This window comes from Arvicola amphibius, chromosome 4 (genome assembly GCF_903992535.2).
Source record: "Arvicola amphibius chromosome 4, mArvAmp1.2, whole genome shotgun sequence".
NCBI classification, from domain to species: domain Eukaryota; kingdom Metazoa; phylum Chordata; class Mammalia; order Rodentia; family Cricetidae; genus Arvicola; species Arvicola amphibius.
In genome coordinates this window covers 129,674,802-129,746,890 of record NC_052050.1, presented here as the reverse complement: position 1 = coordinate 129,746,890, position 72,089 = coordinate 129,674,802, and the positions used below count along the sequence as shown (strand labels likewise).

General features: G+C 41.3%; 1 long non-coding RNA gene across 1 annotated transcript; it reads right to left on the bottom strand.

The window, feature by feature from the left end:
* Positions 1-27,650: 27,650 nt before the first annotated feature.
* On the bottom strand, positions 27,651-40,606 carry LOC119812903. The gene is made up of 3 exons (XR_005285127.1): positions 40,527-40,606; positions 33,366-33,432; positions 27,651-28,049 (listed from the first exon to the last, which is right to left on the bottom strand). It is a non-coding gene; the product is annotated as an uncharacterized LOC119812903 (long non-coding RNA).
* Positions 40,607-72,089: the final 31,483 nt, after the last annotated feature.

Below are 72,089 nucleotides of genomic sequence, written 5' to 3'. Positions count from 1 at the left end.
GGCTAGGTTTGCAGTACCAGGCATGTGTTTCCTTCAACTGACTGGGCTTTGAGTCTACCAGACAGTGAGCTGTTGGTTACACCTAATATATTAGTGCCATTGTGGCCCTGGGCACACCTTGCCAGGGCATTCATTACTGTATTCCACAGAATTTACAGGTGGGTAGGACTAATAGCTTTTCTCCCTGGCAGCTTGCACTGCACCTCAGACACAGTGAGAGCGAGGCTTCATTTCAGGAAGGGGGCGTCCAGATCGGTAACAGCTTGATTTCTCCAAGCCCCGCCTGAAATACCTGGTGCTGCAATAATAGAGTCCTATCTCTGAGTTCTGGAAGACAACCAACAGCAATAATATTTTTAGATGTCTAAGGAGAAACTACTACAGATTTATGTGAAAATGCAATCATTTAAGAAAAGCAAAACCAAACTTGTAAGAATGAATCAAAGAGTCATTGATTAAAGACAAAATTGGACGCAAAGATTGCACACTATGTAAATAAATATTGCTTATACACAACTGTTCCAAATTTGTAAGCTTTTAAAATTAGGTAAAATTTTAATAAAATGGTACAAAATTTGTCATGGGGTGATCTGAATTAAATTTTTCGGTAATTCTAATAATGTCTCACAAAGGGATTAATTTATTATGCATAATAAATGAATTAATTTTGATTAAATGATAATCACTAGGCTAACAGAAATAAAGAACCTAATTATCAAACAAAACTCAATTGATTTTGGTTAAGTAAGCAGAATTATAAAAGATGAAGGAGATTTTGAAAGCCTACAGGAGACTAGAAACGAGTCCAAAAATACCAGGAATGGAAACAAATGCAAATACATTTAATGTGGCAGTTATATCAACTGGAAAACAAATCAGGAATCTAATAACATGCAAATCTACATAGACTAGAATAAAAATATATATCATTAAAATACTAAAGTAAAGAAAGTTTAAGTCTAGGACAGAAAAATAAACATAAAATACTTTATTGTGATTGCTTCTTGGCCTTTTAGCTAAGGTCAAACGTAAAAGACTTTCTTGAGAAAGAAAAGGTCATTATACTATAATGTATATTTCTATTTATATATTATTTCTGCAGCATGTATCCTACAACAATGAGAATATATGTATATAATGCAATATATGTGTTAGATAAATATAATACATGCACTAATATATTTAATATAATCTAATATATTTAATACATATTTATATGTGTATATGATACATATAATAATATATAATATACAAATATATTACAAAGACTAAAACTGCTAGAATTTTGGGTTGTTCTTTCTGAACACTGGCAGTACCCTCAAGACCTGGCAACTAAAACATTTCAATACGGTCTCAAAAATTAGGCAGTACTTGCTGTTTGGGAATCAGGCTGTTTCAACCTAAAACTATGTATTTTTCATCATAAAGTAAGAAGTACAAGCTAGCCATATTTGTGGGCTAAGCTTCCAGTTTATGGCCCAAAAAAGTCTTGTGGGTTATTTGCGTGTGTTGGGGTGGAAGGTTGTTTGTTTTTCATGAAAGAGGAGCTGCACAGCTTACAAACCTGATTGGGAGGAAATGGGAGTGAGCAAATTTGCTTTCATGCCTGGAGCCTAGGAGGGCAGCTAGAGATCCCCGCCTAGAAGAAAAGCTAAGCTAGGAATTTGGAGGACGTTGAATCTCCTGTTATATGAGTCCCCTGATAGTAAATAAGAAAGTTTCCAAAACTGTTAAGTTCTCAAAGACCCGTGTTTTCTGCGGCACTGTCAAGAGGAAGAATATGGAGAGGAGAAAACCGCGTCTGTTTCATGGTCAATCAGTGCAGAAGTCAACAGGGAAAGGTGTCAGCTTGCATTGGTGAAGTGATGCTGAACGTCTGACGTCTGAGGAGAGATGAAGAGGGCACATAACTCTAGAGCAGCTAAGTATCTCCCCAAACAACAGACACAGGGACAGCCCTCAACGTGTCTGGACTTTATCCTAGTTACCAAAATTTAACAGATTCACTTGTGCAATTGTGATTGATTATACAATAAGTAACACTGTCTGTGAAAATTAAATTTTTATTGTCTATACTCATAAGATGATTATGTATCGACTTACTATTATCAGAGGAGGCACAAGTAATCACTAAAGAGTGTGTCACTATAAAAACTGGATGTACTTCTAAGTTCGGGTCTCTGGTCTCCATCTTTGGAGGCCCTGTTCTTATATCCACCCAACCTTGACCCCTCCCCAGACGAGGGACAAGATTGCCCACCAAAACCTTGACCACTCCCCCAGTCTATTTAAACTGCTCCCCGGAAAATCTCCGTGTGCCCTTTACTCCCACTCCCCCACTCCTCCTCCCATTTTGCGGTTCCCGGTTCCAATCCCATTAAACTTGGACCTTCTTTAATTCAGCTCGTTGTCATTTGACTTGATTGGGATTTTTGTGTCGGCAGAGAGCTCGCGTTAGGAAAATGCCTAACAGTAATGAAGTACTGAAATACTGGCAGAAGTTTTTGCTCATAGAAAAAAAAAGACCTAATAGGAAACATAAAAACTTACAGATGAAAAGGATATGTGTAAGCTAGAGGCACCCGTATCCAGTCAGGCTGCTTTCCAGGCACCCACTCATTACCCATGGCATTGAAGAGACGAGGAGGCTCATTGGTCTTCTACCTTACAGAGCTGAATTCTCCACAGATGCATTCATCTGCATTAAGCCTTTTCTTTTGTTCATTTATTCTGTTGCATTTTCAAGGCACTGGGGAAGCGGCAAAGAGCCTCTGCCCTCACAAGGATTACAGTACATTAGAGAAGACAGAGAAGCAGAGGCCAAAGAGTAGAGCTTGAGTTTCATGTGTTATTCTATCACTAAATAATGTGTGTAATTGGAGGATAAGCAGCTGCTATACATACGGAAGTGCAAAATACCTTCCTAAGCTAACACTAACTGTTGTTTTAAAAAAAAAAAAAAAGCACATAAATTAGCACGGGAAAGACATTCTAACAAAATGTAATCACATGTACAGAAAAGAAAACACATAAACATAGAAAGATGTGAGAAGGTGTACCAGTGTCCTCTGTCATATTCCAGAAATATTCCATCCTGCAGGGATGCTTTTTAAGATAGAAGGTAAACAACTCAAAGTAGCTTCAGGAAGTCCCTGAAACTGGCCAGATTGACTAGGACCCTCTCTCTCAGGAGTAAACAATAAACACTCCTGGGAGTCACTCTCAGAGAGGACAAGCTGCAGCTAGCTGAGCTGCTTTGAAGTGACTCAGATTAACTGAGCTACCTGGAAAAAACATTTTCCAGCCTGGGGAGCTGCTCGCAGGCTGTGCAGTGTGCTCCAGGTTTCAAGCTTTGGTAAGCTGTCACAAGTGCCGGGGTGGGCTTTGGTGATGTCCCTGTGTTTATTTCTCCTCCTGTAAGAAACTCGTCACCCATAGTCCTGTTAGTAACAATAAAACTCATTGGTTCACCAAGATGGACTTTGCTGGTATCAGTACTTTGGTCTGTCATGAGCTCCCTAGTTGAGGTGAATCAATATGTATGTTACATCTCATCAAAAAAAACTCTTGTCACCTAGTAGCAAGATAGAGCTGTGACAATAGCTTCATGAGGAAGGGGGTGAGAATTAGAGAGTTAGATTTTGGCCACAAGAGCTTTGCAAGGTAAGCTCCTCCTCCAACCTCAACCCCTTTCCTGTAAGAAGTAGGGATCTATCAGAAGCAGCTAAATATCAAGCTTTGTCTTAGATTTACATTGTGGGGACAGCTCTCTGACAAAGAATGAATAGCCTGCCTCAGGACCAGTGTGAGAGATTTTTGCAGTGGTCTTGGCAGGGACCAATGAGGGCTTAAAAGAGCAATGCAGGGTGGGACGAAAGAGAGGATGGATAGGAATGATATTGAAAGAGAAAACTCGCTGCTCTTGACAGCTTATAACATTTCTAGGGGTAGACGGGTAGGCATTCTGGGTAACTCACCAGGTTCTGATTTGTGGTTCCTGGAGCATTTTTGGCATGGGAGCGAAAAATGAAGAAGATGCTCTCCACTAGGAATACGTTCACTGTGAGGACCACTCCAATCAGAAGCAACATGCCAGACAATGAAACAGAATGTTGCACACACATATATTCAAAACACGCTGTATTTAAGACTCGGAGATATTTGCCTCCACAGGTAGTGGGTGGCAGCAGCATACATTGGAGCAAAGAAGAAACAAAAGAGGCAAGCTTGGGACCAGGAAGATAACAGCCTTTCAAGGACCCATAAAGAGAGAAAAACAAGGAGCAATGTCACAGAGCCTAAGAACAAAAGAAGAATGGGCCAAGAAGAAAGGCCCTGCTGGTTTGTTGATTAGACCCAGGCAGTTCTGAGGGCAGGTACTAAAGTGATGTTGAGAAGCCAGGAACAAAGAATGGGGAGGGGAGGAGGAGAGGAGACAGAGATTTCCTCCTAGCAGAACTCTTTATAAAAAAGCTTGGCTGGGAAGTCAGGGGAAGACAGTCAGTAGAAGGGCTCTAAGGATGGGGGAGGGGTTCCTTGGCCTTGTTTCTGTACAGAGGTCACCGTTCACAAGATATGTGCTCAGTTACACAAGGCGAGCAAGATGGATTCGTTTTCCTTTGAGGCATCTGTTCAGCCCTGGGCAATGGGATATACTTGATTACAGTAGATGCTCTAATTTCCTTCGGGCATAAATTATCTCTTTGCATGAGGATCCTCTTGAAGTGTGTGCCCTGTTTCTCGCCAGTGACAACTCACATTAATGAGACCATTGGGGGGTTAATGGGTGCAGGCACCTTTTTTAAGCATCCGACAAAGATTATCTTAAACTGTCATAATAACCCTATCGTTACTTTAGACGTGGGGAAAATGAGTAACTCGACCCAGGTCAGGCAGCTAATGCGTGGCAGATCCAGGATGCAAAGCAGGCAGCCTGTGCTCCGAGCTACCAGCTAGAAGCTGCCAGAGAAAAATGAGTGTCCTTCACGTGATCTGATGTTTCCATCTGCTTTCTAGACGGCAGATACTGAGAGGAGCAAGGCCTACCTAGTCACCGGACACCGAGTGTTATTTGGTACATTATCAGATTCTATCCTTCTAAACATCGTATTTGAAAATCAAAATCTCCCCACAATGTGCCCCGTGTTCCCTTCCATAAGCTCTCTCGGAGTTGCTTTATGCCTCCCAAGATTGGGGTGAGGAACTGTGAAGACGGTTCACGCTCCTCCGCGGGCATGAGGCCAGAAGCTGTGCCTTTGCCCACTATTTCTTCAGTTGCGCTGGCCCTGTTTTTCCCACAGCGATCTAAACATGGCCACCAGCTGTAGGCTTCTCCATTAGCTCCCTAAGTCTCCTCCTTTTTATTCTCCAGGCCAAACAGACTGTCTGTCTGCCTGTGTTCCTTCCTTCCTGTCTGTCTGCCTGTCTCCAAACCCTGAGTTTCAACTCCACTTTGCATATAGTAATTTATCAAAATCTTATATTATTGAAAGCCGGGAGTGGTAACTCAGATCTGGAATCCCCAGCACCTGTGAGATCCCAGCACCTATGAGTTCCCAGTCCCTGGGAGGCTGTAGCAGGAAGATTGCTGTAGGTTTGAGGGCCACCTGGGCCACATAGTAAGTGACTTCCTGGGGCAACAAAGGGAGATGCTGTTTCAAAAGCAAAGCAAGCAGGAAAAAAAGAAAAAAAAAGAAAAAGAAAAAGAAAAAGACAGGGTATTTAGAAGCTTCATTTCCTTCTCCCTAAAGTCTGGCTTCAAAGATGCTGTTTGCCTCATGTGCCAAGAATTAAACTTTGTGAGGTAAAACTACTAAAATCTTGGTTCTAGGCAGACTGGTCTTCTCACCCATGAAGCAAGAGCTCTCAAAGCTTGACCACAGGCAAGAAGTTAGAAGAGAACCTGGTATCATGAAGGAGAGGGCACTGACTTAGTGTCCTGAAGGCTGCCCATAGATCTACCTGTAACTTTCCTTGGGATTATAAACAAGTAAAGAAAGCTTCTTGGGGGTCCTGTCTCACTAAGCTGTTATTTCTTTGAGCCCAGAACCCCAGCCTGTGCTTGGTCATGGATTTCCATGCTATTATTCTATCATAACCCTTTTTAATTTTTGCAACCAGAGGAGGAGAGACTTGAGCTTGTCAACATCTTTCATCATGGGGAAAAAAAGATTATTGTAATGGGGTACTTTTATTCAGGAGTAGAGCTGAATGGCTTGTCTGCTTTCATGAGTCACACGCAAATGAGAAATTTAAGACTGCATAAGCAAATATTTTCATTACATGAAGAAGACATATTTTCCTTGCAGGAGTTCAGCTTACAGATTTAAAGAGTCATAAAAGAGCTACTGGTATTATTTACATCACTAACACACATATTCCCACTTTAAAAGGTGGCATTCATAATTATTAGAAGGCTGACTTCCCTATCTGCTTTAATGAATCACATAATACTCGCATGATTTATGTGTGTCTGTGCACAGCATGCCAGGGACTCGCGTATCTCATGGCTGCTTCTCTCAGTGTAAATCAGGAAATCATCCTCCAGCTCACACAAATTACTGGGTGAAGCAATGAGACTCTAATAGATTAGCAAAGAAGGAATGCCAACAGGCAATCTCACACAAGAGATAAACAACTAGCAAATATAAGAGAAAATGGCTTCTTTTGTACTAAAGAAGAGAAAACAAAAAAGACCCACAGTGCGGGCTACTAATGATCATTCAGAAAAATTGAAATGACAAAGCCCATTTATAATGAAGTTGAATGATGGTATAATATATGTATATAGTTGGTAACATTATAAATCAGTGTAAATAACTTTACAAAACAATTTGTAAATATACTATAAAACCACATGATATTCATACATCTGGGCCAGCAATGGCAACCTTGGGAATGTGTCTTAATGAAATTAGCGGAAATCAATCAGGGTACTAAGACACTAATTTAGAGTTGGCAAGGGTTTGCTTGATAGTTCCAGATAATAAATATTTTAAGCTTTCTGTCACATCTATTCAAGTATGGTGTGAAAACAATAAATGATGCATAAATAAGTGTGTATGGTTATATCCCATTGATTTGAACAGCTTATTTATTTATTTGTTTATTTATTTATTATCCTTTGTGGAAATAGGCTCTCGCCATGTAGCCAGCTTCCCTCAAATTTACAATCTTCAACTTTCAGAATGTTAGTATTATAGGCATGAACTATCATGTTTAACTCAAAGAATTTTTATTTGAAAAACTACAGCACTTGATGAGTGGGTCAGACCCCACTACATAAGATTGTTTATTAGTGACAAATAAGTAAAGGAAAGCAAATCTGAAAGATTCAAAATTAGAAAAAAAGTAGTTTCATAAATTATGACAATCAATACAATGGTTTGTTGAGTAGTCATTATGAAAGGAATATGACAGAAAAAATGACAGAAGGGTGGGACTTACAAAAACCAAACAAGATCCAAACTTCATATACGAAATGAAATTATAAATACATAAAAGCTCTGTTCCTGCATAAGAGAAAAAAAAGCTAAGGGGAATATACAAAACATGTAAAGTGATGTTTTGCCATGAAGGGAAATATTATGAGGTTCTTGTTTTCATTGCTATTCAAAATGGCTTGTGTGGAACATAGTCTTTAAGTGCTGATAAATACAGTGTGTGGCTATGCTCACACAGCATCTGATTTTGGTTAGAAAAAGGGGACGGAAAATGAGGTAGGGGATCCAGTAACTTCTGTAATTATAAGTGAACACATGTAGCTTCATACCACTGGTGAGCGACCAGCCTTCATCCATCATCTTGCAATGTAAATTGGCCAAAGATAATATGTTGAAAAAATATTTGCATGATTTAAACAAGTCAATATTCACCCCCATCCACCTAACTCAAAGGTCTGTGGAATTAATGGCAAATTAACCTTGTCACCATACACAAAGGTGGTTCAGATAGTGTGCATTAAGTCCTTGCTAGAAGCCTTTTGTAAAACAAAATTGATATTGATCAGGAATGGTGCCCGTTCCTAAAATCATATATATAAATATTTATGCTACCATATACTATTTATACTACCCCTTCATCCTCTGGAAACACATCTGAAGGCGTAAATCACAAACAATCCCACACCAGTTTGGAATTATGATTAATAGAATGGTTATTTATTTAAAGGGGAAAAACTTACAGATCACCATCCCAGACAACAATCAAGAAGGGAGCCTAATCGCCGGAAGCAGAGCCAGAAGCCAGAGACCGAACGGAGGGCAGTTGCTGCTTTTTTAAAGGAGAGACCATGCCTCAATGGGCTGGTATCTCAGCAGCTATTGGCTGAAGGAGCGGAAGGAGCTCCCGCAACACACATCTCCTAAAACCACAATAGTACTGAAGCTGGCAGATAGTTTGACCCTGCACTGTACAAACATATCTGTGATTTAATTTATGAATTTATGAATTAAACACAGCAATTCACAAAAATAACAATAAAAGAGAACAACAGTTGACTCATTCACCAAGATAAATATTAAGGGGCTATATGAGTCAGGGTTCTCTAGGGGAATAGAACCAGTAGACTGAATTAATTCTACAAAGAACAGCTATTAGACTGGCTCACACGGTAGGGTCTTATGTAGTTGAACCATGGCCAGGTGCATGCTGCAGGGGCTGAGAAACCTGTTAACTGCTTAATCCACGTCAGCAGTTCTAATCTGACATTTAACAACAGGGAGTGTTCTTGAAGAGCCACTGATCTTTTGTGCACGTTGGAAGACCAAAGACGATGACTTCTGTTGGGAGAAAAGGCCAGCTGCAGCAGCCGCAGGCTAGACGAAGACACTCTCCAGTTGGAAGTGAAGGCAAACAGGCATGACCCACATTTTCCCCCAAGACCTTTTTATATCTAACTAGACAGCAGTTGGAAGGTGCTGTCCACTCTAGGGCAGAATGATTCATCCTCGACTAATCCTTTCTGGAGATGACATCACAGACATGATGAGATGATTCCTGATCCAAACCAAATTGACAAGCAATATTAACCATATTAATCACGGTGGGCAACAGGTGATGATTAATAAATGGTGAATGAGTGGAGAATTTGTATCCTGGGGGAGATAAAACAGGATGCCACAGCTCAGGGTATATGAGTATACTATATACCCTGAATGAAAATGGTCCCTTATGGGTTCATATATTTAGTTGGTGGACTACTTAGGAAGGATTAGGAGGTGTGACTTAGTTCAAGGAGGTGTGTCCCTGAGGGTGGGCTTTGAGGTTTTAAAAGCTCATGCCAGGTCTATCCCAGCTCTTTCTTTCCCTCCTGCCTATGGATCAGTGTGTAAACTCTACCTACTGATTCAGCACCATGTGTGCCTGCCTGTTGCCATGCTCCCTAGCATGATGGTCATGGACTCACCCTCTGAAACTGTAAACAAACTCATAATTGAATGATTTCTTTAAAAAGTCACCCTACAGAACATGCTGGAGAAGGTGCTGAGCAAGAGGAACACTCCTCCATTGCTGGTGGGAGTACAAACTTAAACAGCTACTTTGGAAGTCAGTGTGGCTGGTGGCTTCTCAGAAAACTGGGAATCAACCTATCACAAGCCCCAGGTAGTGCACTCTTGGGCATATATCCAAAGGATACACAGTAACACTACAAGGACATTTGCTCAACTATGTTCATAGCTGCTTTTTTGTAATAGCCAGAACCTGGAAACAACCTAGATGTCCCTCAACCAAGATACAGATAAAGAAAATGTAGTACATTTACACAATAAAGTATTACTTAGCTGTTAAAAACAAGGACACAAAAAAATTCAAAGGACAGAACTAGAAAAAAAGTCATCTTGAGTAAAGTATCCCAAACTGAGAAAGACAAACATGGTATGTAAATATTAACTGTAAAATAAATGATAACTATGCTACAATCCACAGACCCAGAGAGACTAGGTAATAAGGAGAGTTCATGGGGCAGTGGAGGGCCCCTAGATATCCCTGGGAAGGGGAAATAGAAGATATTTTGTGAGTGGACTGAGGGCAGTTGGGAATGGGAAGATGAGAGATCAGGTTGAGGGGGGAAGATACAGGGGAAGAGCACTGAAAGAGACTACTATAAAAGGGGGAGCATTTTGGGGTCAGATAAAAACTTGGCATGAGGGAATCTTCCAGGAATTTTTTTTTGGTTTTTCGAGACAGGGTTTCTCTGTAACTTTGTAGCCTGTCCTGGAACTAGCTCTTGTAGACCAGGCTGGTCTCGAACTCACAGAGATCCACCTGCCTCTGCCTCCCGAGTGCTGGGATTAAAGGCGTGTGCCACCACCGCCCGGCCTTCCAGGAATTTATAAGGATGACCCCAACTAAGACTCCTAGCAATAATGAATATGTACCCTGAACCAGATATCTCCCATGACCAGATAGGTGCCTAACCCAATTGTCGTCAGAGAGACTTCATCTAGAAACTGATGGAAACAGATGTAGACCCACAACCAAACATTAGGCAGAGTTCAAGGAATCCTACAGAAGAGGGGGAAAAAGGAGTATTGGAGCCAAAGGGTTCAAGGACACCATAAGAAAACTCAAAGAATCAATTAACTTGGGTTCATGGGGAATCACAAATGCTGAACAGACAACCAGGGGAGCCTGAGCCTACATGGGACTTATGTAGACTCTCTACATATATGTTACAGTTATGGTGTAGGAAGTCCTTCTTATATGTGTTGCTTTTATTGATTAATGAATAAAGAATCTGGCTTGCCCTGTGATATTGCAGAGTAGAGATAGGCATGAGGGAAAACTAAACTGAATGCTGGGAGAAAGAAGGTGGAGTAGAAAGAAGCCATGTAGCCACCATCTCAGAAAGATGTACAGGAACCTTGCCAGTAAGCCACAGCCACATGGCAATACACATATGAATAGAAATTGGTTAATTTAAGATGTAAGAGCTAGCTAGAAATATGCTTAAGTGATTGGCCAAGCAGTGATTTAATTAATACAGTTTCTGTGTGGTTATTTCGAGTCTGGGAAGCTGGAACGAACAAGCGGTCTCTGACAACACAGTTGTGTAGCTTGGTCCTCTTGAGGGACTTCTAACGGAGGGAACAGGGGCAATCTACTACTTTTTTCCTGGCTTTTGGGACCCTATTCCTCATACTGGGTCACCTTGCCCAGTGTTAGTACAGGTTGATACTCATGGGAAATCTGCCCTTTCCTAAACAGAAAAAAGGAGGAGTAGATTGGGGAGCAAATACAAGGGAGATGGGGGAGTGGGATGGGAGGAGAGAAGAGAGGAGAAACTCTAGCTAGGATGTAAGATAGATAGATAGATAGATAGATAGATAGATAGATAGATAGATAGATAGATAGATGATAGATAGATAGATAATAAATTTATAAAGAATTAAAAAAATAAGTTGCTCTGACCATGGTGTCTCTTCACAGCAATGATAACTAAGACAATGAGCTACTTAAAATGATGACTTATTTATAGAATATTCCACTTATAGAGACTTTTACACTGCAGCTGACCATGGATAACAAACTTTAGAAAGAAAAACCCAAGCCAAGGGGCTCCCTCTTTGTGTCACACCTTTGTCCTACAGAACTCACTGTAAGAGGCTCCAGGAAGTTATATTATAATTCTTGACTTGCTGTCACATATTAAAATCTATACAACAAGCTCTGTTTAATGATTAAGAGTGCATATCTGGGTTTAGACAAGCTATGATCAAATTCCAGCATTTACTTACCAAGTATATGAACTTTGGCAGATGTATAAACTTCTGTAAGTCTGCTTCCTTCTTCGTCTGATAGATATACCAGCAAAACTTATCTTTTAGACTTGTTATAAAGGTTAAATGAGTTACAGCACGTACATGGTTGAAAATGTGGTTTAATGTGCCCTATGGTACAAGGACTCCACCATGTTTACAAACATTCAGTCATCTGCTATTATATTCTACTGTGGCTGGCTGGGATTTTATTCCAATCACCATGGCACAAAGAATTTTACCAAACTCCTCTGTTTATATCAGTTTTTCCTCAGGTACCACATTAAAAATGTATTCAACTTCCTAAGCAGACAATAACGATTCAGCCTCATATCTCACAAATTCCACAGCATTATAAGAAACTCAGTAGGAAAACATCAGGTTTGCTCCGGTAATAAACTCAATTTCGTGATCTTCCACAATGGTCTTTACTATTTCAAAGCACTATGGACCCTTAGTCCAGCCAGTCTCTGAGAAACACTGCCAATTAGATAGCAAAAGCCACCTTACGCTTTCAGGCACACTATAGGTAACTCTCCAGGTCACCTTTGAGGTTTGCAAGTAGAAAAGTTGTCTTAGAATGTATGCTGTCTGACTTATGTTGTGAAAATAAAAATTTTACCAAGCAACACAATGGATGCCCCATTTCCTATTGTAAGCTGCAGTCGGCTTTAGTGTGATTTTTTCAATAGCTGTTGTCAACACCTACGTTTACTACCCAAGTGTTGTAAATTGAGCAAACTCTTAATATATCAATCATAGTCCAAAGACAATTGAGAAGTCATGACAGGTAAATAATACAGATAAGTGGGTAATAGCATGCTTTATTTGATGCCATTTGTCATAGTAAACATGTTTATATTTTTCTTGCCTATCCTAACCAGCATTTTATACTTGCTGATACTCCTGTAGCATATAAAATGAAAGTGTTTTACAAATGTGTCCATCAGTCTTCTGAAGGTTGTGTGTGTGTGTGTGTGTGTGTGAGAGAGAGAGAGAGAGAGAGAGAGCACAGACTTGCTAAAAAAGCCATCTGACCCCAAACTTGTAATTCTCCTGCCTCAGCTTCCTGAGGGCAAGGTCACAGATCTGTACTACCACCCCCAGCTTCTGTAGGTTTTCCCGCAGGCATGTTCACGTGGTGATGTCAGAAAGGCCTCAGGATCTTCCTTACAAGATGATCAGATTTGTTCAGCAGTAAGTCTCATTTGGAATGTCAACCAGAGAAGAATTTTTCAAAGATATTTCCAAATATAGACTCAGAGACGGACACAGTAAGAAGTTTTGAAATATGAATCAAATACCAACGATTCCCCAGTAATAATCAAAAGGTTGTGGGTATGTTCATTGGTGGATCAATTGTCTTGTTTGTCCAATAACTGGGACGGCTAAATAAACAAATTAAAGACATTTCCATAGAAAACATAAAAACAAACTCCTGAGCCCCATTCCTCGAATCCACATGAAGAAATCCAAAATTGGGTCCAAGAATCTGAATTTTATCACACACACCAGATGTCTTCAAAGAAGTGTACCTCTGACCACACTTCAATAAAGATCTTTTAGCCAGTGTTCCCATTTCTACACACTCCACTCACAGTGCTACCAGCATGGACCTGTGTGGTCATTCATGGACCTGTGTTGACAACGCTTTGAAACAGTTAGGGTATAACATAGGTCTTGCTGGCCATTCTGTGATCCAAACACTTCTGTCTTGCCTGGTTCCGCAGCCATTTAATCCCAAAGAAACACACAGAGGCCTACATTAATTATAAATCAGTTGGCCTATTAGCTCAGGCTTCTTATTAACCCTTACATCCTACATCAACCTATAATTCTTTTCTGTGTCAGCCATGTGGTACCTTTTATCAGTGAGGCATTCTCGTCTTGCTTCCTCTGTGTCTGGGTTATGATTGTAGGCTGAGTCTTTCCTTTTCCCAGAATTCTCCTGTTCTGGTTGCCCCACGTATATGTTCCTGCCTGGATACTAGCTAATCAGCATTTTAATAAACAAGTACAGAACACAAATCTTTACAGAGACAAGACCTTTGTCCCACATGAGGGTTACAACCCCTTAAGGAGGCAAGGGACTCTTTCACAGGGGTCACCTAAGACCATCAGAAACACAGATACTTGCATTACGATTTATAACTGTAGCAAAATTACAGTTATGAAATAGCAATGAAACAATTTTATGGTTGGGACAGGGTTTACCACCACATGAAGAGCTGTACTAAAGGGTCGCAGCATTAAGGTTGAGAACCACTGGTTTAGACCTTCCCAGACTTCACCATCTTAAGATTTGTTAGTTGCTTTGTTTCTCCACACAGTCACCCACTTTCTCATGTGTTACAGTTGCTGTGGGATGTGTCATATTTCCAGCTTCAAGAACAGAAATCTATTGCCTTAAGCCAATCAGCAAAGCTGGCCCATTAACCACTGACTGACCCAAAAGGAAACATTGCACCCCACCTAAGTCAGACCAATAGGATCCAGGAAAGCTCACTTCTGAAATTGTGTTTGAGATATCAGGGTTGCATGAAGACTCTTTTTCCCAGTGAAACAATTGGTTAAAACCTGCCCAGCCTCATGAGGAGCCTCTGTGTAAGACTCTAATTCATATTGGGGAAACAAGACCGAGAAGAGAGAGTTCCAGGATTCGCAAAAGAACCTAATCCCTGGATAAATTTCTCTTTTTACTCAGAATGTCAGTGTTACAATCTCCAAATTCCTGTTCTTACTTCCTTGAGTCTGTTTTCTTTATGTGTAACCCAAAGCATTTAAACTGACACAGCTGCAAAGTAAGAATATTTCATAGAAATCCTATCGTTTGATGTCTTCTAAAAAAAAGAAAAAGAGGAGCAATGATCTGTAACATTTTTTAACTTAAATAATTAGATTGATTTAAGTGACACCAAAACATCTGGAAAATGGTGTGGACACAAATTCAGTAGAGAGCCATATTTCTTGTTAACTGATTGGGAAATTAATCACTGGCAAGTCTTGGCAAATGTCTTTGGAATAGTGTTTAATTTGCATGAGAGTTTAAAAAAAAGAAAATGGTGAGTGATTTATTAGTATGTCCCACGATGCACTAAGGACAACCTGATTCTTGAATTCTGGTATCTGTCTTAACCAAAGGGAGACTCTGACCATGACCTGGAAAAAGACAAGAAGATCAGGGACAGATACTGGCCATCTGAACTGTGTGAGAAACGGAGCTCAACATTAATGATGCCCTCTTTAAGGAAAAGAGTTATCAAAGAGATCTTCCAAGAAGAATAAGATTTTTTGCTTTCTGATTTTAATATATGTCTTTTTGGTTTAACTCATCTAAATTTAAAGTCTCTTATGACATGTTCAGGAGGAACTGGAGAGATGGCTCAGTTGTTAAGAGCACGTACTTGTTGTGGGATATTTGATCACACTGTGAACCCTGAGTTTGCAACCTTGGGTCAGGAGGCGGAGCCAGCAACTAGCTGGCAGGAAGTAATCATAGAGCATCATAGTGTGTCTGGAAGATGGATAGAGAGATGCACAGGAGGTAGTGGCACACGCCTTTAATCCCAGCACTTGGGAGACAGAGGCAGACAGATGTCTGTGAGTTCTAGGCCAGCCTGGTCTACAAAGCGAGTTCCAGGACAGACTCCAAAGATAAACAGAGAAACCCCGTCTTAAAAAAAAAACCAAGAGAGAGAGAGAGAGAGAGAGAGAGAGAGAGAGAGAGAGACAGAGACGGAGAGAGGGAGAGAGGGAGAGAGAGGCACAGGTAGCAGTAGGGAGGGACTTTGAGCATGGTAGTCTTTTTGGTTTGGTGGAACAGAAAGATGCTCTTTCAGAGAAGCCAGCCAAGAAGGAAGGCCAGCCTCTCTGAGCTAGCAGTTTTTCACCCCAGCCTCTGTCTCCTGTGTCTTATAGAGCAATAGAGACTTATTTAAAACTACATTTGGTGGCAGAAAGCAGATCCAGTGGGATGTAAAATTCCTACTAGGACACTACCAGAGAAGCAAGCCAGTAGCTGTGGAGCCACAGTTACTGGCTGAAACAGCATAGATTCAGGTTCATTCACTGTGCTAGAGATAAGAGATCAAACAACACATACTGCTTTCACAAAAGACCTGAGTTCACCAGCACCCATGTCAGACAGTTCACCATTGACTACAGCTACTCCATGTACAGTTATCTAGAAGGATGTGTATGTATATGATTTCAAATAAAATACATCTTCTAGTGAAGGTAGGTAACATATAGAAGCAAGCTTAGTCCGTTCTTATTTTTCAGATTATATACCCTATTGAGTAGATTTAATCTATGTTCTTGGAAAATAGCTCAAATGTATTAAAGATAATAATCATGTTTCCACACAGGTAAATTAATATACGATTCTGTATTCTGTGATATATTCTGATCAATCCCTTAGAAGTCATCAGAATGGCAAGCACCCAGACTTAGAATCATCAATTTAAAAAAAAAAAAATCTATTCAATGAAATGAAGAGACAGAGTCAGGCACACAGCTAGATCTTATAAAAGCTTACATTTTTCACCTCCATAAATCATAATTTCAGAGTTTGCAGTATTTTGAGTGCAGACACCATAGGCAGTAATAACTGGCTTAAACGCCTTTACGGTACACTTGTTTGCAACAATACCTTCATTCATAAGCCTCAGAAAATGAAATGAATGAAATGACAGCTACAAGTGCCTTGAAAGAATGAGTGCTCCTCTTTACATTGTCCCACGGGTTAACTCCCAGGGTGCTCTCAACCCCGCAACAGTAACAGAGATGAAAGCCTTATGTTGAACGTGATTACAATCTGCCCAGGGAGCCACAGACACTACCGTGTTTTCGCATCAGGAAACCCACGTTCGAAATGCACTGTGAAATCGCTCCTTGTCTTCCGATGAGTTTGTCATATTAGTTTAAATTTTTTTTTAATGTCTATTTGCCTACTGGTCAGATTAAAGGAGAATAAAATGGATGGAAAACAAACATGCACACCAGAATAAGGTCCATTTCTGTTAGGAAAATGGAAGTGGGGAAAGACCTGAGTTAAGATGCTTTTTGGTTTCACGTTATCAGGAAACTGACCCAAACTGGCTTACAGGTAGATTGAATTGACATTGGGACTGTGCAATTGGGAAGTCCAAAGGAGGATGTGGCCTTAAAGGTGCATAAATCCATGAGGAAATAATGTGCTCAGAACTCAACTTTCCTTCTTTTTCTTTCAGCTCTGCTTATCCCCACTTGTTATTACAGGCAGGCTCAGCCTATGCGTTTGTTGTCTGATAAAATGACCTCACTAATCCCCATTTGCCACGCCAACTAATCACCGTGGAATTGGATATCTCCATCCCCATGAGAAGTCAGAACCAATCTCTAAGGAAAGGCAATGACTTCAGATTCTTGATTCATGTGCATAGCCCTGAATCAATACTTGGCAATACTGTAGCTAGACTTGCATATGTGTTCATTCATGAGGGCTGTGGGCATAGCTCAGTCAATAATACAGCACTTTTCTATCATGTGTGAAGTCCCAGGTTACTCAGTTTCTAACACAGACACATATACACACATGATGTTGATACTTCATACTCCCCCATGTATTTGGGGATAGGTTACTCTGACTGACATCTGCATCTGGACCACTAAGAAGGAAAAGGTAGAAAGGGGAGGATGGGAAATGATGCTATATAACATGAAGGGGCCTGCTTGTTGGGGTTAATATCCCTCCGGGTACCCCATAGCCGGCAAGCCCCAAAGAAAATCACACAGAGGTCTCCATAAGATTATAAACTGATTGGCCCATTAGCTCAGGCTACTTATTAGCTCTTGTAGCTTATATCAACCCATTATTCTTATCTATGTTAGCCATGTGGCTCAGTACCTTTTTCAGTGGGGCAGATCACATCCTGCTTCTTGGTGGTCTGGGCTGGACTGGGAGGAATGGGCTTCCTCCTTTCCAGAATTTTCCTGTTCTCATCACCTGGCCTCTACTTCCTTCGTGGTTTACCCACCTATACTTCCTGCCTGGCCAATCAGCATTTCTTTAAAACATGATTGACAGATACAGACAATTCTCCCGCACCAATGCTATAATAAGTAAACGATAGCTCCACTAATTATTATGAACCACTTTGTACAATCTCCATGAAACACAGACCCTAAAGTAAAGATCATCAAGCAAAAAAGATGAACCCTCTAGGCTCCTAATATGCTTTGATTCATGGAAACTAAGCACATCATTCATCATTGAAAGATCACTCCCTGGAGGAAGGCATGGGTAGCGATTTGTATGCCATGCTTCCCATGTGGACAGATAACTTCTGACTTTTTCTGAAAATGCTAAGATCGTGGATATAATGAAGTTATGAGCTTGGAGAGTGTAATGTTTAAGTAGAAGATAACTTAGGTGATTCACCTCCTTTTCCAACCTTAGGAAGAAAAATTGCTTAAATTTGTTAATGTAGAACAAAAAGTCCCCTCCTGGGAGATTTTATCACTGTGATGTAAATTCTGAGTAAGGTTCTCTTTGATGTTTTACTGGCACAATTTAAAAATAATGGATCTTACAAACAATGGCATTTCAATATCAATGTTGCCCTATACCTTCTCCCTTCAAACACTAACTTCAGCGTGCTTAGACTTGTAAGTTGGACCATTCCTGTCTTTGCAAGTGGTTGATTATTCTTTTCTGTGATGGAGTTTCAGACAGGATTTCACTGTGTAGCCAAGTCTGTCCTGAGGTCCTGAGTTTCCTGCCTCTTTCTCCCATGTGCTGGGGTTACAGGCACGCATCACCAGACCCAACGGATTGTTCTAGTCACATATAAATCTCCTTTGGATGGAGAAGTATTTCTTGACACATGTTTTCCAAATTTACACAAAAATAGCCTGTGGGAAAACACTGTGATATTATTGGAACAAACCCAGTTCCAACTAACCAAAAAGGAGAAAAGAAGGGGCTATTCTTGAAGCTCTTTCTATAAATCTTAACAAAATTACAGATTCAGAATTTACTCCCAGGCTTAAATATTCACACTAAACAGAGCTTTTTTGACTGACAAAACAGGACTTCTTATTTTTGACAAGCTGGGGGTGAAGAGGAGAAGAAAATCCGGAAACTAAAAATAGTCATTCTTCTTGCCAAACAAAGGTCGGAATCTGTGTATTCTGCCTACTGTGTGGCTTCATGTCATTGTGGAGATATTATCCAGAAGGGAAGAATGAGTTAAAGATTAAAAAATAACTGTAGAAACCATTAAAAACAAAACATAATTTTGGCTATATATTTAAAATTCCATTATCACACATGCCACATGATAGAGAAAACAGGGGCTAAAAATTAGGATGGAAAATATATCTTAATAATTTTACAGAAGGTGAAAGTCTCAGAAATGGGTTAGAACTTTTGCTAACTTCAGAACATGACCAGAATCACCAATCGCTATGACAGGCATTTCTTCAGAGAGGGTCCTGGCCAATAAGATACAATTTATTTCACAGTCTTTCCAATCCACTTCGTGAGGTCTCCACAGTACTTTCTATTATTTCTAAGAAATAACAGAGAACTCTCAGAGAAGATCCACACAATTGTTTTCAACCCTTTGTTTCTGCCCCCAAACCCCTACTGAAATTACAGGGCAGTCATTTCTCTTTGGAATGAAGCTTATTCTCCCACCCATAAATCCCTTCTTGGTGCCCAGTATTATCAATTCACTGAACCTATTTTGCAATAAAAATTTCCCTTCTCTTTAACTTTCCCAGGTGTAGAAACTTTAAATGTGTTTTAGCACAGTTTTAAAAGTATGACTTACCTGGCATTGCCTTGCAAACACATTTTTCATAAACAGTGTCATGTTTTTATGTAAGCAGGAACAGAAATCCAGTATTCTGTTTTGGTTGGAATGTGAAATGTGCCCCACAGGATCAAGAAGTCACTGCTTGATCTAGTGACATTGAGGGAAACTGTAGTGTTTAGGAAGCAAAGACATACTGAAGCAAGAAGGTCACTAGGGGAATATTTTTAAAGGCCGTACACGGTCCCTAGTCTCCTCCCTCCCCCTGCACATTATCTCTACCATGAAGTGAGAAGTCCTACAACAGTTTCCACTGCCATGATGTTCTGCTTCACCAGAGAACTCTATTCGATGGAACAAAGACTATGGACAGCAGTCTGGGAAACCGTGAGCAAAAATGAATCATCTCTCCTTTTATTGCTGGCGTTCTGACAGAGGAACAAGAAGAGACCTGGTTTGGTTTCTGTTTCTGTGACTGTGACGGAAAGGGTTTATTTGGTTTTTGTATCCTGGTCAGAGATAGAGAAAAGCCTAAACAGAAACTCAAGCAAGAGCAGAGGCAGGAAGCGTGGAGGACAGCTACTTACTAGATTGCTCAGCTACTTTTCCTAGACAGTCCAAGAGCATGGTAGCACCCACAGTGGAACAGTCTCCCTCTACATCAGTTAACAATGAGAAAAACAATCCACAGACGTAACCACAGGCCAATCCGGCAGAGGTGATTCTTCTCTTACCTGGTAACTCTATCTTGTGACAATTTGATGAAAACTAACCAACACATATTCCATTGACCTCTGAACCTATTCAATATCTAAAATATATCTCTTCACCAAGCTTTATTTAAAACTCGAATTTTTAGTTATACTACTTAACTTCCTTAATCTTCATGATGTTTTCTAATCAAGAATTCCATATACTCTTATATTCTACTTAAGCAAACCAAAATATAGCTAGAGTAGGATATAAAACATTAATAGCAATTCAACAAGGTGTTCTCAACAAAGCACTCTGATCTTTGATTTCAACTTATCTGGAGATGTACTTTCAGGATTGTAACATACAATAAAATGGGTGTAAAAGATGCCGTGACTCAGTTTTACTACAGAGTTGTAGACCAGTTCCACCAAGGTCATTTAGAAGCTAATCCTGTGCTACCTGGGTGATAAATTATCATCCATGTCTGGGGTATAAGAGTGTCCAGTTGGTCTGGGCATATCTAAGAAACTGTAAAATCTGAGCACAAGATTCCCAAGACCCTTGGGAAAACTACCTCACTTTGAAGTCTGTCTTACTTTTAGAACACAAAGTAGAAAGAGTAATTTGTCTTACTGCATCTTTACCCTCAAAGCGCCATGCAGGTTAGCAATCTAAAGGACATTGGTTGTGAAGGGTGGTGGAGCAGCTGCCTAGAATTGTGGGGGGCACCCGAAGAAGAGGCGAGGGACTGATCCCTGCTGGAATAGCTGCTGAGAAAAATTCCAGACTGGCGTCAGGGCCAAAAATTGTTGCATTTCTCCAAAGCTACCAAGAGTCATTTTTCTTCTGGTCCCTGTGACCATGTAATTGATTAGATTTCCCTCTTCTTGTTGGCTGTTAGGAGGACTAGGGTCCACTTCTGTTTCTGGCACTCTTATAGACCTGGTATACTGAAAAACTCTGCCAATAAAAAAAAAATAACCAAATTCAGGGGAAGGGTAGACCTTTCGTTGCAATTCTGAGCTTTTAGAAATGAAAGAAATTTGCAGAAGCCAAGAGTGAAGAGAAAACAGAAATCCAGAGTGACGTCATTGTTATGCCAGACCCCAAAGGGCTTGTGCTAAGCTCCAAAGAGTGCGAGTGGCCCAGGCCAAGTGCCCATCAGGACAGCTGCCATGGATCTGGAGGACAGGACATAAATCCATGACCAAGGGAGGATAGAAAATGGGAGGATTTCTCGCATGGTGTTGGGATATCAAAGATCTACATACCGTTAGCCTAAAGAAAAACAAAAACTAAGCCAGTCTTACAGAAATAGTACCCCAAAAAGTCCCTTAAAACTTTGAAAGCAAAAAAATAATGAGAAATTATACCACTGAAGTTTAAATCCATCCACCTGTATAATACAAAAAATTTAAAGCAGAGATTATTTTTATTGATTTTTATTGAGCTCTACATTTTTTCTGCTCTCCTCCCTGCCTCTCCCCTCCCCTTCAACCCTCTCCTAAGGTCCCCATGCTCCCAGTTTACTCAGGAGATCTTGTCTTTTTCTATATCCCATGTAGATTAGATCCTTGTATGTCTCTCTTAGAGTCCTCAATGTTGTCTTGGTTCCCTGGGATTTGTACACTGGTTTTCTTTGCTTTATGTTTAAAAACCACTTATGAGTGAGTACATGTGGTAATTGTCTTTCTGGGTCTGGGTTACCTCACTCAAAATGATGTTTTCTAGCTCTATCAATTTGCCTGCAAATTTCAAAATGATGTTATTTTTTCTGCTGTGTAGTACTCCATTGTGTAAATGTACCACATTTTCCTTATCCATTCTTCAGTTGAGAGGCATTTAGGTTGTTTCTAGGTTCAGGCTATGACAAACAATACTGCTATGAACATAGTTGAGCACATGTCCTTGTGGCACGATTGAGCATCCTTTGGATATATACCCAAAAGTGGTATTGCTGGGTCTTGAGGAAGGTTGTTTCCTAATTTTCTAAGAAATCGCTATGCTGATATCCAATGGGCTGTACCAGCTTGCACTCCCACAAGCAATGCAGAATTGTTCCCTTCAACCCATAACTTCTCCAGCAACTGTTTCTATTTCTTCAGCAGTTATAGGTCTGTTTAATTTGCTTATCTGGTCTTGGTTTAATTTTGGTAAGTGATATTATCTGGAAAGTTGTCTATTTCCTTTAGTTTTCCAGTTTTGTGGAGTAAAGGTTTTTGAAATATGACCTGATGATTCTCTGTATTTCCTCCGTGTCTGTTGTTATATCCCCCCTTTCAATCCTGATTTTGTTAATTTGGATATTCTCTCTCTGCCTTTTGGCTAGTTTGAATAAAGGTTTGTCTATTTTGTTGATTTTCTTGAAGAACCAACTCTTAGTCTCATTGATTCTTTGTATTGTTTTCTTTGTTTCTAGTTTATTAATTTCAGATCTCAATTTTATTATTTCCTGCCATTTAGTTCTATTGGTTGAGTTTGCTTCTTTTTGTTCTAAAGTTTTCAAATGTTCTATTAATTCACTAGTGTGGGATTTTTTTCCAGTTCCTTTATGTAGGCATTTAGTGCTATGAACTTTCCTCTTAATGTGGTAAAGCAGAGATTTTTATTTCAAGTTGTCCGGCCACAGAGCTTGTTTGCTGAAAATGGTCAAGAGAAGCAAACACATACTACTTCATCTAGATGCTAATATAGTTCCATCAAAAAGAACATGGTTTCACATTAACCACACAAAAAGGAGGAAAATGAAAGCATAAGACAGGAACAGCAAAGACAACAGAAGAGAACCAAAAGTCTATAGATACTGAAGTTTTTAAATACAGAACTAAACAGAACTCTATCTCTCACCTTAGCAAAGGAAGAAACTTAAAACTGGAGTCAAAAATGAGAATTTTTTAAAAATATTAAGTATTATTTTAAGTAAAATTATTATTTAAATTACAAACTCAGGACTGGAGAGATGGCTCAAGATTGAGATTGCTTCCCGTGACTCTACAAAATCCAACTTGGTTCCCAGCCCCGATGTCAGAAACAATCTCCTATAACTCCAACACCAGGGGTTCCAACACTGTCTTCTGGTGTCTGTGGGGACCTGCACATGTGTGACATGCATTCACGCCGACAAATACATCTTTTAAAAAGAGATTACAAGCTCAGTAAATGGATTAAATAGAATATATATAGCTGAAAATAAACTGACGAACTAGAACATAGTTCTAATGAAATAATCCTGAATTCAGTTAATAGAATAAAAGTATAAAGAAGAATTTAAGTGACATGAAGAAATAAATAAGGTTTATCATATTTTTCACCAGAATTCCAAAAATATGAGTCAAGTTGAAGAGACAATGTAAATGAGTGTCTTAGTTACGGCTTCTATTGCGGTGACAATACTCCATGACCAAGAAGCAAGTTGGAGAGGAAAAGGTTTATTTGGCTGACACTTCAGCATTGCTGTTCATCACAGAAGGAAGCCAGGACAGGAGCTCAAACAGGGTAAGATCCTGGAGGCAGGAGCTGATGCAGAGGCCATGGAGGGGTGCTGCTTACTGGCTTGCTGACAGTTTCAGAGGTTCAGTCCAGTACAATCATGAAGGCAAGCATGGCAGTGTTCAGACAGGCATGGTGCTGGAGCTGACAGTCCTTACATCTTGACTCAGAGGCAACAGAAAGTCAACTGACTGTCACACTGAGGGAAGCTTGAAGAAAAGAGACCTCCTAGAAGCCCACCCCCACAGGGAGACACTTCCTCCAACAAGGCCGCACCTCCTAATAGCGCCACTCTCTTTGGGGGCCATTTTCTTTCAAACCACCACAGTGAGATAATGGAAAATAATCCTTTAAGTCTTAACAGCCATGTCCAGACTGGATTGTAAAATCTTAGTTTGTGGGTCCTTCAGGAAGTACCCCCATGTTGAAGGTCAATCTTATTAACAATTGGGAAAGGTGAGTCCTCTTTTGGTTGGAAACACTGGTCTCAGAGACCTTCACAATAATAGCAATAGGATCGCAGGAATGGATGCCCTGAGGGAGAAGGGTTTAAGACTAGTCCCTTTAGCAATCAGACCTATGCCATATACGTGAGCCACAAAACACTGGAGGAAGTCTGCTAAATCCTCATGAGAAAACTGAATATTTGACAGTTTATTAGCAAAGGCTTAAAATCAGATTCCAGGTAAGGAAGTCATAATCTTATTTGTTTGTTTGTTTGTTTGTTTATCCACCCATTCATTCTTTCTTCCTGAACTTCATACATGTAACAGTGTGTGTTGGTCATAAACACGCTTTCCTGCCCTTTTCCTACCCCTTTCAGATCCCCTCTTCCACACATCCTTCCCTCCAAACCTCACATCTTCTGTTTTTGCTTTGTTTGTATAAAAAAAAAATGTCCTGACCATATTTGCATGGGTGTAGGCTGTCCACAGCAGCAGGAGCAATTACCTTGGGCCACACCCCTGAAGAAAACGCACTCTGCCCCTGGAAACCATCATGTGCCAGCAGCTCCTCGGATAGGAGCGGGGCCTCCTGCACCTTTCTCCAGTCCACCGTGAAAGACTGACAGGATCGATCACGTTCGAGCCATCATAGCTATTGTGAGTTCATGTACGGCAAACCATGTCCAGAAGATTCTATTTCTCAACATCTCTGCCTGTACTCTGGCTCTTACAATCTTTCCACTCTGGCCAAACACTCTGAAACTGCTAGAAGAGAAGGTAGCTGCAAGTAACAACATAGAGTCACAGTTGAAAACTTCCTGAATAGGACTCCATTCACTCAGGAATTAATATCAACAACTGACAGATGAAAAGTCATGAAAAGAAAGAGTGTGTGTACAACAAAGGAAACAGCCAATGAATGAAGAGGAAGCCCAAAGTGAGAGACATCCTTCACCAGCTGTAGGTCTAGTTGATGATGAATATCTAGACTCTCTCCACACCTAGGTCAGAAAAGGACCAAGTAGAAAGGCTCATATGTTCTTTCATATTTATTTTTTGTTGTCCTGTGACCTTTTGAGTTTTCCCGACCTTTGTCCCATACCTAATATCCCTTCCATCTGCTCCCAGAGCACCGCCCTTTTTTTGACAGCGTTCTTCTGCTAGGCTGAATGTTGAACAGTGGTCTCCCAATGCCGGTAATACATTCTTAGGGAAACAGGGACTTGCTAATCAGTTTCTGTGTCCTCGGAGTTTACTCCTGATTGAGAGTTCATTATGCTCCGCATGATATGTAGCTATCCCTCAAGGTTAAACGGTCCCCTTCTGGAGGCAGAGGAGGCATATGAGACTTAGGAAGCCAGTGGAACAAGATTCAGGAAGTTCAGGAAGATATACAGGCCCCTTCGCGAGGTGACGTTAGCAATAAACAGTTACTGGGACAGGGGTAGACTCTTTGGTGTAGCCGCCCATAAGTAGTGCAGGGAGCTATAGGAACGCAGCTTATGTGAGTCATTACTCGGGCTCGAGTGAACTCTTCAGGGATAAGTCACCCACGCTCCTGTAGGCTTACCACTTACCAGGCTTCTGTAAGTAACCCAAATAAATGCGCAGATTCACCATACTGAACTTGGGTAGAACTCTTTCCTTGGGCTTTTACTAGTGCTCTGTCTGGGGTGAGCAGATATTTGCCCACATCACTGCAGGAACAGTCCTTCAATATGCAATTTTTATATCTCATCTCTCTTGCTCCTTTGTTCCTGCTCTCACATATACATACACACAATAGCATGCACACACACATACACACACACTTCTATTTTATTTCTTTGTTTGTTTTTAGTAAAAGCGAGTTATTTTGTAGACTACCTCTCACCGCATTTCTGGCTTTTCATAAGAATATTAAGGATATGCACAAAGGCAGATTTACCCTAAAGGGATGCATATTGACTCAGGAGACAGCCAGTTTCAATCTGGACCATGAACAGGTAGAGATGGATATATTTCATCATATCAGAACATCACGAGATGAATATGCACGTAGATATTTATAAGAGCGTACAACACGCATGCCAAATCTGATAAACTCGTACCATGCAGGCAGACAGCAAACACTAACATGCGACAGTTAATATGTATTGCCATTTGGATCCTGAAAGGACCCAAATCTCTAGACACACCTGTAAAGGATTATCAGTATCAGATTAGCCTCAGAGCAGGCCTCTGAAGGTTTAACTAGATTAGGTTAAACACGACAGGAAGAGTCACCCTGCGTGAGCAGCACCCTTGTTCTGGGCTGGAATACTGTACTAAATCAAAGAAGAGAACGTGAGCTAAGTCTAAACTCGGCAGTCCCCGACTGCAGAAGCAGCGATGTGACCGTGTGCCTCAAACTAGCACTGGCAGGACATCCCTGCCATGATAGGCTGTACTCTCAATGTGAGCCTGGGGAAACCCTTTCTCTCTTGCTGCTGTCGCCGGGGAATTTTGTCCCAGCACTGGAAAACTAACTGATACAAAACTACGCCACATGTTACAGAGTGAGAGGAAACTGTTACAGGGAGCCTGAGAAATTTGGGACACGTTAATGGGGAGGAAAAAACAAATTCCGAAGAGTTTCAGGGAGAGAAAAATACATTGAAGTCATAAATCTTAATCATCTTACCTTTTCTTTCAGGACATCGCTGATAATTATGTTAATAAATCACAACTGTTCGTGACAATAGAAAATTTGATCTGTCTCTGGCAAAATAAGAAAAGAACTTCTGGGTTAGTTTCCTTTAACTCAACAGGTTTGAAAATCGAAAGGGTTCTCATGCCATAGCCTCTACAAACAAAACGAAAATCCATGCAGGTAGCGTGGGTGAGATGGCTAAGTGTGTGGAGGGCTTGCCACCCTGATCTCAGCTCTGTTCCCAGAAGCACGGTGGAAGAAGAGATCCAATTCCAACAAGTTGCCCTCTGACCTCTGAAGGTCTGCTGGCTCCTGTGTGCAAACATCCACCGTACACGCAAACAGCTAAATTTGAAAAGCAAGAAAAGAAAATAGCAAAAAGTTTCAAATACAAGCAAGAAAATCCATGAAAAGGCTGTGAGTAGATTTACCGATGTATATGTGATTGACAGTTTAAATATGCATAGATTAGCAGCCCACACATACAGCCTTTTTGTCCCACATCACGTTGTTTAAGGCATTTTTGCCTTCTTGGTCTTTTGCTTGTATAATATGATTGCCGGTTTTGTATTTTTATGGTGTGTGTGTGTGTGTGTGTGTGTGTTTCTTGTACTTTCTCATTATTATTATTATTATTATTATTATTATTATTATTTGGTTTTTCGAGACAGGGTTTCTCTGCAGCTTTTTTTTTAGAGCCTGTCCTGGAACTAGCTCTTGTAGACCAGGTTGGCCTCGAACTCACAGAGATCCGCCTGCCTCTGCCTCCCGAGTGCTGGTCATTATTTTTTATACGTATTTGTTTGCTTTTTTTGTTTACCTGTTCGGATTCTAAGGAGGGGGTGCACAGAGTTGGGTGGATGGGAAGGTCTGTGAGGGTCTGGAGGAGCAGGGGGAAGAGGAACAGTGAGTGATCAGACTATACTGCCTGAACAACATTTATTTTAAATTTAAAAAAATAACATAAATAAAAGTCTACAGCGATATTCAAAGCAGAGAGCATATTGTTCATTTTCATGGTAAAGGTCACAGTCATCAAAACATTGACTCAGCTCCCACCCGCACTTGTTGGCTTCCCCATTGAAATTTTCCATGTTTAACGAACGGGCAGCATTTGGGTTGAAGAACGTTACTCTGCAATCTCCTGCGGTAATTTTGTTCCATCCGTGCAATTGGACACAGCACAATGCTATTTACAGTGAAGGAGAAGGGAAATTCAAGGCATTACAATGTGCAAACTATAATTTCAGCATCAATTTTCAGAAATTGTTCTGTTAGAGAAAAAAAAAGTTACTTCCCTAGAAGGTTTAGGGCTGTACTATTTTTACACCGCTCTCTAGGCATGTGAACTCCCAAGACTGAATCACACAGAGAAATGAGTTTCTGCTTTGTTCCGTTGAGAGGTCAGTTTGCTTCACACTCAAGTGGAGAAGGATCGGCCACCCATCGCTCCCTCTCTGGGAATGGCGCCATGACAGCAGGACACTGAGTTACACTTTGCGCCCTTTGTCCCTATTATTCTTCGCAATTATTCAGGCTAACTCCTAAGAAAGGTGGCATTTTAAACTGTGCCAGCAAACTCTAAGATGACATTTGTGTGGATGGCTTGGTGTCTCAGTGAAGGGATGCCTGATAGAAGCAACTTAAAGAAGGAAAAACTAATCTTGACTCATGGTCACAAGAGCTAAGTCTATCGTGCCGGAGAAGACAGCACAGAACAGCTCAGATCATGGATGCTGGAGCACATAAGGGAGACTGTTCATATCACTGTGGACTTATAAGCAGAAACTGAGGCAGAAACCAAGGAGCCAAACACAACCTTCAAAGTTATATCCTTAGAACCCAGCTTCTACTGGTTAGGTCCCATGTCTTAAAAGATGAATGGGCTTCCAAAATATGAGCTGAGGACCAGGCACTCAAAGATGAGGCTGAAAGGAAGATGTCAGATTCAATCTGAAACACCCATCACCTCCACTGACTCATAGCTCCTAGGAACTGCAAAATAAACACGAATGGTTTTGGAGATCTATTGCTATAAAGTATTACGGTATTCCCAAAGACTCAGTGGGAGAAGTCACTTAAAACACACTTGGAGAAACAGCATGGTAAATGTAGCAGAGATCTTAATGTAAGATCCATTAGAGGAAAACCCAGGGGAAACATGGTTTATGGGACAGAGGCTGGAGGGATTGCTCAGTGGTTAGAGGCATGTGGCCACTCTTCTAGAGGACCTGGGTTCTATTCCCAGCACCCAGAAGGTGAATGTCAACCATCTGAAACTCTAGTTCCTGGAGCTCTGGGCCCTCTTCTGACCTCTGAGAGCTCTTAGTGCACACAGAACACAGACACACATGTAGGCAAAACACCCGCACATGGAAAGAGTGTAAATAAACAAATAAAATGTTGAAACAATTGTTTAGAAAAGACAACCACAGCCAGTAGCTTTCTGAATAGCATTCTAATATCTCATAAGATGCCAGAAGGGGCTAATGAATAGGACATTATCAAATTAAAAGGTTTCTATACACCAAGGAAACAACGAATTGAAAAGATTTTTTTAAACAGAATTGAGATGTAAAATTGTCAGCTACCCACCTGACAGAGGATTAACATAAAAAACTACATAAATATGTAAGTAACTAAAAAGCTTCAGCACCAAAAAATAACAATCTAATCAATAAATGGGCAAGAGCCAACTTTACAAGGGAAAAATGTGTACATTTGTTTATGCTCTATTTGTTTAATTATGTAAACATGTAAAGATGTGTTGCATTCACTTTACCTTGCTTGCCTAAGGTACCTATTTGGTTTAAAAAGCTGAAAGGCCAATAGCTAGGCAGGGCCAGTGGACAGAGAAAATAAGTAGGAGGGAAAATCTAGGCTTGAAAGAGAAGAGAATGAAGAAGAGCAAAAGGGGTATATCTGGGACCAGAAACCAGGCTGCCAGATAGACAGACACAAGAAGCAGGAAAGAGAGAGAGAGAGAGAGAGAGAGAGAGAGAGAGAGAGAGAGAGAGAGAGAGAGAGAGAGAAGGAGGGAGGAAAGAAGAAAGGTAGGTAAAAAGCCCCTAGGTAAAACATAGATAAGGAAAATAAGAAGTAAGAGAAGACTGAGCATTCAAAACTGATAACAGGTCTCATTGTCATCGTCTGGGAGCTGGTTGGTGGCCCAAAAGAGAAAAGCCTGTTAAAAGACACTTCTCAAAAAGAAGTACAAAGGCCATAAATTCATGAAAAGCTAGGTCCAAGGAGATAGCTGGATCCATAGCTCTTGTGATGAAGGCATGGGCACCTCAGATCCATCCCCAGAACCCATGTAAAAACCCAGGCATGTTGTCACCCACTTGTATTCCAGCCCTGAGGACATGAAAGAAGTGGATCCCTGGGGCTTGCTGGGCAGCTCACCTAGCTTCCAGGCCAGCTCCAGGCAAGGAAAATACTCCTCTCAAAACACAGGGCAAGTGGCAAGTGGCTTCTGAGTAATAACACTCAAGATTGACCTCTGCCTTCCATCATTCATATACACAGCCACACACACACACACACACACACACACACACACACACACGGAAACACACTACGTTTAAAAATGTTCATTCAACATCTTCAGCCAAGAGAAATGAGAAAAGCTACATTCTCAAGTGTTCAATGGCCACACACATATTCCTCTCTCACAAATAAATAAATACACACACACACACACACACACACACACACCATTATGATTTTTTCTCCAACCAGAATTATTATCAAGAAAACAATCAAAGCTGGCAAAGATGCAGGAGTGGAAAGAGACCCTTCTTCACTGTTGGTAGGAACACAAACTAGCTCATCCACTGTGGAAATCAGGACGGAGTTTCCCCCAAATAACTAAAAATAGAATTATCATGCAATACTACTCCTGGTTCTGTATCAAAGAAATTCTAATTTGCAAACCATAGAGATTGCTCACCCATATTTACCATCATGTTCTAGGAGTCTGTCAGGGGATGAATGCAAGAAGTAGAGTGTGGTTCAACTACAAAGAAAATGGGACTTTGGACACTTCGAGTAAATGCCTGGCGCTAGTGCTCATCGTGTTAAATGTGATAAGCCAGACTCGGAAGGACAAATGTACTACATTATTTCCTCAAGTTAGGAATCCAGATTTATTTAGGGGAAAAAAAAGACATGAAAGCAGTAGGATTTTGTAGAAGACAGTCAGGGGGAAGTGTGAGGGAGGTGTCAAGAGAGGACAAGGCAGGGCAGAAGAGATCAAATTAAATTTATGTGCACCTTTGGAAATGTCACTGTAAAGTCCGTTATTTTATACAAGTAATACACACTAAGAAAAAAGAAAGGAATGCAGCGTGGAAAATGGGGAGCTTCCAGCGGCCAAAAGGGAAAGGTCTGTGTACATGTTCCTGGTTGAGACTCCTAGACTTAATTTCAAAAAAAGAAAGAGAGAGAGAGAGAGAGAGAGAGAGAGAGAGAGAGAGAGAGAGAGAGAGAATTTTTAAAATAAAAACAAAAAGTTCTTTCTTGGAAATCCTGAGCAGCCCTTCTAGCCTCAGGCTTCTGCCACTGGGTATAAAACAGGAAGTTTTTCAAGGATGGGGTGGTAGCTCCTGAGAGGAAGTTCTAGGGTTTGTCTGTTTTTCTACCCAGGATCCTCTGCTCTGCTCTCTTCCTGTTAGGGTCCTTTCCCAACCTACACTCAGTCACTTTCCCTTTCCACCATCTTTCCCCAGCTGAGCCTTCCCGAGCTCCTTTACAAAGGCTTCCAGGAGGAACAGTAAAACTGACTTGGCCATGGCCTTGGCTTTATGGCTTCTGGCTGCTGAGAAGATAAGAAAGCATTGCCGCTTCTCCTCATATCAAATAACTTTATCACATGGAGGAAGTGAGTGGATTCCTCAAAGGCACTTAGTAAATCATTGGCCCAGGAAGCAGTAACTGACTTTTGGACCCTGCCTGCCCTTCTTGTGTGGCCTTTCATTTCACATTCACGAGAGGGCTAGCATGGAATTCACAATCAAACCATTCTCCAGGGAGGTAGCCAGTACATGACCAGCTTGTCCCAATCTACAGCGACTTATCGGAGCCCCCACAGACACCTTAGTAAGGAGCCTGCTTAGATAAGAAGGATCACAAGAAAGCTTTGATTTTTGAGTCTATGGGAAAAGCAGGAAGTTGACAGTGTGGCAGTCCTGTTGCCATGGAGGAGACACAGCTAAGGGTGATGACTCCAACAGCACCCGCAAGGTCTTAAAAGAAGGGAAAATCGAAGGCGGTTTTGCTCTTGTCTTGTTTTGATTTCATGTTTTAATAAAGAAATGGTGGTGCTCCTGTTAGAGGAAACAGGTTAGAAGGAGAGGGGGAGGGAGGGAGGAAGGGAGAGAGAGAGAGAGAGAGAGAGAGAGAGAGAGAGAGAGATTACTCAGGCTATGAACTCTGACCAGTTCTCATAAAGCAGCAGAGACTAATTTGAAAGAAAATTAAATTGCACGCTGCTCACAGTGAGATAAAATAGCTAAACCCTGTGGCTGGAGTAGTTCACTGGTGGACCCTGAGTATAGCCTCAGGCTTGATCTCACGCCCACTCTCCCAAACACACACCCAAACGCTAGCCGCCTACAGTAAAATCCATGATTCTGGGAGGTCAGCCGTGTCGGGTGGGAAACAATGATGAAATGTTTTCCCCGCAATAACCTGCTCTGCCAGGTCCTGAAAGTGACACTTAGCTTAAACAGCCCGCCCGACTCTCACTGCTCAGTTGACAGCAAACTTCTGTGCCTCGATTCTAAGGACACCTTATAGCTGCTAGTTATACCAGTGGTTCTCAACTTGTGGGTTGTGACCCCTTTGGGGCTGGAACAACTCTTTCACAGCGGTACATATCAGAAAGGCTGCATATCCGGTATTTACATCACAATCCATAACAGTAGCAAAATTGCAGTAACGACGTAGCAACAAAATATTTTTATGGCTAGGGATCACCGTAACATGAGGAACTGTATTAAAGGACTGCAGTATTAGGAAGGCTGAGAATCACTGTGCTGTACGATAAGAACAATCCTAGCTTTTCCAATCAAAATGTGGGCCTATGAAATCAGTAAAAAATATCAGCTGGTTGAACTTCTGGACTGAACTCCAAGGATAAGATGAAAAACCTAAGACAATGAAGGACGGCTTTGAAGTTCCTGTTTCATTATTAACCTAAGGGACAGCCTGGATCTCTAGCATATTTTAACTAATCCAGGTTCTTAAGAAGGTTTGGATGTGGTTCAGCCATGGCAAGCCCGCTAAGCTTAACATTTCCACAGCTGACAAGATTTGCTGCCTGGTGAGTCAGGCATTCGAAATGTCTACAGAATGGGGGAGGGTAGTTCTTTCCTCGTCCCAGCCTCGTGGGTGACACAGGTCTTGGAGGACCCGATTTGTAAGAAAGTGGCTGATTGGGGTTTCATTGTGAATAGCATCCCGAAGCTGGGTTTCTAACGAAAATGAAGCAAGCGAAAATCACCAGGCAGAGGAAGCCTCCAGCCTTCTGTGTCGTTTCTCTTTCAGTAATTTCTTTCATGGAGGTCAGGCTGTAACAAGACAAAATTAAACGTCATGGAGTTTAGTAGGTGTGTTCTAGTATGATAAGCCAAGTAAAAATTATGCAGCAGTCAAAAACTACATAAATTCTATGTGTCAACATGAAAAATAATCACGACATAGAATTAAGAAGAAAAGGGGTAAGTTCAGATCAGTGAGAACAGAGGCCAACTGTGTGCAAATATTACGCTGTGTTGTGCATGTATGCATGCGTGTATGTGTGCAAAGCATCACACTCACTGTGCAGGAGACTCCAGTAGAGACACTCACCCCATGTTGAGCTGGACAAGTCCTTGTGGAGAGTGTTCCCATGCATTGTGGGATGCTTTGCAGGGCTCTGGACTATTCCATGAGGTACCAGTAGCAACAGTTTCTACCCTCCCGCTAGATCCCGCAGATGCGACTATCAAAATATCCCTAGATACTATCTAATAGCATTTGAGAGGCAAGCTAATATCTAATATCTAGATAGTATCTGATAGCTCTCTGAGACCCTTTGCTCCAAGTACTGAGGCTGGGGGAGAGGGGTGTTGTTTTCATTTTCTTTCTCCTTTTTCTAGGGTATTTGATTTATTTTTTTGTCTTCTTGTTTGAGTTCCCCATGAACATTCTTAGATTAAAAAAGAAAATTGTTTGTAGATGCTTTGGAGGGAAGAGGTTTACAGACCCACCCCATAACTCATTATGAAACCTGGAAAAACTGAACTGTGTATCTGTTAAAAAAAAAAATTCTGGGTAAAGTTGTGCTGCCTTCCATTTTGATTGATTTTGTGGCTACATGTAGTATATTTACTCTAAAGAACTTAAGGTTCTGTGGAGAAAAAAAAAAATCAGAATACGCATTCGTTTTACAGCCCCGCCAAAGTAATAGCAGCAGAAATGTTGGGGATGGTGTGGGGAATGGCAGCCAAAATCAAGATATTTAGCAAAGGCAACTAGCATTCAAATCCAAAATGATGCTTCTTCCTTTTTTTTGTTTGTTTGTTTTGTTGGTTTGTTTGTTTGCTTTTGGCCCTGGATGTGAGGTACATCTGCAGTACCCCTTCTACCCCTGAGAACTGGGACATTTGATTGCTTACTCAGATATGGTGGACAACTTTCAAAGAGACTGAATTCTTTGGTAAAGTAGAAGCATTGACAATTCTGGTATAGACAATTTGTGGCCTATGCATTTAAACTAGACAATTCAGTTACAGAGACTTCTTGTGGGGCAGCAGTAGAGACCAATGTGTCTATACATGAAGACAAATGCCTGCAAGATTATCCCACCAAGGCAGCATCCTGTAAGTCTAAGGGCAAGGCCAGCCCTCCTGGACTGAAGAAATATGAAACCCCAGGAGGCCTCGGTGTTGTCTCACTGTGTGAGGAGAAACTCCCGTGGACAGGAGAAGTTCTTCACAGTGAAAAGGGACAAATTGATGATAAAGCAAATGATACTGAGGAGGAATTAGAGATTGTAGGCAGAGGAGAGACGAAAGGAGGAGGGAAAGATAAAGGCAAGGCAGAGGCAGGGTAAGAAACACATAAATACCAAAAGAGAACAGTGCATGAAGATGTCCCTGACAGCGTTTGCCAGGCAGGGAAGCAGGAGCAAGAATTTAGGGCATAGTGGAAGAGGGACTGGGGAAGGACAGAAAAGGATGGGTGTTTTCCTTAAGCACACAATAGTGGTCAGTAGTGGGGATGGCATCGCGAAAGATTGTTCCTCTGGCTCCGAGAAGACTAAGTATTTCTGCTCTCTTTAAAGGTAGTCTTTGTCCTCCTCAAGCCACCATAGTTCAGTTTCACAGTGTTTACCTGTGATTCAGCCTTAATGTCACTTGTTAAACAAGCCTCTGTTTCCTGTTTCTGCTCCTGGAGGGTCGGTCCCTAGTTATGCAGGGCTTCGACTCCCCTCCCTTTTTAAGAGAGTAAGTTCCCTTCCTGACTCCACAAAAGATAATGTCATAGATGCATGCTCTGTGTGTGGCCCTGGAGCCCCTCCAGCTAGATCATAACAGTAGAAGGCAGAAACAGAAGAGAAAAAATAAAAGATAAACTTCAGGGTTGGTGTTAGGACCAGCGATGACGGCATCCTCCTGGGATAGGGAGGGAAGAATGAGCTAGGGGGCCCCAAAGGAAATGAGACACCATTTGCCCACACTGCTCGTCCTTGGACCACAAGGGAACTTAAGGGCTGACTTTAGAAAATGTTTCTCCTGCAACTTAAAAGAGCACCACGTTAAGAACTAACCAGTAAAAAATAGATAAAATTCCCCCTTTCTAATATTATGAGCAGCAATATTTAAGTGATTTCCCTAAGACTGAGATGTTAAACTTTATGAACTAGCAACCATCAGGGTTCCTTCAGTATAACCAGGGTTCCATCTCCTAACCGAGAACTGGCCCTCCGTGAGATGTTTTATCTGTTTCTAAGAGTTACACAGAAATGCCGGCTTCACTTCCAGTGAACTGCACAGGCTAATGAGAATACCAAGCACCTCTGACTCTGCCTGATGCTGTATGAATGCAATATGACATCACTAGTTAGCTCAAAGATATTTATTGACATAAAGCAGGTGGCGTGAGAAAGGAGATAGAAAAGAACAGCTCTAGGCCTGAATGCTTAACGGGCCTTAGATTTCTCATCTGTAAGTTGGGCACACCCGAGCTCCCATGAACACCAGGATATTCTACATAAACACACAAGTTCCAAAGTATAGAATAAGAATTGTTTCATGAGGGTCTACTATATCCCAGAAACAATTCTAGTTAATTTTTAAGGATTCATTTTTAATTTGCAAACATAATACATTTATGATCCCTGGTGTAGTGTGAGGAAATTTAGGTATAGACAAGCTTACAAAGAATACTCAAGTACCCTGCATGCTTGAACAATACTGCTCCCAGAAGACATGAGTTAGCAAATGAAAATGTCAGTGTCTGGCATAGGTTACCTCCATATGAGTTATGGGTCAGAGAGACCCCAGAGATCCCAAAACAATAAAAGCTGTTACCAATATGCCTGGTTGCTTAGCAGAGCTTAGTGGCAATACTTCCTCCCTGCTGATCAGTTTTCAATGTTCTGAAAATTGCTATGCAGGCTATTGAGATGCAAAGACATCAGTGGTCTTCCCCTTTGCTGGACCCCCGAAGGCTGCAAAACCAGCCTGCCAGGTGCAATAGTGGCATGGTGATTATAGGGGTAACCAGCTGCTTCGGAATTGGATTTGAGGACTGCTCCACAAAAGGGGGTTCATGTCTGATAGTGTTTAATCTGGTCCAATGCTTGTGGCTGGGGAGGTCATGAACCTTACCTTGTATCTACTACTGTGTTTTTTTTTTTTTTTGTGAAATACTCATGCAGTCAAATTGCCTTCTAAATATGTATGCTTTTACCCTTACATCAATGCTGTGCTTAGCTTCAAGAAGAGCGCTGTGACAGAGTGGCCACATGCATAAATACAAGCAGCACTTGATTTTTATTTTCATGGAGTTCTGTGCCATCAATGCAAATCTAATGTTATTCTGAAACCGAGGTACATGTATATGCCTTCATATTCATCCAATATAAATCATATTTTTAGATTTGTAAGTGTACTCCAAAAGCTTTTACTTGACCATTTCCTTGATTTGAACTTTTGATAATCTTTTCATTTGTTATGTGCAACTATGCCCGAATGTATTTTATCAAGCATAAGAAATGTTTTATGTTCTTCTGAGATTTACTCCAACTCAAATGACTATATGCATTACAAATAAGGAGGAAAAAAAACAGCCCCCACATAATCCTTGCACACTATGGATTTTAGCACAATAGTATACAAGCGCATGATAATTCTGTTCCTTAGCCTCAGAGGTAGCCTTTACAAATTTTCTTGGAAAAAGTTTTTTGAAAATAAAGTACTTGTAACTACAGCCAATTAGAATGTAATTAGCTGCAGTGCACAGCCATTTTCAATTGTCCAACAGCAAGTTATTCATTTTATGGATTAACAATATTCCTTGTTCTACTACTTTCTCATTTTATGCTTCCCTGCACCTCTTCCTTGAGCCTTGTACCTGCTCATTAACATGCGAAGATAAGAGACTCAAATAATTGCATTTGAGATAGAATTCGAGGAGGCTCTTGGACTCTGTATTAACAGTCTTTATGGAACCTTATTCATAGAAAGCAAGAAGTTCAATGGGTACAGGAAGTTCCACATATCAAAATGCAATATTGATTAATATGATATCCTTGCAGCTAGAAACATCCTCAGATACCACAAATTGCTGGGGCCATATGATGAAAACTGGAGCCCAGACAGGGTAAATGACTTGGTCAATGTCACTGAGTTGGAGACCATCCAGTTAAGATAAGAGCCTGGACTCTGTGTCTGTGTCTTTCTGTGTCTCCAGTGTGCTTATCCATGCTCATGTCTTCCAAGGACATTGCTCGTTCTTTGGTTTATCATTCCGGTGAGGAACTGAGTGATTCCACTGAAAGCAAACATGGATATGCTTTCAGTGAATCAATATGAATAACCATTTTCATGGCTTTTCACACTAGTAAGTGTTAGGGATCACCCCTGGAGCCTCACTCTCCTGCCCTCAATGCACCAGATGAAAGATTTCTGTACCCCAATATTAAGTCTCTCCACTGATGCAATAAATCAGATCCGGCCGAATTAAAAGTCCAGGCTTAATGAGTAAAACACTCCCTGATGGTCTCCCAGCCCCCAGAGAGGAGACCAGAAGGAACTGAAAAACCACCCGGCCTTTCCTTCAGAGACCTTTTAAATACCCTGCAGGTGTGGCCCTGTCCTCTCCTGGGAAGTAGCCTCAGTTTTGTGGGCTTTCTGAGATTAGGCAGGGTGTGGAGTGGGGGAGGGGGCGGTGGAGGGCAAAGCAGAACTCCACTCAAACAGTAAGATCAGTGTTTATCTGTTGAATTTAAAGTCTTCCCAGGTTCTGTAACAAAAAGAGAGAACCTCATACAACAAGAGATACCCAAGGATCATTTTTCCACAGGTGTTTAGCACAAAGGTAAATGACCTAAGGGATTGTTTAGAGGTAGGGGAAAAAAGAAGGTAGGAAAGAAAAAGTGTGCAAAGGTAGCAAGTAGATACTAATTTTATTATAAAGACTCAATTCATACTTCAAGGACTTAACATTTTAGGGATATGATTGAAATAATTTCATTCTAACTTCTCTTATATATAACCATGACTTTCTTGACTTCCTTTAAATTAAAAAAAACATTCTTTAATCAATTACAGACTGATGATCCAAATGATACACCTACAAACTATTATTTATATGAATCTTCAACTTCACAACAAAATTAGCTTCCCAAGGCCGGTCACTGATTTATTTCTGCACTAGAGAGAGTATGTAAATAATTCAATGTTAAAAAAAATCCCTGCAAAGCTCAAGAAAGATAAATGATTAAGATAATTTAATGTAGTTTATACTTAGAATGAGACAATCAAATATAGACAATCGTATATTATCTGCAGTTTAGTGTTGATGTTTTTCTAGTATATTTTCCTTCATGTGGCCTGGCCTTGACCTATTTGTTCATTTTTAAAGCTTAGAAACTCAATCCACTGGGATCTTTAATTTTAGTAAATATTTTACATGTTTTAATTTGTCTTCGGTTATCCATTTTAGCAACATTTATGCAAACATATGCCGTGAAGAATTAACAGCAGCTATCTCTTATCATACAAATGAAAAATACCAATAAAATGGAAAAACCAGCTTCTTACAAAAATGGTAAGTTCACTGTAGGCTCAGACAAGAATATCTAATGCATAAAAATAACATTTTCCTGATATTTAATGTGGGTATGCAAATTTTCTTCTTTAAAGGATACAAGTGTTGCTATACGAATGCTTCCTTTTCCTGATTTCTTAAGCTCCCTCAAATCTGCATAGAAACTAAACAGATGACCACTTTGAATAAAAAGAAACCTAAATGCAGAAACAATTAGGGCAACACTATGAGCATTTGTCTTTGTAAAAATACAATGCCTAAATATTAAATATTTAGTCTCTGCTCTCCTAAGTTCAAAGTCTGGCATTTACATAGTTTAGCAAGTTATATTTGGCAAACATTTATGCCAGACATTCTATGGGGATTGTTCTCCCAGAATTCATCTCTGATATGCACAAACGTAACAATATTTTGAAATAGAATAGGTGCTGGCCACGTCCCAGCCACACTGTGGAAGTCATCTCCTGCTTTGCTTGTTTATTCTCACACTTCCATGAGCTAACTCTTCTTACTTAACTTGTATTACCAAGGAAAACAGTGCCATTTGCAAACGACCAATTTTACCAGGAGCTAATACTTACTACACGACTGATCAGGGATACGGAGCAAGTTCTGGCTCTCAGCTAAGTGTCAATGCAAGGGGGATGAATAAATGCCCTGTGTGCTTTTTCAAGTTTCTGCTAAAGTGGACCCTGCAACAAACATATTAATAGGAGAAGAGGCGAACCAAGCTATGGCATGCACAGGGGGATCATGAAAGTGTGAGTACCCAATCATCTGCAGAGACTTAGAAGATTGCGTTTGCTTCCTAAGGGACAAGGAACTGGACTGATGGGCAATTCTGAGAAAAAGTCAACAAGGCTTAGGTGAGAAATATTGGGTCAAAGAAGAAGTGGTAACTTATGTCTGAGTCTAAGTCCCTAGTTCTCAACCTGTGGGTTAACCATCCTACATATCAGATATTTACATTAGTATTCATAACAGTAGAAAATGACAATTATGAAGTAGCAACAAAAATAATTCTATGGCTGAGGATCACCACAATGCGAGGAACTGTATTAAAGGGTCGCAGCATTAGGAAGTTGAGAACCACTGTTCGAAGTGGTTTCTAGGTGCAACATGGTTGTTTGCAGAGCTCATTCCTATGATATGAGGCAAACTTCACTATTGGCAAGACAACTGAGGACTGAGGAATTCCTGGAGGATGTGGCCTTCAGTTAGAAAGAGACACCCCCCCTTCACGACACCACTGTGTTCTCATGTTTTCATTTTGAAGTAATCGGAATACAAAGGTCACATGCTTTACGGCATTGTTTCCTGAGTCCCACAAGAAGGTGAACTTTACCTTTTGACAGAAAATGCATAGGCTCCATCTAGAAGTAACTGCATAACATCAATCTAAAGACCAAAATTCTTCAGGCTTTGAGTCCTAGAGAAAGGAAATGGAAAGGGTTGTTTTCTAGAGAAGTGGCAGGCCTGGGGCGGGGGGGGGGGCACAACTCTCACCTAAAATGGTAAGATTCTCAGATAAGAATTTCCATGTTAGTAATTTGGTTTTTATCTTTACCATGTAATCTTTGAAGTCAAGAATTCAGTCGGCTAACAGGATTTCACAAGCATGATACTAAGAAAAGACTGATTAAGCTGATTAATTCAATGAGGTCATTCAAGCTTTTCAAATTAAGCAAGTTCAATATTTCAAATTAAATGGTCAGAGAAGAAGGAGAATCAATTATGTCAAATGCTGGCTGTGGGTCAACCAAGATGAGGGCTAGACATTGAATGCTGGGACTTAGCAGCATGGAAGCCACGAGGCCTTGTTCCTGTGTTCTTGTGAGGAACAAAGATCAGACTGGCATTGCGGAGGGAGTGGAAAAGCAGTATACACATACACACACACACACACATGCTCTCAGTTCTTTCAAGGAGTTTCAGTAATAAAGGAAGTCAGGAAGAAAACAGTAATAACAGGAGAGTAAGGTCTAGAGAAATGTGGTAGTTTGCGCTATACTTTGTATCCTGAATGTATGGTCAAACACCATGTGTGAAGATGTTGGTTCTCGGATGCCACTGTGAGTAGGTGGAGCCTTTTTAGAGGTGAGCCCCAATGGGAGGTCTTTGGGTATCAGAAACAGCATGCCCCTTGAGGGAGGACTTAGTCTCTGCCATTCTTTCTTAGTTTCTGGCAAGTTTGTCGTTTTTCTCCACCTCATCACTTTTAGCATATGTCCCCACCACGATCAAGTGCCTTGCCTAAGTTCCAAATCATGACGACCAAATCATGACTAGAAGCTTTAACACCACCATAGGGTTTAAAGCCTTTACACTTTTTGAGTTAATGGTCATAAGTATTGTGTTACAGTTGTGGAAAGCTGGCTAACAGCTTAAAGTGTAAGAAATGGCCTTTACTTCATATGCTGATGAGAATGAGCCAAGGCAGAAGGAAAATTAATGATGAGGGGTGGCCACTCTGTGTGCATCAATAGTCCATGGCTTCCTCGCAAATGACCACACACTCACTGGCCCCACAAAACACAGGTTGATGAGCTCAAGTTTTCTGTAAGCCCATGATTTTCCAGAGATATTGCTAACTCTGGACTCTCAAGTCAACAAACCACCTCTAATCTCACCCAGGCTGTTGTGGAATTCTAGCTTTAGTGGATGCCCACTTCCACGCTGAAGGACACCCAGGAGGCTCCCTCAGCTCCTCGCCATGTTTCCCTTCATGATAGCCAACAGTAGCACTTCATTCCCGTCACCAAACCTTGCTTGTGCCTTCATAATCTCTCCTTTCCAACAGTTAAAATTTGCAAGTTAAAAATGAGATTAGTTAGACCCACATTCATAGTCGAAGACACTGCCCATCTTAATGTCTGCAACATTAATTACACCTGTAAACCTATTTTGCCATTTGCATATTTAAAAGTAGAGTTATGGTATCCTAATAAGGGTCTCTCTCCCCACCATAAAAAATACTGTTTTTAGATTGAACTATCTGAAGCCACGTGCTGGGTCTTGGACTGTGGGACAAACAGGCACAGTTGAAATGGTAAACAGAGCAACAGTGGGTGGAAGCTAATGAGGTCTCGGCTGCTGCCTATTTTTCCAGAGGTGCTTTAGTCCATTCCGGTTATCCTAACACAGTACCATATTGAGTAGCTTATACCCTGGAAATCTATGGCCCACAGTACTCGAGTGTGAGGCTTCTGAGCCAGCAGAGCCACCAAGGCATCGTCTTGTAAGAGGTGCTGTGATTCGATCACAAAATGTTCCCCACAGGCTCATGCGCTTGGGCTTCTGGTCTCCAGCTGGTGATTCTCTTTTAAAACATTATGGAACCCTTAAAAGGTCAGACCTGAGTGGAGGGAGTGGATCACTGGGGACCAAGCACTAAGGACCTGAGTGGAGGGAGTGGATCACTGGGGACCAAGCACTAAGGTCTGTAACCTAGCCCTGCTTACAGCCTTCTTCTTCCTGACTGTCCAGTTAACCAGTCACCTCACACCCCCTACTGTCCCAACTGGAAGTCACTCTGACCACCACAATTTCCCTGATATAATAGGCACCATCCCCTACCTGAATCAAACAAAATTTTCTTCCCTTGTGTTGCAAGCACAGTGCTTGTTTGTTCTCGGCTGCCCAGAACCAAAATAATCATACAGAAACTGTATTAATTACAATACTGCTTGGCCTGTTAGCTTATGCATATTTCTAGCTCACTCTTATCTCTTAAATTAACCCATTTCTATTATTTTATATTTTACCATGAGGCTTGTGGCCTACTGGCAAGGTTCTGGCTGGCAGCTTGAGTCTTTCTCCTCTGGCAGCTCCGTGGCAGCTCACGACTCCGCCTTCTTTCTCCCAGCATTCAGTTTCGTTTTCCCTGCCTAGCTCTACTCTGCCCTATAACAGGCCAAAGCAGCATCTTGATTCATTAACCAATAAAAGCAACACATATACAGAAGGACTTCCCATACCACCCTTGAGTTGCTTTCCAGGGTATCTTATCATAGCAACAAGTAAAGCAATTAACATAGCTTCATAGATGGCACCTGATTCTGCATCCCTACTTGTTAGCAGGGACAGAAAACCTCAGTGGGTCTCTTTAATAACACCCATCTGTTCCTGAGGTGCTCTTCTCAGGACCTAATGGCTTTTGAAAGACTTTCTGATATTATTTCATTGGATATGAGGTTTCTGCTGAGGACCAGCCTCGACAAAAATACCTCTCACTAGGGTAAGGGCTCGGGGATTAGAAGTATAGTAAAGAGTATGAAGACGTGGATGAAAATAACAAAATGGAGAAATATATAGGATAGTATTGAGAGAGAATTTCCCTGAGTACCTAAAATTCACACGCATTTAATTTACTAATGCTTAAAATACCTGTGACCGCAGAAGGTAGGAGTAAGGCAAAAGACTGCATTAACATGATACAAAGAAATGAACATACCAATCAGAAGTTGCAGGCTACATTCATACTTAAACATTCTGTTGCTAGGACAAAGCAAGTCATGCCACCCTGGACCAAAATGTTCTGTAGGCAAACCACTCCCTGGGTGGACTCCCAAGTTATTTCCATAAAGGGAACTGGAACTTAGTTGTGTCCTTAGACTTTTATTTGAGGTAGGAACAGATCTACTTCTCCATTCCTGGAGCACACGGGCTGGCTATTAGCTACACCTGTTGACAATAACCTTGAGCCAGCTGAACTCTCTGATTTACAACTAGGTGGGAACTTGGTCTAAGGTAGAACACAATAACCTTGAAGGAACTAGAAACAAGTCCCAAGTCTCTGACCTTTGGTCAACGTGGAAATAGACCTTTTGGGGCCTCGAGAGGTTTCAAATTATGGATGCGTGTTTATGTCACAAAGTTTCACAAAAGCATGTGGGAAACAAAGCCATTAGATATGAGTAAAACCTGAGGAAGGGATAGAAGGGGTTTGGTAAGGGAAAAGATATAAAACAAATTGGTTAGGAATGTTATTAGTTACAGTTCTTATCGTTCTGACAAGTGTCTAACAAAAACAAAGAAGGAGAGAGGCATGCTTTGGTTCACAATTCAAGAGGACGAGGCCTGTCATTTTCAGGAAGGTGTGGCAACAGGAGCAGAGAGAACTCACATCTGGCTACATCACCAAGACCAACCAGAAAGCAAAGTGAATTGGATTCCCAAGTGGAGCTGGGCTATACCCTCAAGGCCCACTGTTAATGGCCAGTGTTCTCTAAGGATCATGTCCCAAAGGCGCCACACACTCTCAAAACAGCCACATGAGGACCAAGGGCTCATATACATAAGCCTGTTGGGACTATTTAGCCTCTACATCACAGCAAGAAGTAAGTAATTAAACGTATTGACACATCCATGCAGGATGAAGGCCTTACTTGATGCTCTATCTATCCCAAGAATTTCAGGAGAACTTAGGGGAGCTGGCTCTGGAGATAAGTGTTTGTTAGCAGCTGGAACAAGAAGGAGAGGTAGCAATGGGAAGGGGTAGTGAGAACTTAGCGAGGGAAGGAATCTATCAAGTGGTGAAGAAAGAAATCTAAGCTAGAACAGGTATTTCAGAAAAATGAGGTGCTTCTAGAAATGAGGGCAGTGAAGGGAGAATGGAGTCTGTAGAGTTCGGACATAGCTATCAGGACAATATGGAACATGCTGTGTTTGGTAGAATGATGGGGTACCTGCCAGCAAAGAAGAGAAGTGAGCTGCGAAACCTAGGGAAATCTGGCTGAGATTTTGAGGGGGCTGAGACATGCAAACCAGGACATTTCTGAGTGTTAATGAAAGAAAGCAAATACTTTATCCCTCCTCTCACATGCTCACGTGCTGCTAAGGAACCTAACCCTAACCAAGCCAAGCTGGCAGCAATTCTCCCATTGCGACAGGTGACTGGTGTAGACGCATTGATTAGGGTACACATTCCTTTCTCACTCTCAGAACTCTCCCATATAGAACAAAAACTGGGGTCCTATATATCTAATCCTACCACTTCTATAAAACAATTCCAATATATTACCCAGTCTTATAATCTCACCATTCATGATATCTATATGATCCTATCTAATAACCTACTTCCTGAAGAGCACAGGCGAGTTTGGGAGCAGGCCAGACTACATGCAGATGAGATTCACCAAACACATGCAACACACCTTCTGGGGGCAGAGGCAGCCTCCAAGCAGGAACCTTACTAGGACTGTAACACTCCAAATGGAATTTTAGCTAGGGACTGGTTTTTGACTTGTCTCTTGGCAGGTTTCTGTAAGGCTGCCCTCAAGCCAGTAAACTATAATAAGTTCTCAGAGGTCATTCAAGATATGACAGAAAATCCTTCTGCATTTTTGGAACACCCCACTAAAGCTCTGTTACAATATACTTAGATCCAGAAACCATGGAAGACAGTTACTCATGACTCATTTTTTCCCTCAGTGCTACTCTGACATTAAGGCTAAACTTAGACATTTGGAGAAAGGCCCCTTGACCTGGCAGGCAGAAGTCTTAGAGTTGGCTTTTAAGGTGTACCACACGAGGAATGACAAAGCCCGCAGTAATCACAGTCACATGCTAGCCACAGCCCTCCGACCGGCCAAGGCGATAGACCACCCCATCCGTGCTGTCCATGCTGCTCCCTTGCCCCCCAGGGCTCAAGAACTGCCAGGCCCATGTTTCAAATGTGGTAGAGATGGTCACTGGGCCCAAGCATGACCTAATCCTTATCTTGGTCCTGTGAGACCTTGTCCAAGATGCCATAGGGAAGACATTGGGCAGTCGATTGTCCTCGTGCACATGGTGGCATGGAGACATCAAACCCAGAAAATTCCCAAGTTGATCTTCTAGGTCTGGCTATGGACGAGTGAGGCTGCCTGGGATCCTTTGGCCTGACCAACCACAAGTGTCATCTGTAGCAGGGAGCCACCGGTAAACATCATGGTATCAGGACAGCCCATCTCCTTTCTCTTGGTGACCAGAGCCACATACTCGGTACTGAGGGAATTCTGGGGGCTACCTCTCCTTCTAGTTTCCCTTTTGTTGGAGTAGGGGGACAGTCTTATCTACCTCAGCAGACCCCACCACTTATCTGTGTTTTTAGGGGTATTTATCTCACTCATTAATTTTTATTCATGCTAACCTGCCTGGTATCTCTTATGGGAAGAGATTTTTTAGCAAAGGTAGGAGCTTCCATTTCCTTTTCTCCTTCCATTCACCTTACCCCATACTCACCAAAAGCTCCCCTCCTCCTTCTAGTCTCCCAACCTCCCAGCTCCAACGTGTCTTTTCTTCTACCAGCCTCTCAGGTGACCCTCCAAGTCTGGAACACCCAAACCCCCTGTGTTGCTAAACACCATTCCCTCATCATTATCCAACTGCAATGTCCTACTAAGTACATTACCCAAACTCAGTATCCCACCCTCTCTCCAGAGCCTTAAGGGACTTAAGCCTATGATCACTGACCTTCTAAGAAAAAAGCTACTTCACCCCACCTCTTCTCTCTTTAACACTCCTATACTTGCTGTCAAAAAACCTAACGGAACCTATGGCCTGGTTCAAGACCTCCAGCTCATTAACTCCTCAGTGGTCCCTCTTCAAATGTTCCTGTTAAGATGTCACAGGAGCTTCACCTCGACTGGGTAAAAATTTTGCCTCTGGCCCTTCTTAGGCTTAGGGCTCTCCACAAAAGCCCCCATTCCATCTCGCTCTTTGAATTCATGTTTGGGTGGCCAGTTTTAAACCCCGGCCTCTCACCTAAAACCTTTCCCCTTTCTGATCACCTGTCTACTCCACTGTTATCCCATCTTTGCTCCCTATTATGGGATTTTACTGACTACTCATTACCTCAACCATGTGCCAGTTCATGCCCACCACCAATTAAAATAGGAGATCAGGTGCTATTCTCTCCCCCAGACCAATGCCCCTCACCCCTTTCCTCTAAATGGCAGGGCCCCTTTAAAGTAATTCTTGTAACTCCCACAGCTTCCAAGTTCAAGGGACTCTCTCATTGGATCCACCTGTCCCATCTTAAACCTTTTACTCTTCCAGCTCACGATACCCCCTCATGTATGATAACTCAAACAGGGCCCTGCTCCCTTAAGTTCCAGAGGGCACCAAGATCAACCACTCTTTCCCCAGTTCCAGAAAAATAAGTTTCATCACCATATTCAACCCTCCTGTGCCATATACTCTCCCTCTTCCTCTTTTTCCTATCTGCCTTACCAACTTCTCTATGTCTCCAATGTCATACTTTTATTTCCAGTTAACCACTCAGTTGTTATTACAGGGACCATCATTAAACAAAGAGCTGGAAGTACAGGGATTGCCCAAATCCCAGGTGGTAAGAAATAATAATGAGTTTGGGAACATTCACAGCCCCAATCTCCAAAAACTCACAAAACAGACTTTAACATAACAGGTTTATCACTGACTGCAGCAGTGTCTCCTGGATGTTAAGGTAATGCCATGATGCTAAAGAGAACAAGTGCCTTAAGATTTGCTTCAGGTAAAACATTGAGGGGTCTAATAATTCCCCTTTCCAATAATTCCCCTTTCTTTTCCTCCCTCCTTTCCACTGTCTTTCATTCCAACACTATATCATCATAATCATAAGCTTTTAATATGTCTAAAATTTATTTCTTTTCAAACATTTTCTATAAGCTCCCGGGAGCCAATTGGACCTATCTAAATGGACCAGAGTCACCCAGAATAAGTATTATTTAATTCTTCCCTTATTGGTTCTGATCTCTGGAACCCTTTGGAAATTCCCTCCTCCACCCCACCCAAAAAAAAAAAAATCCTTCTATCTTCCATCTTGGGACTCTCCTCCCTTAATCATCGGGATCTAAAATTTTTTCCAGACATAATTTTCTGCCTTTCCAGCATCTTGCAAGGTCCAAGTTGCCAGCCAGCCTGTTCCACAGAGCCCGGAAAAAACACAAAAGTAATCAGCAATCCTAGCACTTGGCCAAGCATCTCCAATGCCCACAAAATCAGTAGGAAGCAGTCATGAGAGACCTTACGATGCCCCATTCCCACCCGTTAAAGACCACAAACTCCCCAAATTTTTATAATAAACAAAAGGGTGGAATGATATGATTTCAGCCACAATAAGGCTGACACTTCTAGGTTCTAGGGCCATGCATGTATGGACAAGCTCTCAGGCAGAAGTTCCTAAAGGCTTCGAGGCCCAACATGACCCACAGGCAGCGTGGATTACATCATCCACGTATGACTCAGCTAAGCCCTCGTGCGTATACATGAGCCCCATCATCTGCATATGATGTAGCCACATCAATCCCCTGTGCACATGCGCTAGGCAGCTTTTAAGAGCTGGATGAGCCATCTTCCTCCCTCCCCCCTCTACGTACTGACTTCCTCAGACCTGTACACGCCCCCTCTAATAAACTCCTAAATGGGTTTGTTGTGTGTTCCATGTTTCCTTCTCACTCGTGCCAGGTAATTTAAAAACAAGTTATTAAGGTATATACCTACAAGTTATAAAGGAGTGAGGACAAATAGACACTATGAAATTTCTCTCTCATGCTACCTTCCATAGTCTGAAAAATACTTTTCATTGTGCAAAAACATCTGTTACAATCATTCTGCTGCTGTCTAAAACTTCTGTTTTTCACAAACCCAAAGAACTCTTTGAGTTCCAGGGAGCTGAATTGAAGGATCCACCTTAAACAGGTCAGATACACCTGCTCAATTCCCTGGTTCTAAATTTTTTTCCCTAAACTTAACTTTGTCCTCTGTCCTGCCAATACCTTAAACAGGTATAAGAGAAACCAGACATTTCCATACCACAAACACCAGACAGGAACAAAGAGACCAACTAACCCAGGATGTGACCAGCTCCCAGCTTTCTTGGTTCCCCCCACCAAGATGACACCCACAAATAAGCAGAAAGCAGTCTTGAGAATCTGCTGCCTCAATTCCTTTAACCTGTTGTGCCTAATCTCCCGCCTTTTTATTATAAAAAAGAGATGGGAATGTAATGGTCTGTCCTGTCCCTTTAAAAGACAAGTCATAAAAAAAAAAAAAGACAAGTCATGCCCACTCCCTCCCCCATCCACAGCAAGCTGATCTTCAGCTTCCAGCCTGAATTCCTTACTCCCTCTTCAGAGCTTCTGTCTCTCTCCCTCTCCCCACTTCTCCCCTTTCCCCTCTCTGTCTGTCTCTGTCTCTGTCTCTGTCTCCTCTGTCTCTGTCTCTGTCTCTCTCTCTCTCTCTCTGCCTCTCTCTGCTCTTCTTCCTTCTTCCCTTCCCCCTTTCCCCTGCCCTTCCATAACCCACTAAATAAATAAATACCCACTTTCTATGCATGGCGTGCCTATCCATCTCGGTCTTTCACCCGCATGCAGCTTCCTGCCTGGGACCCAGCTCCCTTCATGACCTGTCATGGTCTCAGGACCTGCTGCTCACTGCCTGCTGTACCATGGATCTGCAGCATGATCTCATGGTTTGCTGTCCACTGTTGCCACTCAGGGACCTGCAGCATTTTACTTAAAGCATTACAGTAGGACATTGCCAGTTCAAGATATTATTGACAAACATCAAATGGGCTAATTGAAATTCTGTGTACTCAGTCAGTAACGAATAAAGCCATAGATGAAGAAGTTGAAATTCCCAACTATCATTTCTAGCCCAGTTGTATTCTGTGTTCTGATTCTACATAGGTTTTTTCTTTTTTTTCTTTTTTTTTTTTTTTTGGTTTTTCGAGACAGGGTTTCTCTGTGGCTTTAGAGCCTGTCCTGGAACTAGCTCTTGTAGACCAGGCTGGTCTCGAACTCACAGAGATCCGCCTGCCTCTGCCTCCCGAGTGCTGGGATTAAAGGTTTTTTCTTTTTTGACAAGGAAAAGAAAATGTCGAAATGACATAGTCAAGGCTTCCCGCCCTGCACTTGCCAGACATTTTGTGTTCTCACAGCAACCTGCATCAGGCATAATAGTAAGCAATGAATTTGGCACCGAATGCATAAAATTTTGCTTTCTGTGGTCCTAAGAAGTGTCACGTGCAGATAAATGGTTTGTTTTGATTTCCTCGGGATGGGCACTAACTACTGAGCCATTACTCATAAAAAGCACGAAATTGGAATTGGGATCTTGCAAAGCCCATGCCAGCTGTGACATCAGAATTTCAAACCTTCTGAGTGTGGGCAGCTCTAACCGACTCCTTGCTGAGTTCACCAGCTGGCTTTCATCATGCAGCCAGTGCCCTCCTTCATGGTCGGCTGCCACCCCCAACCTCCACCCCACCCAGCACGCTCCCTGGTGGCAATGCCTGCCAGCCCAAGATTTTTCAAGAATCCCACCAGCTTCCCTCTGTATTCATGTGCTCTGCCCATACCCACCTCAGGGGCAGATGTTTGTCTGACACAATACCATTCACTTGAACACAGAGGTACTCTTTCAGCCTTGGTAATGTATGGGAAACACATGGTGCTCAATACATTTGCCAAACAGACAGGATGTTGACTACTTCATTTTGTGTGTGTGTGTGTGTGTGTGTGTGTGAGAGAGAGAGAGAGAGAGAGAGAGAGAGAGAGAGAGATACTAATCAACCTGCACTTGATAACTGATGGAGGAGTATCTATGTGTTAATTTCATTGGCTAATAAAGAAACTGCCTTGGCCCTTTAATAGGATAGAAAATTAGGTAGGCAGAGTAGACAGAACAGAATTGTGGGAAGAAGGAGTGGGCAGACACTTCAGGCAGTCACCATAGCAATCGCCATGCCTCTCCTCTCCAAGATGGATGCAGGTTAAGATCTCTCCTGGTAAGAGACCACCTCGTGGTGCTACACAGATTACTAAATATGGGTTAATTAGTCAATAAGAGGCTGAAACTATGAGCCAGGCAGTGTTTTAAAAGAATACAGTTTCCGTGTAATTATTTTGGGTAAAGCTAGCCGGGTGGTGGGACGCAGCCCCGCCGCTCTTTCTACAGATAACTTACACGGTTGCCCTAAGTTCTTACAACAATCTTAAGAGTATTTTATTCCTCACACACAACATCTCCTAGGCCATGACTAGAACAGTTTCATCATGAACTTCTGATATGTGATGGGCAGAGGCCTCTCCCAGCACTCAGATGGCAGTGTTCTTCTGTACCAACCCACTCTCTAAGACTCATGGATCTTGGTCACTCTTGGATACATGTTAGACATTTGATATATCTCACCAAGCTGAGAATGTGCACTGGCCCTGCAGGAGTCTATTGTTTGATTTTTGTCTGTGAAGGAAAAAAAAAAAGCAGAAGGATGTGATGATAATGCAGTCAATTGCCTAAATGACCAGCTTAATCTAAAAGTTATTATAAAACCTTACACTTACTCTTAAGACTTTTCCTAAGAGGTAGCTCATTCCCTAGGTGTGGTGTTTGTATTCCATGACCGTAAACTGCTTTTCCAGTCGTGTAGCATTTCTGCCCTCTCCTAAGTCATGGAATCTAATTTCGAGATAAAGCTAATACCATAGCAATTAAAAGGAAAACACAAATTAGAAGCCACAATACTCTACCAAGTGCGTGATTACAGCATATTATTTATAGTGCCATGCAAAGCCCTAGTGTATATCACAATGCTTACAGTTTTGTTGCCATTCCGAGTAGGCTAATATTCACATTTTACAGCTGACAAACCAAAATGAACGAAGTTAAGAAAAGTGCCCAGCCTCGCACCCTAATGTTACATAAAGCTGTATTAATTAAAAGTAGTCAACCAGAGCCGGGCGGTGGTGGCGCACGCCTTTAATCCCAGCACTCGGGAGGCAGAGGCAGGCGGATCTCTGAGTTCAAGGCCAGCCTGGTCTACAAGAGCTAGCTCCAGGACAGGCTCTAGAAACTACAGGGAAACCCTGTCTCGAAAAACCAAAAAAAAAAAAAAAAAAAAAAAAAGTAGTCAACCATTTTTAACCTGTAGTTTCACAGGGCTCGGGTTGGTAAGTAATAGCCAGAACCCAGTCCTGAGTGTCTTCGTCTCGTACCTCTATGTTTGGATTCTTAGTAAATGTGAATTTTTTTAATGCTGCAATAAAAATAAGAATTAGACAAGTGCTATAAAGCACTTAAAATAACATTGCTGGCAAGTTGTGACTTCAAATGAACTTCCAAATGAACTGCATTACAGGGCGGTGAGTTAAGCCTCTAAAGGTAAGCAGTAACAGAAAAGGATGTAAAACAAAAATATCATAGCAGTATATAGGCTTCATAAAGCAGCCAAAAATCTGAGTTCAAGTAGGATGGAAGCAGCAAATTTCACAACTTGCTCTCTCATAGAAATAGCACCTCCATAATGGGACATGGGCCCCTAGAACTGAGAGTAGAGTGTTGGCATTGTGTGGGGAAGAAAGATAGTTATTGAGTTGCTTGAAAATTGAGTTTATTGGGTCTTTTTATGTTGCTCCTCTAGTATCTGCAATTTGCACCTTTAGTAGTAGAAAGTAGTAAACTAAAGGTTAGTTTTATTTCAATTCCTGAGATATGCCATTGCTTAATGACGATACTACTGTAGTTTCCGTTTATTGGAATTCACGCATCAACTTGGAAAGGAGGCACACACCCAGGAAGGTGTATAAAACTTGTAAATGAGGAGCATAAATACGGTAATACTCATGATGTATGCTACCAGCACGGCCTGGAATACAATGATATGGTTGAGTTCCAACTCAAAATATATCACCACTTTCTGGAAGACAGTAACAGAAACTCTTTTGTTACTGCAAAGTAACAGTTTTAAGCTGAATGCTAAATCATTATAATAGATGATGTCATTTCACATCAGTGAGACAGAAACAGCTATTAAGCAATTGAAGGCAAATTTAATAATGAACCAAGAGGGTGAGATTTAAGGGAATCCTATGTTTATTTTTGATGATCACTGTTACTTGTAAAACTGAAGACAAAAACTAGAAAACAACCAGTCTGGCCTCATCCTCATTTTGTGCAAAGAGAGCACAGCTCCCCATCAGACACCAGCGAAGGGATTTCACTTTAACCTCGGGTGTGAAGTCTTCCCTTCCAGCTCCCTACGTTAACCATTTCCATCATCAAAACTTGTTCCGACTGAGTAGGTAGTAATAACCCAAATTGAGTAGTTAGGACCCATTTTCCTCTCTTTGCCCCACAGACACAGGGGAGAAAAAATGTCTGTGCATCACAGCGTTAGAGCAAAAGGTCTGAATGCAAGTCAATTCCAAAATGACTTCTGCAAGTCATTATGGAACACTACAGATTAAATACCAGGGTCCCTCTTAAGAATGAGCAGCTGAGCTTGGAAGAGAGAACAAAGAAAATCCTTTGAGGTCACAACAAGTTTAAAAGTAAGAGCCCTGGGAGGTACAAAGGCAATGAAAGAAGTGGCTGAACTGGCCTGTCCTCTAGTTGCGGGAGACCTTGAACTTTGGCTTCAGGTCTGAAGAGTGTCTGGTGTACAGGCAAACCATCACAGCCTTGAAGACTACTGTAACAACAGCAGGATAAATAGATGGGTGGAGAGATATGGTGTAGGCACAGATGAATTTATTCTCCACTAAAGTTATCCGTGGAAGAAAAGGAGGGAACACAGTGCTGAGAGTTGGGGGCCAGGAAAATCAAGTTGCTCAGAGAATTTTTGTGAACTTGGAGCCTGAAGTATCATCGATTTTACATCCCTGAAGATCGCAAATCAATTTCATTTTTGATTAAACAATACACACAAGGAATAAAAGGACACACAACAGTAGTGAACTAGTTGATGATTTTCACATACTGAGCAAAATGAAAACAGAGAGCTAGCAGCAAGCTACGAGCCTTGGAGGGGGAGCAGCTCGTAACCTCCACACTCCTCAAAAGGATGTCATTATCTGTCAAAGAAAATAGTTTGTGAATTTACTTTTTTATTGTATATTCTTTGGCAATTTCGTACATGGCTACAACGTTTAGATGTGTACATGGATACAATATTTAGATAATATCTACCCCTTCCAGCTCTTCCCAGATCCCCACACCACCACTTTCTCTTCCTCTTTCTCCACCCTCTCTTTCGTTTTTTTCTCCATTCTCCTTCTATGACCCACGATAGCAATTAGTACTATCTACATGTACAGAGTCCCTCGGTGAATGGTTGTGCATTGGAGCCTAGAAAAACTACCATGGGCCCCGCCCATAAAATTAAGGGATTCTCCTCTCCCTTTGTAGCCCTTACCTTTCAAAAGTTCTTCAGTTAGAGTTGGAACCTAAAGATCTGCTCCACAATCTATGGCAGGGTATTAGCTAGGTTGATATATCAGATCTGACACAGGCAACCACAGTTGCTATGAGTTTATTGGCAGAATGATCCTGTCATGTTCAGAAGCCATTGCTACTTCTGAAATGTGTTACCCATGAAAGTGTACAGAAGTAAATCTCTTGAGCTAGGCTTTTTTCTTCACTCTGTTCATCCAAGTTGCTCATATCTGTTCTCATTGTGATATAGTTTTCCACTGAGTAAATACATCTATGATAATTTTTTTGACTATTTACTGTTGATTTGAGTTAATTTCAGGTATGGATCATATGTTTATGCTTTGATGAGTGCATTCATACTTATCTCTTCCATTCATGAAAGGGACAGATGGATCATGGGAAACAAAAAAACTTTGTAAGTTAGTGCTCATACCAAATATACTCTCAGTTGGCAAGGTATAGGGCTAAAGCCACGTCCTTTTCACCTGTTCTGTGTAAGTCGTTTAGATAAATCACTGATATTTTCAATGTAAACTATAACCCTGCTTGGTAGTATATTCACATATCTGGAAGAAGCAAATCAAATGCTTCCTGGAGAAACATGTTCTCAACTCAAGCAAATAACCTGAAGAAACTAAAGGAATTATTTTTGTGCTAAAGTATCATCAGAGAAAAAACTTATAAACAGTGAAGATTTAGTAAATTGGAACTTTGAGGGGTGGAGACCAATCTTGGTTGTGACATTTGCTGATTTCCATAGTGTAAGTATTACAATTTTTAAGCGACCAAGATGACTTCTCTGAATGCAGACGTGAGAAGAGATGTCAACGCTCAGGAACCCTGGGAAGTGGCTCTGGATGACATGCGGCAATGGCAATGCTCAGGGCACTAAATAGCTTAGCCTGAGCAAAGCTACCTAAAATCATAAAACTCACCCTTGGAGTGGGTGTGATGGCTGGTATTCATTGTCAATGGACTGAAATGGGAGATGCCCGGGAACTAGAAAATCAGAGTTCTAGGTGAAAGTCTTTTCTGATACACTGGTGTAGAACAACTAAAAGGGAAACAGTACGAATGCACGTGGCCTCTTCCAACAGGCTGGGCCCTGACAAAATGAAAGTGCAAAGGGGAGAGCAAGCTCCATTCTTCCTGAGCAAGGGAATCCATCACGGAGGGCCCGAGACTCTGGTGGCTTCAAACTCTTAAGGGGACGTCACACCAGCAGCTCCCAGGAAGGTGGAAGCTGTCAGGCCTTGAGCCTCACTTTGGTGGGACAGCCATGGTTTCCTCTGAGGCTTCTGACTTGTTGAACTGAGTAGGAAATGGGTGGGTCTCTGAAGGGCCAAACATGTAAGCAGCCATTGTTACATTGATCAGTTTTTAACTTTATAAATGGGTCTAATGAATCCATGTGTGTGTGTGTGTGTGTGTGTGTGTGTGTGTGTGGTGTGTGCATGTGTGCAGGTGTGTGTGTGGTGTTCTGTTCCTCTAGAGAACCCCTGACCACGTGGATTCCTTCCCCTGGGAACAGAGGACTAGCTACCAGTCCAATCAGGCACAGTTACAAAAGATTGGCCATAAAGACAAAATGCAATGGATTGCCAATGACCCAAACTACATTTTCTCATCACAACTCAATATAGACAGGAACCAGTAACAACAGAAAGGAGCAAAATCACAGCCATTTGGAAATTGTGAAATTGATAAGATTTCTCTGGAATGGTTGCTTCAGCTCTTCGAGAACAAAGTTTACTAAATATCAGACTGGAACAAAAGGCAATGCGCTACTGTGGGTGTAACTGATTCTTCACTGGTGGGGGATGCTGGGGATCAAACTAGACTCATGCATGCTAGATACTCACCATTTAGCTACACCATCCCCCTCATCTAAAATTCTATGGTTTTTGACCCTTTGGTGGCTTTATTATGAGTATACTGATACACCCATATGTTTCATATAAGCTGATAGTCCTTTAGATGATGATTCATACATTTAACACAAATATTTTTCAAAGCAAGATGTAAACTAATATTTTGAGCTGGAAATCTTGGTATTGATTTTAGGAAAGAGAGTAAAAGCAAAGCATCTAACACTGGGTAAAAGAAGTTGTTTTCCTCGGAGAGATCCTACCCCTGTTATTTTGCTAACGGACATGGTTTCAAACCACCCTCTGAAGGCTTCTCTTTATAAACGTAGACTAGAGTAGCTCCAAACACTTATCAGATAAGCTTCTTCATGTTATGATGATGAATATATCAATCATCTGGCCAAAGTGCAGAGGATAATAGACTGTGGGGGTGGTCAACCTTAGGTAGAATGTGCACATCACCGCTCCTCTCCTCCCAAGGATCAAGGATCACCACAGTCAAGCACAGGAAGACAGCTGAGAGTCCAAGGTTGTAGGGGACCATGTTTTCGGGACACAACAGTGCCACTGCACAGAACTCACAGCAGACATGGCTGCATGGACGCTATTGGTACAAGACAGCCACATTTCCAACATGTTTCAGGGCTGTGGGAGGGCGATGTAGCCCACCCTGAGTTGATGAGCTGTTGGCAGTTGATAGTTGATTTTCTTTAGGTAAGTGACCACTGATAGACTGCCATGCTCCAGCAAATTGCCTTACACCCATACACCCATGTACCAACAGCACTAAATGGACTCAGTGGGTTAAAAAGAGAGGCCATGAAGTTGGAAGAAAGAAGCGATGGGGGAATATGGGAGGAACTGGAAGAGAGAGTGGAGTACAGATGTATTACATATTGTTTACGAGTATGACATTCTCAAACAATAGGAAGAACTTTCCCTTTGCTCCTTTCTTCTCATTTCTACTTTTTATTACAGTTTTTCCCATGTTGTTAATAAAAGTTGTTCTGTTTTCTCAGATGCACCCTACAAATTATTTTGGTGCAATATAGTTCTTTGAAAGATTAAACGGTGTAGTTAAGTTCACTACCTCCACCTAATCACGGGAAAAGTGAAAGAACAAGTTCCCTAAATATGTCACCTTATTCAGTTCAAGTATTTCAGTCAACTCACTCCTCGAGGTCCATTATTTTCATTCATTTGCTCACTTCATATTTAAATGATATGAACTTTGTGCTCAGTAAACCTGGCCATTGAAGATGCAATAAGAAATATAAGGACTGGAGAGATGGCCAAGTCATTTTTAGAGCCCCGGCTGCTCTTCCAGAGGACCAGGGTTTGATTCCCAGTACCCACAGGGTGGCTCACAACTGTTTATAATCCCAATCACAGGGGTCTTTTGTCCTCTACTACACTTGTTTGGCACTGAATACACATTGTGCACAAACAGAACATTCAAGCAAAATACCTATAGAATAGAATAAATAGATGCATATCCTTCCTTCAAAAAAGAAAAAATACTTAGTTCCAAATATCATCTTTCTTTGTAGTGAAGAAAAAACACACATACATAATGTGTTAAGTAAATATTTATCTAATTAACTAAACATACTACATATTCCACAGAATTCATTTCTTTTCATGAAAGTATGCAATGTAGAAAAAAAAAACAGTACAAGCATTCTATTAAAATTGGTCCCAAATCTGTATTTGCACAGAACTAACAAAGTGTCTTTGTATAAAACAACTGATCCCTTTAGCTTCAAAATATAACTTAGTCCAGAATAAAGCTGAAGCCTCCACTGCTTTAGGACAAGTGGAGAAACTTCTTCCTGTACAGAAAACATCCATTACACCAGCTTTTGAAATATGATCAGCTAACTTTATAACTAAAACCGAAGTGCCCAGAAAAACAAGCGATCCATTCTCCTCAGCAATGCACTGTGCCTTTGCGACAGTTGTTAGGGTGGTGGCATAATCCCTCTAGCAAAAAAAGCCAAAAGGTTGCTCTTTCCCCCAAAAGAAAAAAAAAATCAATTTGCGCATAGTGTTTAGTCGACTATGACCTATTTGTGTAGCATAATTCCCAAGATACTCAGCTCACAAATGGGACCACTTGCTGGATCTGCTGGCTGGAGCCAGTCTCTTAAAAGTTGAAGACGGAAGGCCTCTGGGGGCTTTATGTAAAAGGGAGAGACAGAATCCAATCCTTCAGAGCATGCTGGCAGCCTGCCAAGGTGTGCTGGAGGAATTCAAAAACACAGATCCTGGAATGCAAGCCCATCTGGGGAGCTGGTCCGTGACAGAGGAGAAATCTCGGGGAGCTGCCACTGCCACTGAGTGTGCTGCTCACACTGCCACTGAACCGCCCAGCGGGGAGCAGATACTGCGTCATCATTCTGACTTCAAGACATCCTTGTTTCAGCCACGTGGAGGGAGGGACGGGGCTGAAAAATGATTTGTCTCTCGCACAGAAACATAAGCAAATGATTTATCTTAATTATTTTTAGATTGCAATATGTTGCCTCATGTGTCAAATGTACATTAAAGAGCAATTAGTTGAAATGTCAGCATTAAATGATTCGCTACTTAGCATTTCAAAAGCAGAAGCCAAAGCTGATGAAAGCAAGAATCGGTGTACACCAGTATGAGAAGATGAAAGTTTCGGTAACTGTAGGCACTTGTGTCTGCTCTGAATTTGAAATGAAGACGTCTCAAATGAGGCGCAATAACAAAACGTGTGTGTGAGTGTGGGAGTGTGTGTGTGCGCGCGTGCACACACGTGCGTGCACGCGAGGGCACATGCGTGTGCACGCAAACACGCGCGAAACTGTGGGCATATGCATATACTCATACATACACAGACAATCCATTGCTATCCCAAATTAAGGTCCAAAAGCCAAATCTGGAGCCATCACCTACCTTTATACAGAAGTTGTATGGTTGCACACCCACGCCCGTTCATTCCTGTACTGCCAATGTATTCCGGCTATCATGAGAGACAGATAGTTGACACAGAGTCCACATGTTCCCCATACCCTAAAACAATTTTCCTCTCCATAGAAAAAGAAGGAATGGGGAAAGTTTGCTTATGAAACAAAGCTTGGGAAAGTGAGTATCATCCTACCAGGTTCACTCTCGACCCAAATCCCACACTGCACAAAAAGAGCTGCTCGGAGAGCCCTCGCCATACTGGAGACTAGTCGTAAGGCTGTTGAAGATGGGAGATAAAAGCTATGGGAAGATGGCTAGGGATGCTTTCAAAACTCGCACAGAGGCCAAATGTGTTCATGTGAGTCATGTTAGAAAAAGCATGAATCCAAGGCAGTGAGAAGGGTGTTGTCGGGACAGGGAGCGGGGAGCTAAAAGTCCAGTAAATAACAGGCAGCCTTTCAGAAGAAAAGATTAATAGCCTTGAAGAAAAGAAGCACAAAGTTCTATCATAGGTCCCCAAACTGATTTTTTTTTCATCAAGTGGAAAAGCATTGAGTAATTGTGGGGCAATAATATACATTTCACTTAGTCCTTGGAAACAAGGGAGAAAAACAAAAGACTAAATAATAGACAAATGATGGATCAAATAATTTCACGTGTGACAAAGCACAGATTGCAAAGCTCGACAAACACGATACTAATGTTAATTGCTTTCTTACTTAGGGTTCTTATTGCTGTGGAAAGACACCATGATAACAGCAGCTCTTGCAAAGAAAACATTTGATTGGCGTGGTTTGCAGTGTCAGAGGTGCCGTCCATTATGATCCTGAAGGGGAGCATGGCAGCAGGCAGATGTGGGGGTGCTGGAGCTGAGAGTCCTACACCTTCACTCAGAGGCAACAGGAAGTTGACTGACGGTCACACTGAGGGACAGTTGAGAAAAAGAGACTTCAAAGCCCTCTCCCATGATGACACACTTTCTCCAACAAGGCCATACCTCCTAATAGTGCCATTCATTTTGGGGACCATTTTCTTTCAAGCCACCACAATTGCCCTCATCATTTCTATTCAACATTGCATGAGAAGTGCTAGCTACTGCAGTAATGCAAAAATCAGAAATGAAAAAACACCTAAAGCTAGGCGGTGGTGGTGCACACCTCGAATCCCAGCACTCGGGAGGCAGAGGCAAGCGGATCTCTGTGAGTTTGAGGCCAGCCTGGTCTATGAGAGATAGTTCCAGGACAGGCTCCAAAGCTGTCTCAAAAAAAAAAAAAAAAAAAAAAAAAAAAAAAAAAAAAAAACCAAAACAAAGGAAAAAAAGAAAGAAAAATAAAATACATATAAACTAAAAAACAGGAAAGAAAACTCTACTTATGGAAAAGCCAATTATACTCCTATATGCTGATGATAAACAATTGGAAACTGAAATCTAATATCAAAAGGTATGAAACACACCAGGATAAGCACTTGCCCAGAAAATGACAGCTGAGAGAAATCTCCAGAGTTCTCAGATATTACATTACGAAAGCAGGATGCTAATGGCACTAATGGCATCATGATAGATATGTAGACCAATGGAGCAGAGCAGAAAGCAAAAACAAACCTCCATGGACAAACTATTTTAGGCACAAAATGTGAAGGTAACTTAGTGGAGGAAGGTATTTATAATAAGCAGTATTGGAACAAGTTGTAATGCATAAAATGCAGTAAAAAACTTTAATCAATACATTGTATCATATTAAAATTAATGCAAATAATATAGATCTACCTGGAAAACCAAAACCTATAAAACTTCTGGAAGAAGCATCAGTTGAATAAATATTTCTAACTTTAAACAAAAATTCTTTGTTTTGTTGTTGTTGTTGTTATTTTGCTTTGCTGTTTTTGTTTTGGTGTTTGTATTTGAAGCAGAGTTTCTCTGTGCAGTCTTGGCTATCCTGGAACTTGCTCTGTAGACCAGGTTGGCCTCAAACAAGGCTGCTCTCAAACTCAGAGATCCACTTGTCTCTGTCTCCTCAGTCCTGAAATTAAAGGTGTGAGCCACCACCATCTTTAGACAAAAAGCTCTTACACCAAACACCAGAAAACACATACGTACACACACTGACCATTATGATCATACTGAAATAAAAACTTTGACCTTTTAAAAGGCATCAATGATTAAATATAAAAACAAGCCTATGAAGAGGACAAAAATATTTGAAAGGTCAGTGTCAGAGAGAGGACTCATACCTGGATTATATAAAGCATTCCAAAAACCCAATAAGAAAGCAAACAGTTGAAAGATATTTCAGAAACTTTACACAAATAGTTTATCAGAAATGTAGAGGTGACATATAAGCCTATGAATAAAAACATCATTAATAACTGGGAAACACTGCTATTTATCCATTAAAGCTACAATGAGGGACGACTACATGCCAATCAATACGGATAAAATTTAAAAGCTTGGTCATTTCAACTGATGGCGAGGTTGTGGAGGATCTGAAATGCATTACTACTTTGAAAAAGTCCCTTTTTTCAGTTTTTTTTTAAAGTTCAACTATCTAATCATTTGACCTTAGGAATTTCTCAACAAGAAATAAAACCACTGGCTCAAAAAAAGACTTTATACACAAATATTTATAACATCCTTATTTTCAGTAAGGTCTCCGAAAGTGGAGAACAAGTAAATGTGCACCAGTGGTTTGGTAGACAATCAGTGGCCCTCCCATCACGTGGGATGTCACACAGAAACAAAACTCAGTGAATTACTCATGAGCTTAGTGGTAGTTTGACTGAGAACTGTCTCGCACAGGCTCACAGATCTGAACACTTGGTCTCTGGTTGGTAGTATTGTTCAGGGAGGTTCTGGAATATTTAGAATGGAAAGCTTGCTAGGGGTAGTGTTTCACTGAGGGCTGGCTTTGACAGTGTGCCTTGCCCCATTTCCAGTTAGCTCTCTCTGCCGTTGTTGAAGATAAGAGAACTCAGCTTCCTGCTTCTGCCAACTGTGGCCCCACCCTCTCTGCCCTTTTAGACTTGCGCTCTGGAACGGTAAGCCCAAACCACCTCACCCACCCATAAGCCACGTTTAGTCATAGAATTCAAATCACAGAGTCAAAAAGTACCTAATACACTCAGTAAGTGTTAACTTCACAATCATTGTATTGAGGAAAAGGAGTTAAACAGAGTACATTCCTGTTCATTCTAATCATATAAAACTCTGCAAAATGATAAGATACATTGAGATTCACAAATCAATAGGTCCTCAGAAAAGAACAAGTCAAGAAGTAAAGGGAAGTTGCCAGGGAGGGGTTTGGGAAAGCCAAGAGGACCGTTTTGTGGGTAGAGAGCATCTTCACACTTATCTGGTGGTGCCTCACTTGCGGCACAATGAATCAAGCTGGACAGTGTTCAGATGTGCATCTTAATGACAGTGTGCACAGTAGAGTGGACATTGCACCTAAACGAGGCAGCTCAGATGGAGAACATTTAAAGATGTACATCACAAAAAGTCAATTTCATTTGGAGCCAAGTTGATTACAATATATATCAATATTTATTGATCCTCCAGGCAATTTTGCATCTCTTACTAGAGTCAGCCATCATAACATATCATGGGAGACAGGAACTATGGACTTTACCTGAGAGATAAGAAAACCAAGTTGAGTGTCTCGTAACTCCCTGAGTGTCACACAGCCTCGAGTAGCAACTTGCTTTTGAATTCTGAGCCCCAACCCACTCTCCAACATGCTCTGCCTCGGCAATAATAATCTCATTTTAAGGAACAATTAGCAAGTAATACATTAACTTAATATACATTCTAAATTGCCCTAATCTCTCAAGCCACCTAAAGTATACTTAATTACGAACATCTATAAATCTAACCTACTTCATACAAGTATTTATTATCATACAAAAGCCCTACCTATAGTGTATTAAGAAGTGAATGGCCTTATTCTTCTTGTTCTAGAGTAAATACAACTGGATATTTATGTACAAGAGAATGAAGTCTGAACCCCGCCCTACACCACATATAAAAATTAACTCAAAGTGAACCAAATCTGAATAAAAGAGCTATAAAACTATAAATCCCTTAGAAAACAAAAGAATTGATCTCCATGGCTTTAAATTTGGCAATGAACCCCTAGCTGTGACACCAACTTAAGACTACTTTATAGGAAAATTTCTCACAGCCTGACGTTCTTCTGTACAGGAAGGTGCTAGAACAAAATCTGTTGACACGTATAATTACATAGCAAAATAAATAGCTGTCTCATGATCCAATGAGCTCTTGCCTTTAAAGGACAGCCTTCTTTAAAAAAAAAAAAAAGAAATTGATGAGCCATTCAGGATTGTATACGATAGTCGACAACCTTTGACTTATAGGAGGCTTCAAAGTTTAAGGTCTGTACTGTCTCTTATGTTTTCATTCAGTCTGTCACATCAGTCACAGAAAAACAAACCGAAGTTCTGTGTCAGATGAGTTATTACTTCCAAATCACAGAAAGTCTGCAAAGTACACCATGTGTTCACACATTATTTTATTTAAATAAATGAGATCTTCCGAAAACTCTGGCGGCCTCACCACAGTGTTTAGCGTGATGGATTTCCAAGGATTTCAGTAGCTGACAATTTTGCAAAGGAACAAAAACTGATTTGTTTCTTTATTTTACAATAAAAGGGACCAGAATAGACACACACGGTTAAATTTTTCTGTGTGTGGTTTTTAACTTAAATATATCTAATATCTCTTAACAGAATTCTTTGATACTCAGTTTGAAAGTTAGTCTTTTTCTAGAACCCACCAACGTTTACTTTCATCAGAACAATCTCCTGGGATACTAGTTCCAATCATTCTGAATAGAGTCCTAAACTCTAGACTATTCCAAAGAGATGTCCTCTTTGACTAACAGATTAAGCCAGAGATACCAACCCCATTCTTCCAGTACTTCAATCTTAGTTATCAAAAAATTTTACCTTGTAGTTTTGACTGTACCACTTTGTGATTATATGGTCTATGGTCACTGTCTCTATGACACCTAAACCTCTCATTATACAATAAATTCTAGTTGCATTCATATTAGACATGTGTGTTTACAAGAGTATCTCTATTCTTTAACACTGAAATAGACACAGGACTTGAGTTATGCAGCTATAAATCTGGAACCCGGCATGGATTCAGATACAGACGTGAATAGAGCTGCCTCTACCAGCAAGAGTCTATAGACAAAGAGCAGGATTTATATTTTCTTCAAGTGTAGGGTCTTCCCTTTGGTGTCCCTGACTTCGACTTGGAATATGTCTATTCATAGCTCACATGATCTCAAAAAAAAAAAAAAAAAAAAAGAAAACCACACGTACTTTCTTGAGCAACTAAAATTTATAGGCAGTTAATCATTGAAGCTGGGGTAAAAAAAATGTCTGCACCATGCGGTCTACCCACTGGCCTTAGATCAATCAAAATGTCTGTTCTTCTGTGGGAAAAGGAAAGAAGAGGCATACTAGTGGGGGAAAGAATTAAAAATAAATGTGGTGTAGTGAAATGACAAGTGGGGAAACTAATTATTAATGGGTTGTGAATTCATCTGAGAAGGTACTTCAAGAGACTAATGATGAGATGGACATGTTTCATTAAGCCGGCTATGTCGGGTTCTGAGCACTGGACCTCATCTGTAAGTAAAATGATTTGACTAGTCAAGGGTTACAAGGCGGCATGCTTTCTAGAGACAGAAGCTCATCAATGAACAGATGACAAGAGAGAACACTGGTGACAGGGTCAAACCTAAGAACCGCATGCTCACAGAAGACTTGAAAATAATCCCAGCGAGAGCCCACCCCCACCTAACAAATACACCCTCGGTCGCAATCTGGAGTTCAGGTTTATGGTTTCTTCCTTAGGTTAGCTAGACAGACTTTCAACATACCAGGCTTCTTCCATCTTAAACATTTGCAAGTTTGCGCTCAAGTGGCCCTTCACGACGTTACTTTCTGGAAAGCCTGCTGCTTGCAAGTTTCCTGAACTTCAGTCTGTATTCCAAGACATAATGTTATTTCTACATCATATATTATTTTCATTTTTGTAAATTCATTCTTTCTAGCGTACTTCTTACAACCTATTTCTCTCCCCCAGGAATTTCATGGCCATCATTCTATAAGAAACTAGGTATGTTTTTCTAGGAATATATAGTTCCCTCTATGAATCTCGAGAGGATCCCTCCTAAATCCAAGGTAGAAGCTATAAGACGGCATTCCAGGAATGCCCCTTGACAATAAAACTCGGTCATGTGGGGGAAACAGGATTCAGCGTTCCGTTATGTGTATGGCCTTCCAAGTTTTCGATATCCTTATATTACAATAAAAAAGATGAAAACAGACTGAGGAGAAGGCTCAGTAGATAAAGCACTTGCCCCAAAAGCATGAGGAGTTAAATTCAAATCCACAGAACCCACATAAGGCTGGAGATAGCAGTTCAGTGTGTCTGTAATGCCAGAGCATCTACTGGGAGATGGGAGGTGGAAACAGGAGAATCCCCATGTGATGATTGTTAACTGCCAACTTGGCAGACTTTAGACTCACCAGGGAGATAGGGCTCTGGCTTATTGATGGGGGATTATCTTGAGTATGTTAATTGATTAATTGATGGTACTAACTGTGAGTGGCACTATTCCCCATTCAGGGGAGCTTGTACTATGTAAGAGTGGAGAAAGTGAGCTGAAAACTCGCACGCATGGAGTCATTGCTCTCCTCTCACTAGGGACATTATGTGACCAGCTGCTTGTAGCTCCTGGTGGCTTGACTTTCCCACCACGATGGACTGAACCTGGAATCACGAGGTGACATGCATTGAAATAGTTTATCACAGTAATGGGAAGAAAGACTAAAGCACCCTAGAAGCTTTCAGACAAGCTATCCTGGTACGCACAGTGTATGACAGCAGACACAGTTCATGTAGTAAGATATCCGGTGTCAAAAAAAGATGACAGGTAGCACTCATACTGGTAGGTTGTTCTCTGACCTCCACAAGAGCACTATAACACATGCGTAGATGTTTCTTTATTTCTAAATATGTACACACACAGACAAAGATATAGATCCCTACATTATACAGAAACATACCAGAAATACACTCTTGTTGGATTTTTCTATCCTGCCAGCTCCCAAATCACTACATGGAGACTCATTATTAAGTTAAGTATGAAAGCTCGGCTGAAAGCTTAGACTTGTCCTGCTAGTGCTTACAACTTAAATTAACCCATTTCTATTCATCAGTGGTTTGTCATATAACTCATAGCATTTACCTATCCTCCTGCAAGTCTTGCTTTTCCCCTGGCTGGCTAGTAACTCTGCCTTCTTCTTCCCAGCATTCTCTCTGCCCCAAAGATCCTGGCTAGCTTTTGACTGTTTAGCTTCTTATTAAACCAATCACACTTTAAAAAGTGTGATGTGATGCCAGTAACACTGTGCTTTGGAAAACTGAATGACACATAAGGTCATTCTCTGCCCCTGAGCAGATCAATCTTTGTGTAAAAAACAATTTATTGAAACTTAGTTTTCCAATCTAGAAAGTCTGATGCTTATCATGCTTAATACATAGATTTGACGTAAGAACACACTGAGATTGTATTTACTTCATATAATGTAAATAATTATATAATAGGAGATATAATTAAATTTATTGACAATCTTGGATTCTGAGATGTAGTAGTTGTGAAAGCCCAGTGTTACTACTGCAAAAGTAGAAAAAATGAATTAAAAATAATATGTCCTTAAAGATAACACAAACCTTTGAAAACAATAAAGTAGACAAAAACTAAAGGCCCAGTTAATCAGAAAGCTTCTGAGGGAAACTGGTCATAAGCAGCCATTTTTGTTCCCTAGGGACATTTGCTGAGTCTAGACCAGTCACACACAGATGTGGGTCCAATCTCAGATCACTATCATGAAAAAGGAAAACCAGGAAAACATTTAGCTACAGTAGGAAGATAGAGGAAACATTAAAAACCCATAGAGCCTCGTGCCCTTAAGTTCCACATCCTGAAACATTCGTAAGGTTTAGAGGTTCTGCATTAGGTTGCCAATCTAAGCCTGAAGCTCCTAAAAGTCAAGACAAGATCCTCTGCCAACTTCTAGTATTCAAGAAGTCCACTTGTCAAGAAAGAGTTCGGTCAATTTCATGAGCAAGACATTTGCCAGTTTCCTTCAAAAGTCTGGTTGGTTCTTGAAGATGCCTGGGGAAGATGGTTAGAAAGTTCATCTGGGAACTTTCAAGACACAGATCTGGAGCTTTCACAGTCTTTTAGGAATGAAAAGGATTATTGACGAACTTTCTGTCAAATACCATGAACACTGCTGTTGCGCTTTGGCTAGGAAGTGTAGCCCAAAGGGGCGTGTGAGCTGTTTGATTCCTCGCTGCTGACTCTGCGGAGAGGTGACTGGATCCTAAGGACTGTACCTCATCTGTTGATGAGCCCATACTTACTCAGGTTGGAAGAAGTAAGTCCTGGGGGCATGCGTTTGAAGTGTCTATCTTTTTTTTTTTTTTTTTTTTTTTTTTTTTGGTTTTTTCGAGACAGGGTTTCCCTGTAGTTTCTAGAGCCTGTCCTGGATCTAGCTCTTGTAGACCAGGCTGGTCTCGAACTCACAGAGATCCGCCTGCCTCTGCCTCCCGAGTGCTGGGATTAAAGGCGTGCGCCACCACCGCCCGGCTGAAGTATCTATCTTGTCTTCATCCGTTGCTCTCTGCTTCCTGGCTGTCGAGAGGTGAGAAGCCTTTCCTGCCAAATGCTTCCACTGCCATGACTTCCCAGACCTAGCTAGGAAGGCACTTCTGAAACTTTGAGCTGAGACAAACGCTTCTTCACCTGTGTTACCTCAGTGTTTTATCTGAGTGAAGAAAAGGTTGACTAACTTGATCACGTTCAAAGAACAGCCAGTAAGGTGGAGAATGAATTGTGACAATACTAACTATCATGCAGGTACAACTGGAATCAATCTCTGACAATGTAAGTAATGTTCACCATATACTGTATCCGTCTGTCTGTACATTGGTGGAGGGCTAAGTCCTACAGAACGATGAACCAGTGCATACTAAAAGTCAAAACTTACTAGGTGTGATGGTCTCTATTCATCCATTTGACAGGTATCACCTAGGAGATGACCCTTGGACATGCCTGGAAGACATTATGTTAAGTAGTTTCATTGATGGCGTGGACACATCTTAACTGTGAGAAGGACCATTCCCTGAACAGAGACCTCAGACCCTGATACTATATAAAATGGAGAAAGCAAACTGGGGACAGTCATGCTCTCTGCTTTCAGATTGTGTATGCCACATGACCAGCTGCTCCAAACACCTCCTGCCTTAGCTTTACTCTGAGCCAGGATAAACCCTTTATTTCTAAGTTGCTTACGCGGGCATTTTATCACAGTAACAGGAAAAGTAATTAAGACACTAGGTATAAATGAATCAAAAAAACATAGCCATAATCAAGTAGGGAGATTATGACAGTGAAATAAGCCCCAAGGATAATTTCAAGATGAGAGTTAGAATGCATAACAAAAAATAAGGAAATATGCAAACAGAAACACAGAGATACACACATCAAAAAGCTTACACTCCATTGCAGAATTATCTATAATTACTAAACTGGAAACCAAGTGAATAAATGAACTGTGATAAATTCAAACAATAAAGTGCATTTGGCAGGAATGCTGAACAATGTAAAGCGCCTCATAATAATGTGTGTGAGCCTAGCCAGTGAATTATCAAGTGAGAAGAAAGCCAAGTTCCAAAATTCATACAAGATTTTTATAAAACCAGAGTTAGTTTGCCATTTAGGCTGGGAGTCTAGATAAGCAATAGAACACGGACCTAAATGTGTGACGATCTGGGACCACGAAAGAAAAAAGTCTATAGCTTAGAAATAAGGAAAATCGTTACAACGTGGATGAGAGAAAAGCCTAGGATGAAGCAAGAGCAGAATGCATCAGACGTTAAGAAAGCTGGGGAGTGGTGATGGTGTCTGCTTGTTTTAACTTGTTTTCCTTGAGAATTCGTAACATGAGCACTGTACTTATATCATTTCCACCAACACCTGCTCCAACCCTTCCTGTGCCCCTTCACTTCCTCCCAAACTCATGATCTCTTCTTCTATATTATCCATGTAACATATGGAGGTATAGATGCTATATTTCAATACGGCCTGCTGAATCCATTTAATGTTGCTCACATATTGATGTGTTTAGGACTGATCGCTTAGGATTGAATAACCTATCCGGGAACTCATCCTAGGGAAACTGAGTCTCCATATTTTTATCTAGGAGTGCAGCCTTCTGAGATTTTATGCATTCACAATGGTGTGTCAATTGGCATTGGTATTGTGTGGGGATTTTGTTTTTAAGATAACAATAATTCTGAGATTTCACAGGTACAGTTTTCCTGTTATTGTCTAGAAAACACTATGTAGTCTTACCCTCTGATGCTTACACTCTCTCTGCCCCCTCTTCTGTGGTGTTCTCTGTGCCTTGGGTAGAGGACTTCCATCGTACCAGCTGTGCATGGCACCCACTGCCAGCTGTTTTCTTTTATTTTTATTTATTTATTTATTTATTTTTTTGGTTTTTCAAGACAGGGTTTCTCTGCAGCTCTTTTTAGAGCCTGTCCTGGAACTAGCTCTTGTAGACCAGGCTGGCCTCGAACTCACAGAGATCCGCCTGCCTCTGCCTCCCGAGTGCTGGGATTAAAGGCGTGCGCCACCACCGCCCGGCTGCCAGCTGTTTTCTACATATCAACCAGTTGTGGTTTTTTAGTCTTTGCTGAAAAAGAGAAAAAAAAAGTGTCATTGGTGAGGACTACTAAGAGCTACATTTATCTGCAGGTATAGGGACAAGTACTTAGAATGCAAGTAGAAAGTCTATTGGTTTAATAAAACACCAGTACTAGAGAATCCTCTGGAGCCTTACAATGTCTCCAGGCATTGGAAGTTGGGCAGTTACAGTACCAGGCAGGGATTCCCTGTTCAGAGTGAGCCTTAAGTTCAGTAGAGAGACATTGGTTGCCTCCCAAATGAAAGTGCCACTATTGCAGCATTGTGCCTATCTGTCAGACCAGTCATGATTGTCGTTCACAGAACTTGATGACTCCTTGACTCCCAGTGACTTCACTTCTTCCTTGGTAGCATGCATTGCACCCAATGTTACTGTAAGAGCGAGGCCTCTAGAATGTACTTCCAAATCAGCTCCCGCTTAATCCCTGCAAGTCGTTTGTGTGACGTGTGTGTCATTCCCAGCAATACCACCTTGCTTTTCAAGTTCTGAGAAGCAACACAACTGTTTCCTGGTAATCTGGAGAGGGGCGGGAATACCACAGTAAAAACTAAACACTTGTTCTCTGCATATATTCAAAATAGATCTCCCTTTCCATGAAATTCAATGCATAGTTTTGTTGTTGTGTTTAACTAAAAAGTAAGCCGTCTACTTGTCCACAGAAATCCTCAATCTAATTATATAAAGCACATAACACCACAGCCTGTGTACTGATAACCTGAGAATATTCTGGGAGGAAGTTCATCTAGTCCAGTTTTCTGGGGAGGGCATCAGAGACCTCATTCGACCACAGCCTGTCAGTCTCCCAATCATAGTCTTAGTTTTTTATTGTTCTTTTTTTTTTAATTTACTGATAATTCTTCCCTTCCTAACAACTGACTCCAGCAGCAAAGCATTCCTTTGTGCATAAGCTCCTTTCAAACACTCGAAAGATCGGAGGGAAACCCCAACATACAGGCTTGTCTGTTTGGTAAGATCCAGACCGTGGGCAGCAAGACCCGGGAGACATGTTCTCCATAGTATTTTCACTGCCATTTTGTCTGGCAGGTCGTCAACTGTAATCCTCAGCTAATAGCCTCCAACTGGAACTCAGTCATTCAGAACAACATGAAAGGATTCTGCTGCCCCAGTTACATTTGGCTTGCTCTGGATCTGTAAGGACTTGTTGATAGTACATCAGAAATCCCTTCTACGGGACTCAGAAGGATTTTCAGGGTCAAAACTTTCCTTAGTCACTCTTGCACGACAGCACGGATATGGAGGAAATGCTGGACCACTGTGACGCCGCGCACACATATAAAAGAGATCCAGGCCGCTCTGCAAACTGGCCCACACCTGCAATTCCCCTTACTTGAGAAGTAGAGGGAATAGTAACTGGAGAGCAAAGTCAGCCTGGGTGACATAGCAAGACCCTGTCTCAGACAGAAGCAGTAGCAACAACAGATATTCGGTCAAAAACATCAGAATGACACTCTCACCTAATATTATTACCATGTGTATGTTTTTCCAGAAAGCTCCTAATGCACTTCCAAAATCTGCATTGCATCCCTAATTCAAAATATTAACACATGTGCTTCCATGACACAATACGTGATACGTTTATGGGCCTTTTTTCCTTGTTAAGAGTGACCGAACATCTTACTTCTGCATTGTAGAATCTGCATTTTATTAGCAGGGTCCTTGACAGGAAATTTTTAGAAAACCCCAGCTTCCTAAAAGATCGTTTGTGGGCTCATGGATTTAAAGGACATCAACTCTAAGACCGCGTCAATGAGTTGAGGGCGGTAGACATTTTCTCAGAGCTGCAATGAGAAGAGAATCTCACAGACGAGAAGGGGCTCCAGGAACACGTTCACGGCTGTGACTTCCTTGCTAAAATAAAAACAGTTTTTTAAAGTCCAATTCAATCCTGTGGCTGTAGTTTAAAGAACCACATTCGTGAGAATGTCAGTATAATTAGCAAATGCACATTTGTTTGTGACTGAGAAATTTGGATTTTTTTTCCATCCATTACAAAAACACTGTAGTTTAAGTTCTAAATGCCAAAACCACTGTACTTCCCTGTGGCTTCCACAGGGACGTGTCTGTGACAACAGTCG